Below are 56,273 nucleotides of genomic sequence, written 5' to 3' on the forward strand. Positions count from 1 at the left end.
TCCAGCAGAACGCTACCTACCCCATTGCATAGTGCCAACAGTAAAGTTTGGTGGAGGAGGAACAGTGGTCTGGGGCTGTTTTTCATGGTTCGGGCTAGACTCCTTAGTTCCAGTGAAGGGAAATCTTAACACTACAGCATACAATGACATTCTAGACGATTCTGTGCTTCCAACTTTGTGGCAACAGTTTGGGGGAAGGCCCTTTCCTGTTTCAGCATGACAATGCCCCCATGCACAAAGGGGGTGGTTTGTCGAGATTGGTGTGGAAGAACTTGACTGGCCTGCACAGAGCCCTGACATCAACCCCATCAAACACCTTTTGGGATGAATTGAAACGCCAACTGCGAGCCAGGCCTAATCGCCTAACATCAGTTTCCGACCTCACTAATACTCTTGTGGCTAAATGGAAGCAAGTCCCCACAGCAATGTTCCAACATCTAGTGGAAAGCCATCCCAGAAGAGTAGGGGCTATTATAGCAGCAAAGGGGGGACAAACTCCATATTAATGGCCATGATTTTGGAATGAGATGTTCGACAAGCAGGTGTCAACATACTTTTGGTCATGTGGTGTATGATTGTCTGTCAGGTAGAGTAGGTTAGAATTGAATACGAGACAAAGTGTTTTTATGAACTTGGTGCATGAGGTTGTAGGTCACACCACGTTCTTAAGGCATTAAGGCAGCATGTCTTGTGGCAGAATGACAATGCACAAGTGGAGGCTGCTGAGGGGAGGGCAGTTCATAATAATGGCTGGAACCGAGCAAATGGAATGTCATTAAACACATGGAAACCAATTGTTTGATGTATTTAATACCATTCCACTCATTCCGGTTCAGCCACTACCACGAGCATGTCCTCCCAATTAAGGTGCCACCAACCCCCTGGAATGCACATCTCGTTTGGAACCAGTGCTGGAGAAAGTGTTTGCAAGTTGCATCAAAATGCAGCATGAGTGCTATAACAGTTGTTGTATGTATGGTTACATGCAAAGTTTGCCTTGCATAAACCTGAACAAAAAAGGAACGTGGCTTGCCTTACAACCTCCCTGACTGTGGAAATCATACTTATACCGCCACCTTGTGGCTACAGCAAAGCCTGCAGTCTTTAGTGAAACTGAATTTGTTTGATTAATCTCTTCAAGACAACTCGTATTAAGAGAAATTTGGAATACATGCACCCCAGAATTGTCTACGTCATGTTGCATGGTTGTTTTCCTTTTAATTCACATGGTGTCCCAAATATGGAATAAAAATCGATATGGGTCCAACACTGTTGACAAATGCAGTATGTCGTTTTATTTACTGTTCCAATATGAGTAAATAAAAAAGTACTGCTGTGATAAAAAATGCTAGAGAATTTATCATCACATTTACACTGACTTGACGTCCTATTTTCAGAACACAGGAAAAGTTGGTAGTTTACGGGCAACACTATTCAAACGTCACTGGGGGAAAAAATACATTACATGGTTTGCCGTTTTAAAATAACTTTTATCCAATTAAAACACTAATTTTGTCTCTTTTCAATGACGAAACTATGTGGATGCATTTTCGTCCAATCACAACCAAGTTAAGGGCAAAGATTATCTATTATATTTACAAGAAAACCGAGTGGCCGCTCTTAATGGAAATACATGTCCTCAATGATTGAAGGCAGGCGAGATCAGGTGGGACCATTCTAGCAAATGAGAGGGCAGATACGCGTGATAATAACATGTACAACCACGTAGTTTTTCTCAAAGTTGCCGGAATGCCATATGCATCCACTTATATTAGTACATTTGTAACGGCCTAACCATGACGAAACTTCTATTCGATCAAATAAGCCTCACGCAATTCGACACTGGCATGGACCTTTATACAAAAAAAGGGCTGATCTCACGCAGACAGATTTTGGGCGGAGTAAATGCTCTCGCTTCTTCTCTTCCTCTCTGCTAGAGTTCGGAGCTATGACTCACCAAATAAGGAGCGACAACACCATAAAAGGAAATGTATGGCTGTATATGGCGGAAAGTAGATCTCGAAAGAACGTTTCCCCAGATAGAATTCATGCGCGCTAAATGTGTGACTCTTGTACATCTCAAATGTATTTTTAAAGGGAGACTATTTCCAGATGTTAATAACATAAATTATCTATTTTTGAAGAGAGAATGGGAATGGTCAAGCGTTTTCGTTGTGAACTATATGGGATCGCGGAGTAATACCAATGGGTGTAAATCGAAATGTCCTTATGTGGAGAAGAGTAGGGGGTTGGGTTTGATTGATTAGTTGTAGGCGGAAACAACTTCTAACTACAATTTTGCACAGTTATGGTAAATTATATGCCATGGACAATTTCTTTCGTTTACACTAATCTGTGCTAATTCATTTGATCGTGTTTCCTAAAGCTCACAGAGAACACGCAACAGCACTATATAGCTAGCTAGCTAGGCTTTACTTGTTGATAAAGTCGCTAGCTAAATGCCATTTAACTAGCTAGGTATCTCTCGGTTAGTTGGATTTCAAGGCAATTTGCACCAACAAATTGAGGAATGGACAGTTTTTGAATAATTTCTGTTCGATCACAACATCGCTCATTTACGCATAGACCCAGTGGGTCCATCGACCGCGGCGGCGCGAGAGGTTTGAAGGCCTGGGGGACAGGTTCGGAATGTTGGGGGGAAACGGGGCAGGAATAGGTACAAGAGTAGGGGGCGCACGACCTGGAAATGGGACTGGGTTGACCGCTCTGCAAGTTAATAACCCAGGAACGAACATGAGTGGTGCGGAAGGTGGAAGGTTTGACGACCGAATCAGAGAATACTCAGCCGAGGTGGTGTACAGCGGCTCTGAACCAGAGTCCGACTCCGGGGATGATGATGATACCATGGGTTCAGCCGGTGACCGAAGAGGGGTGAAACGGGAGAGAGCTGAGATGGAAGTCGCTGCATCGGCGACGTCTGTGGGGCAACCCCCGGGAGGTTATGGTGGTGTCACGGGAGGTGCAACTGGGGCAAAGCCAGGCAAGAAAACCCGCGGACGAGTCAAGATCAAAATGGAATTTATAGACAACAAACTTCGGCGGTACACAACTTTTAGCAAGAGGAAGACTGGCATTATGAAGAAGGTTAGTTGTCAGTAGTCTATCTCTGTTTTCATTGCAGACATGCTGCCAACCTGTGCTCATGCTCCCACACCTGCGCAGACGTTCCATTTCACAAGTGTTGGCGCTGTGGTAAAAATTCCTAAAAACATAAATGTGCTTTTTGGTCTTAATTTAAGGGTAGGCATAATGTTAGCAGTGGGCTTAGGTTTAAAATCAATTTTAAGAGAAATTGTAGAAATAGGCGGGGGCTATGGTAAAACCTAAATGTTGATGACCTGAAAGCTAACAAACGTTAATTGATTTAATCTTTATTTTATCACTGAGTCATACTGAGACCAAGGTCTCTGAATTGCATAAATTACAGGAAAATGCACATCAGCATGCAAGCAGAAAGAAAAACACGGTCATAAAAAACAAACGCATTCATCAGTAATAAGGTCCTCAATCAGGTTTCTGAATTGCGCTAGAAGCACCAGAACATCACCTTTTGAAGATTGTTCAACAAATAAGGTACAAGAAAGGAAAATCAGCTTTTAGTTAACTCAGTAGAGACAGCCATCCCCGAGACTGGGTGTGGTAACTTGTATGACTCAAGTTTAGTAATGATGTTAGGTACAGTGGGACTTTATGTAAAAGGGCTTTATAAATGAGAACATAGCAATGTATCAACCTACGTGACATCAGAGGGCCAACCAACTTTCTGGTAGAGAATGCGGTGATGAGTACTAAAATTGTCGCCCGTAATAAAGCACGATGATAAACTACATCTAACGGCTTTAATGAAGTGGCAGCTGCATTCATATAGGTGATGTCGCCATAGTCTGTTCAGTCGACGTCGTCGGTCCTAATCTGCCTTCTACTATTTAGCGAAAGGCAGGACCTATTTCTATAGAAGCCCATTTTTCTCACCTAACTCATCAATATGCTTTTTAAAATACAGCTTTTCATCTATCCAGATGTCCAGATATTTGTAAGCACGGACACGATCAATATGGACACCATCCAAAGTACATATGCTTAAATCATCAGACATTTTTTTTATGCGCTCTAGAAAACCACATATACTTACTTATAGCTGCATTCACTACTAATTTGACAAAGTTTTTCTGTAATACAATAAAGGCAGACTGGTTCAGATAGAGCCTGTTCAACCGTGGGGGCAATAGCATACGCAACGGTATCATCGGCATACAAGTACAGGTAATTCTTTTTACAGACAAGTCTATTGTTAATGTAAACATTAAAGTACAGGACCCAGAATCGACCCCCTGCGGGACACCTTTTGTAATTTCCAGGAAACCTGATTTAACACCATCAATAGAGATTGAGTTCTATCTGCCAAGTATATTTATTTTATGTGGTAACTTACAGCGAACTCATTTGAGTTCAATGGCGCTATTATAGATGTTATTGATAACACAATGTTTTCATAAATGGTTCTTGATTAGGCTGTCCAGAGTAGCTACTTTTCATGAGCTGCTATATAGTTCCAGGACTTGATTAGCTTTGTAGAGCAATTCAGCTTCTACAGAGGATCAATAGAGACTGACGAGAAGAACATTTTAATGCATTCCAGCAATCACCTCCCCAAGTTATAGCCCAGTAAAAACCTGAGCATGCAAATACTTGCTGCCAAAGCCACTTTCTTTTCAAGGCTGCTCAATATTGTTTGATCTGGCCTGTTTGGTTAGGTATGACACTATTTGCGTTTAGGTTGGGTCATCATGTGTAGGCCGATAACCTCACCCTTGATAAGTCTGTCAAATGGGACTACAGGAGCAGCATGCGTGTGTTCCTCAGGCCTGTGGTCACGTGTCAAGTTAATGTCACATGCACAAGTACACTGAAATGCCTTTCTTGCAAGCTTTACAAAATAACAAGGTAGAACAAAAACATGCAAAAGTAAGAAGCTGTATACAGGGTCAGTTCCAATAACATATTTACAATATGCAGGGATACTGGAGTGATAGAGGTAGGTGTTATAACCTAAAACTTCTTACCTGGGAATATTGAAGACTCATGTTAAAAGGAACCACCAGCTTTCATATGTTCTCATGTTCTGAGCAAGGAACTTAAACGTTAGCTTTTTTACATGGCACATATTGCACTTTTACTTTCTTCTCCAACACTGTGTTTTTGCATTATTTAAACCAAATTGAACATGTTTCATTATTTATTTGAGACAACATCTATTTAATTTATGTATTATATTAAGTTAAAATAAGTGTTCATTCAGTATTGTCATTATTACAAATGTGTATATATAAATATCGGCCGATTTAATCGGTATTGTTTTTTTTTTGGTCCTCCAATAATCAGTATCGGCATTGAAAAATCATAGTCGGTCGACCTCTAGTGTAGAGTCAGTATAAATGTGTGTGCTGGAGTGTCAGTGCTATTTAGCAGTCTTATGCCATGGGGATAGAAGCTGTTCAGGAGCCTGTTGGTGTCAGACTTGATGCAGAGACAAGTCTTTGGCTTTGGTGGCTGGAGTCTAGCGATTTTCCTGGGCCTTCCTTTCACACCACCTGATATAGAGGTCCTGGATGGCAGGGAGCTTTGTCCCAGTGATGTGCTGGGCTGTCTGCAATACCCTCTGTAGTGCCATGCGATTGAGGGCGGTGCTGTTGCCATACAAAGCAATGATTATTTTTTAAATCTTTATTTAACTAGGAAAGTCAGTTAACTTCTTATGGCTGCAATCCCGGTAACGGGATGATATGACAACAGCTAGTCCGATTCTGACGTACAGTCTGCAAAGGCCTTCAGGAGTTAAACAATCCCGCTCAGGGCAGGGGTACTTCACTGATTTTTGTACCCAGGTGTGCTGTATGCAGCAGGGAGGGGCAGAAAAAAAGTTTGGCAACCTCTGTTACAAAACAGGCAAGGAAAGGGGCTACATAAGTCAGTCAGTTGCACAACTGAATGCATTCAACTGAAATGTGTGTTCCACTTTTAACCCATCTCCTCTGATTCAGGGAGTTGCAGGGGGCTGCCTAAATCTACATCCACGGCGCCCGGGGAGCAGTTGTCTTTGGGATGTGGAAGATAGAGTAAGGCGCTACTTTGATGTGCCACATATCTTTGAGCTATCACTGCTCCTCCATGGTGCACTGCCAACGCCCCCCCCCCCCCCCCTCCTTACAGAGCGATACTGTGTGGGTGCCTAGGCAACCACAAGGTTCCTTCCCCTCTGCAATGCCACTTGTGCATATACTGTGTGGGAAAGGGGATACCTAGTCAGTTGGACAACTGAATGCATTCAACCAAAATGTGTCTTCCACATTTATCCCAAACCCCTCTGAATCAGAGAGGTGCAGGCAGCTGCCGTAATTGACGTCGTCAGCGCCCAGAGAGAAGTTGTTGTGTTGCTCAAGGGTGAACGGCAGATCTTTCCACCAAGCTGGTTCGGGGATTCGAACCAGCGACTTTTTAGTTATTGGCCCAACGCTCTTAACCACTAGGTTACCTGCCGGCCCAGGGTTGGTGTGTGGGTGGGTGTCCGCACAAATGACAACCTACAGAAAGTGTTGCTGCAAAGTGGAGGACACAGGAGAGCTAGGCCTGACTCGCTCAATCTCTTCAACTCTATATTCTCCTTCCTATCGTTTTCCACTTCCTGTCTTTGTAGCCTTCTTTTCTAATTAACACTGGTTGTTATCTGATGTCGTTCCAGTTTTATGAGCACCATAACGTGCTTGAATTCATTGAATAGCATACACAGCTAACTGGCCAATGGCTGCTGCCAAAAAGATCCCCTCCCCTCCTACTACTATAGTGCCTGGGATCCCTGAGCTTGTTAGAGCCATGCTTCCTGCTGCTACACAGGCACAATGTTATGCATGGCTGTGGGGTTCCCCTTAGAAACAACAGCTTGTGCTCACCGAGATCCTGTTAAAAGCTTTTAAGAAATGGCTATGCATGGTGGAAGGAAGCTTGGTCTAGGCTGCATTAAGTAGGGCACTGGGTTGTGGTACTAATAGCCTGTGTAGAACAAACATGACCTTCTGACATGCTAAGTAAGGAATCCCGTTAGTTCTATTCATGACATTTCTATTTGCAATGTTCCACAACGTTTGCCATCTAGACTAGAGGTCGACCGATTATGATTTTTCAACACGGATACCGATACCGATTATTGGAGGACCAAAAAAAGCTGATACCGATTAATCGGACGATTTTTATTTTATTTATTTATTTGTAATAATGACAATTACAACAATACTGAATGAACACTTATTTTAACTTAATATAATACATAAATAAAATCAATTTAGCCTCAAATAAATAATGAAACATGTTCAATTTGGTTTAAATAATGCAAAAACAAAGTGTTGGAGAAGAAAGTAAAAGTGCAATATGTGCCATGTAAGAAAGCTAACGTTTAAGTTCCTTGCTCAGAACATGAGAACATATGAAAGCTGGTGGTTCCTTTTATCATGAGTCTTCAATATTCCCAGGTAAGAAGTTTTAGGTTGTAGTTATTATAGGACTATTTCTCTATACCGTTTGTATTTCATATACCTTTGACTATTGGATGTTCTTATAGGCACTATAGTATTGCCAGTGTAACAGTATAGCTTCCGTCCCTCTCCTCGCTCCTACCTGGGCTCGAACAAGGAACACAACGACAACAGCCACCCTCGAAGCAGAGCAAGGGGAACAACTACTCCAAGTCTTAGAGCGAGTGACGTTTGAAACGCTATTAGCGTGCACCCCGCTAACTAGCTAGCCATTTCACATCAGTTACACCAGCCTAATCTCGGGAGTTGATAGGCTTGAAGTCATAAACAGCAGAGCTGCTGGCAAAACGCAAAAGTGCTGTTTGAATGAATGCTTACGAGCCTGCTGGTGCCTACCATCGATCAGTCAGACTGCTCTATCAAATCATAGACTTAATTATAACATAATAACACACAGAAATACGAGCCTTAGGTCATTAATATGGTCAAATCCGGAAACTATCATCTCAAACAAAACATTTATTCTTTGTGAAATACGGAACAGTTTCGTATTTTATCTAACGGGTGGCATCCATAAGTCTAAATATTGCTGTTACATTGCACAACCTTCAATGTTATGTCATAATTACATAAAATTCTGGCAAATTAGTTCGCAACGAGCCAGGCGGCCCAAACTGTTACTGACTCTGCGTGCAACGAACGCAGGAGAAGTGACACAATTTCACCTGGTTAATATTGCCTGCTAACCTGGATTTCTTTTAGCCAAATATGCAGGTTTAAAAATATATACTTCTGTGTATTGATTTTAAGAAAGGCATTGATGTTTATGGTTAGGTACCTTTTTCGCGAATGCGCACCGCATCGATTATATGCAACGCAGGACACGCTAGATAAACTAGTAATATCATCAACCATGTGTAGTTAACTAGTGATTATGATTGAGTGATTGTTTTTTATAAGATAAGTTTAATGCTAGCTAGCAACTTACCTTGGCTTCTTACTGCATTCGCATAACAGGCAGGCTCCTTGTGGAGTGCAATGAGAGGCAGGTGGTAGATTGAATCCCCGAGCTGACATGGTAAAAATATGTCGTTCTGCCCCTGAACAAGGCAGTTAACCCACCGTTCCTAGGCCGTCATTGAAAATAAAAATGTGTTCTTAACTGACTTGCCTAGTTAAATAAAGGTGTCCAAAAATACAGATTTCCGATTTGTTATGAAAACTTGAAATCGGCCCTAATTAATCGGCCATTCCGATTAATCGATCGACCTCTAATTTGAACGTGGCCTTGCACTGCTCTAAGCAACTAATGCACTTGTTCAGAAACATTTACCGCTTACTCTCCTATAGCCTGACTCTCTCCACTCTTGGCCTTTGTAGGACCACAGCCCAGAGACCATGTTCATTGTGCTCTCCAATATCAATAAATACTTGTTAGTTAGAAGATGTGCTTGCTGCCACACCACGTTGCATCAGTGCTAAGGAATTCTGTGTGTTTGTGCCAAAACAGAGTTGTCAGAGCACATTTGTAGAATGTTTGCATTGAATATCAATGTACTGTCATTTTGATTTAGGGATTAAGCTGGTTTGAAAAAGGAATAACTTGTCATACATTAGGGAAATGATTTGGGCTGTGTAGAGCTCAATGAAGCCAGATATGAGTGATTGTCTACAGGTAAAGGGAACAGTTTGTGTTGCTCATGAGTTTGTTTGAATGGTTTTGCATTTATATCAAATCAAACTTTATTTGTCACATGGCTGAATACAACAAGTGTAGATTTCACCGTGAAATGCTTACTTACAAGCCCTTAACCAACAGTGCAGTTCAAGAAGAGTTAAGAAAATATTTACCAAGTGGACTAAAATAAAAAGTAACACAATAACAATAACGAGGCCATATACAGGGGCCACCGGTACCGAGTCAGTGTGGGGGGGTACAGGTTAGTTGAGGTAATTTGTACATGTAGGTGGGGGTGAAGTGACTATGCATAGATAATAAACAGCTAGAAGCAGCAGCGTACAAAAGGGAGGTGGGGGTGTCAATGTAAATTGTCCGGTGGTGATTTTATTAATTGTTTAGCAGTCTTATGGCTTGGGGGTATAAGCTGTTGAGGAGCCTTTTGGTCCTAGCAGAGAAAACGGTCTATGGAGTCTCTGACAATTTTATGGGCTTTCCGCTGACACCGCACCGCCTATTATATAGGTCCTGGATGGCAGGAAGCTTGGCCCCAGTGATGTACTGGGCCGTACGCACTATCCTCTGTAGCGTCTTACGGTAAGATGCCGAGCAGTTGCCATACCAGGCGGTGACGCAACCAGTCAGGATGCTCTCGATGGTGCAGCTGTAGAACCTTTTGAGGATCTGGGGACCCATGCCACATCTTTTCATTCTCCTGGGGGGGAAAATGTTTTGTTGTACCCTCTTCACGACTGTTTTGGTATGTTTGGACCATGATAGTTCGTTGGTGATGTGGACAACAAGGAACTTGAAACTCTCGACCCGCTCCACTACAGCCCCGTTGTTGTTAACGGGGGCCTGTTCGGCCCGCCTTTTCCTGTAGTCCACGATCAGCTCCTTTGTCTTGCTCACATTGAGGGAGAGGTTGTTGTCCTGGCACCACACTGCCAGTTCTCTGACCTCCCTGTAGGCTGTCTCATTGTTGTCGGTGATCAGGCCTACCACTGTTGTGTTGTCAGCAAACTTGATGGTGTTGGGGTCGTGTTTGGCCATGCAGTCATGGGTGAACAGGAGGGGACTAAGTACACACCCGAGGGGCCCCAGTGTTAAGGATCAGCGTGGCAGACGTGTTGTTGCCTACTCTTACCCCCGGGGGTGGCCCGTCAGTAAGTCCAGGATCCAGTTGCAGAGGGAGGTGTTTAGTCCCATGGTCCTTAGCTTAGTGATGAGCTTCGAGGGTACTATGGTGTTGAACGCTGAGCTGTAGTCAATGAACAGCATTCTCACATAGGTGTTCCTTTTGTCCAGGTGGGAAAGGGCAGTGTGGAGTGTGATTGAGATTGTGTCATCTGTGGATCTGTTTGGGCGGTATGAGAATTGGAGTGGGTCTAGGGTATCCTGGAGGATGCTGTTGATGTGAGCCATGACCAGCCTTTCAAAGCACTTCATGGCTACCGACGTAAGTGCCACTGGGTGGTAATCATTTAGGTAGGCTACCTTCGCTTCCTAGGTACAGGGACTATGGTGGTCTACTTGAAACATGTATTTAGACTCGGTCAGGGAGAGGTTGAAAATGTCAGTGAAGACACTTGACAGTTGGTCCGTGCATGCTTTGAGTACATGTCCTGGTAAACTGACTGGCCCAGCGGCTTTGAATGTTGACCTGTTTAAAGGTTTTGTTACCGAGAGCCTCGTCACATAGTCATCCAGAACAGCTGGTGCTCTCGTGCATGCTTCAGTGTTGCTTGCCTCGAAGTGAGCATAAAAGGCATTTAGCTCGTCTGGTAGACTCGCGTCACTGAGCAGCTCGCGTCTGGGTTTCCCTTTGTAGTCCGTAATTGTTTTCAAGCCCTGCCACATCCGACGAGCGTCAGACCCTGTGTAGTAGGATTCAATCTTAATCCTGTATTGACGCTTTGCTTGTTTGATGGTTCGTCTGAGGGCATAGCGGGATTTATAAGCGTCCAGATTAGTGTCCCGCTCCTTGAAAGCGGCAGCTCTAGCCTTTAGCTCGATGCTAATGTTGCCTGTAATCCATGGCTTCTGGTTGGGATGTGTACGTACGGTCACTGTGGGGACGACGTCGTCGATGCACTCATTGATGAAGCCGATGACTGAGGTGGTATACTCCTCAATGCCATTGGATGAATCCTGGAACATATTCCAGTCTGTGCTAACAAAACAGCCCTGTAGCGTAGCATCCGCTTCATCTGACCACTTCCATATTGAGCGAGTCACTGGTACTTCCTGCTTTAGTTTTTGCTTGTAAGCAGGAATCAGGAGGATAGAATTATGGTCAGATTTGCCAAATGGAGGGTGGGGGAGAGCTTTGTATGGATCTCTGTGTGTGGAGTAAAGGTGGTCTAGGATTTTTTTTTTTTCTCTGGTTGCACATGTGACATGCTGGTAAAAATGTGCTAAAACTGATTTAAGTTTGCCTGCATTAAAGTCCCCGTCCACTAGGAGCGCCGCTTCTGGGTGAGCATTTTCTTCTTTGCCTATGGCCTTATAGAGTTAGTTGAGAGCGGTCTTAGTGCCAGCTTCGTTCTGTAGTGGTAAACAGACGGCAACGAATAGTATAGATGAGAACTCTCTATATACAGCTTTTCATTAGGTCTCAAATTACTTTGCATTGAGACCCTGTGAACTCTAGGCCTACATCCTAAATGCAACTTAGTAATTCATCCATTTTGTCTTACACCACTATTCACTGCAACTGTAGGGTAATGCAATATGTGCAGTATAGCCTATCACAAATGTTACAATATATTGATAAATATGCATGCAAGGGCCTGTTAATATCTATTGAAGCCCAACTGATGATCTCCGTATATCCATAGAAACATCAGTGTGCAAGTGCTGTTCGCCGTTAACGAAAGAAGTCTACTCAGACAAACGTCTGTCCGATGGGATTTTTCTTGATTAAGCAGTTCCTTTATTTATTTATGAGAATTTGGCTACTATTTCTAACATGTATCTTGGCATTAAAATTGATCAATGGATGATTAATTTGTGCACTGACAATCACATTCTCTCTTTTATTGTGTTACTGTGAAGTGTATTGCGGTTTCAAAGGCATTTTAGCCCCTTACACTCCCGGAATTTGGCCTATGTGGATAGGGCCCAATTGAAATGTTTCTCACAGAAGAACTATAAAAAGCAGAACCAGAACACAAGATTATGGGGAAATTATTACATTTTGGTTATTTCAGATCAAAGGTGAGGACACTAGACTGAATCCAAACCCAATCACAAAACTGTTGATTTTGTGCATTTTAAATGTATTGTACTTTTCACAGCATTTGTCAATAATGACATATAATAATACTTGGATACTGCACATTCAGTAACATAATAATATTAATTTACCTTTTGGAGTAGGTGCAAGATAAGAAAACGATTACAATGGTTTTGAGTGAGAGGTCGAACTGGTGTCTCCAAGAGGTCACACAGCTCTCCAAACTGTGTACAGTTCCTAAGTACTTTCAATGCACTTTTGACTCAAGGAAAGAACTTTCAACTATAAGGTGCTTTTTTTGAGCTCTCCTAGCTTTGCCATTGAGGAACTGAGTCAAGCACACTTGTAGTTTTTTATTTTTGAACACAGCTCTGTGTCCCCACCGTCAAACAATTGCTGTTTACATTTATATATCGCAATCTGGGTCAGGTGGGCATAATTTGAAAGCTTATTCTATTGCCAACATGGCTAGCCACGTTATAAAATACAATCTCAGTGTTAGGCTTTCAAAAGGCACTTCAGAGAAACAGATTGTAGTTTTGGTGCATATAGAATCAGTGCATTCAAGTGCGTGTTCCGCGTCTAATTTTCTTCACAATACAACAAACATATAAGCTCATTGTGTTCAGGACAACCCAGGGTATAACGCATATCATCCTTGTAACTGTGGATCAAACATAGCGCTCATAAAGCTGGATACTGTAAATTACATGTCTTAAAATATGGAAATGTGAAGCCCACATCAAAGCAGTATTTATTATAACCCTCAACGTCTCATCTTTCAGAACACATCGACACCTCTCGATTTACAGCATTTCCCTCACTCGGACAACAAATGTGCAAAAGTAGCCCAGTTTAGCCGGAAGGATGGGGGGCATCTTGTTGTTGCGCACATGGTCAAGTTTAGAACAGCTGTCAGTCAACCCATACAGCGCTGTGAAGTGGTGAACCTGAGCTCTGTACCATGTATAGCATGTTACTCTACAGCCACTGCGTTCCGATGTAGGCACTTATCAATGACAAACTCTGCCATTTTTCAACCCGTATACGGGATGACAGGGTGGGTGGGTGGAAAGGGCTACATTAAGTTTGATTTAATGCCTGACGCTCTCTCATCGCTCTTCCCACTCCCCCAGGCCTACGAGCTCTCCACTCTAACGGGCACCCAGGTCCTCCTCCTGGTGGCCAGCGAGACGGGCCACGTCTACACGTTTGCCACGCGCAAGCTCCAGCCCATGATTACCAGTGAGACGGGCAAGGCGCTCATCCAGACGTGCCTCAACTCGCCCGACTCGCCGCCCCGCAACGACCCGTCCACCGACCAGCGCATGAGCGCCACAGGCTTCGAGGAGACGGACCTCACCTACCAGGTGTCGGAGGGTGACGGCTGCGCGGAGCCCATCAAGGTGAGGTGGTTAGACAGTCTCCTGGGATTAACGCAACGGATAGCTGCTTCAGAGCACCTGGGTTACCACGCATCGAGTTGCCTAATGCTGTCTTTATGTGGTGATTTTAGCATAGCAGTTGCATGGAGGTGATTTTCAAACTAATAGATCAACAAACATGTTGATGTCACTCTTTGGCCTACTGTGCATAATAATGATAATGTGGAAGAGGTATATTGTTGCTCTGTTCATTCTTTCTCCTGTTGGGAAATGGGTACAGGCTTCAGAACCGAAGAGGTTTGCTAGGTTACTATGCAGTGCCGGAAAGAGAACCAGTGTAGAATGTCTTAACTTGTAGTAGCATTCAGCATCCCTTGAAAAGGGGGTTGGCTGTCTTAATCTCAGACTGTGTTAGAATTAAAGGCACTCGCCAGTGGTAGTTTCACCTTCTTCTGGTAAAAAGTGTGTGGGAGAACAAACTTTCCAGCCAGAGAAACCTTTTGTAGCCACCAAATAAATGTATTTACGCAACAACAAAAATTGTTGGATCAAAGTCACAGTACAACCTCACGGGATATAATATTGCTTAAACGGTAGACATCACTACAGGGTCCTTTAACCAAAGCTGACCGATGGGTTAACTGTTAAGTCTCCTTTAGACTTCACTGTTATTCATGAGCATATGAAAAATAAACACATCTGAAATGCTTCACAGCAGATTGATAAAAATAAGATTTGGCCTCTTTGTCCATATATGGGATGGTTTCCTCTAGTTCCTCTCTTGGCAGAGGGCTGCTTGCATTCCATGTAAGCTGCAGCTGTTTTCAGTGTTGGAGACCGTGATTCTCAAGGAAACGTGGTGAGCTCTATGTTGAGGAGGTTCAGCGACGTACACCTACCCAATGCTAAATCTTTTGCTTGAGTAAATAAAAAGGCCCTCGTTGGGCTAGTCTTGAGCTTTATTGTCCACTTGAGGTCAAAGTTTCATCTCTCACCTGGTTTAATTCAGAGGGGAAGAAATGGTAGCTTCCTCGGATGGTCATGTAGTTGGCTTCATTTACCAGGCACAGGCCTACACTTTCACTTTGGAATTATAGCGTGAGCTACACAAGTTCACATCAATATTTTTTTTTAATTCATGGACGGCCCATTGACCCCCATTTTAGAGCAGAGAAGCTTATGACAAGTGGCAACAAATCATGTCATCGTGATGCGCAGTTAGTTTGATGAAATGGAAACTAATTCTGTGTTAGATTATCAGTGTTTGTGGCTAGGATTCGGGGGATTTTTCAGCTCATTAAGCTTCTTTACTCAACCAAGACTTGCTTTGAAATACAACTGGTTATTGATGAACCACGGTACTACTTCGGCTCACAGCTGATGTGGCGGGAGGTATCCTCACTGTTCACTCTGTGGAGAGGAAATAGCTTTTTAAACGAGGTTAAAAGGGTTGTCTGTCTGACTAGTCACCTCTCAGTCGTGGTGTTGTGCAAAGCACTGATAGAAAGACAGTCCAGACGACGAGGTAGATCCGCACGCTGGTGCAAGGAAGCCGTTGTCAGGAACACTGAAATACAGATGGACAGGGACGCTATTCAGGAGCAAAAGTGGGCTTGGCTGGGGTTCTGGACTCAATCAATCAGACCACAGCCAGACAGACGCCCACAGTCAGTGTCATAACTAGAAACAGGCCATCCAACGCAAACTTAGTAGGGCATAACACTCGTAACCTAGTTTTTCATTGTTTGCTTTACTCTCAGTAAAGAGACAGGCTGTGAGCTCGTTGCGTGGTGGTATTCCCTGACAGGAGGTGAGCCGCGAGGCCCCCGGGTTGTTTGTTTGCTAGTTTTGTCCCCTCATCTCTTTTGGAAGAGACTCGTTCAGCAAATGTTTATGGAGGAGGAAATGGACTTGTGCTCAGAGGGATAACTTGTTCAAATAGGCATTTTTTTTTTTTTAACCTTTATTTAACTAGGCAAGTCGGTTAAGAACACATTCTTATTTACAATGACGGCCTACCAAAAGGCCTCCTGAGGGGACGGGGGCCTGGGATTAAAAGTTAAAAACAAATACAGGCTAATGTAGATGTCCTCTAGAAAGAAAAGGAAACCAAGTGCCCTAGACTAGAATGCACGATAATTAATGCGGTCAGTTGAGTCGGTTTCTTTTTGCAAATATGTTAGTACGTACTAACTCACACTCCATTCCCCAACAGGATTGTGTTCAGTAGGGCACACCGTAGCAAAACGTTTTGCAAACAAGGAAGCAACAATTTTTGTTCTAATTGGACACATTCAGGTAGTACACGTGTCAAACTCATTCCACGGAGGCCCGAGTGTCAGCGTGTTTTCGCTCCTCCCTTGTACTTGATTGATGTATTAAGGTCACTAATTTAGTAAGGAACTCCCCTCACCTGGTTGTCTAGGTTTTAATTGAAAGGGGAAAAACAAAAAATTTAGACACTCGGCCCTCCGTGGTTTTGACACCCCTGAGGTAGTACCTCCCTGTGGGCCCCCAAAACGGCCATGGTTAAAATGTCCCATCGTTGAGAGTTTGATACAGGTTCATTTTACATGCTGTACCTTCAATTCGATACTGTTTTCTAAAGATTTTTTTTTTCTCCTTTTGTAATATATATATATATTTTTTTTTTTGTGTGTGTGTGTGAATCATTTAATTAGGTTTCTGACTGTATATTCAATAGAAATGAGTATCACCACTAACAAATGTTATTTTGACATTTCCATAAGCGCTTCAAACGTTCATTTTTAGCGCTGCTGGAACAAAGGTGCGGCTGAATGCAGCATTGCTGTCGGCACACTTGACATGTCCTGCAGTTGAGTAGTAGCCAGCCAGCCTACTGCCCAAGTATTGCTGTACAAGTTTCCCCTTTGCATGATCTTTTGTTGCGGTTTTTGTTTATTACTAAGCCAAACAGTCACATCTTAGTAGAACTGCGGTACACATCTGCATTTTCTCTCCGCTGCGCTACAAACAGGACACACGTTAACAATGCAGTTGACAGTGAATAAGTACATGGCGACTATTAAAGTGGCACTCCAGTCTCCTTTTCGTCTCATTTAACACCTGATTCACTTGAAGCTGCAATATATCACATTTGGGCAACCTGGCCAAATTCACATAGAAATGTGTGTTTATAAATCTGTCATTCTCATTGAAAGCAAGTCTATGAAGCAGTATATCTGTTTTATATGTGCTATTTCTATGCTTGCTGTACTTACGTTTTTTTTTGCGTCTTTTACTCACCTCATAAGGATCGTACCTTTTTTTCTTTCCTTTTTTTCTCCCCAATTTCGTGGTATCCAATTGTTAGTAGTTACTGTCTTGTTTCATCGCTGCAACTACCGTACGGACTCGGGAGAGGCGAAGGTCGAGAGCCATGTGTCCTCCGAAACACAACACAACCAAGCCACGCTGCTTCTTAACACAGCGTGCATCCAACCCGGAAGCCAGCCGCACCAATGTGTCGGAGGAAACACCGTACACCTAGCGACCTGGTCAGCGTGCACTGCGCCCGGCCCGCCACAGGAGTCGCTAGTGCGATGAGACAAGGATATCCCTACCGGCCAAACCCTCCCTTACCCGGACGACGCTAGGCCAATTGTGCACCGCCCCTCAGAGTTCAGAAACATTTCGACATCAACTGTTCAGAGCAGACTGTGTGAATCAGGCCATCGTGGTCAAATTGCAGTGAAGAAATCACTACTAAATGGCACCAATAAGAAGAGACTTTCTTGGGCCAAGAAATCTGATGAATCCAAAATTTGAGATTTGTCTTTGTGAGATGAGATGCAGTGTAGGTGAACGGATAATCTCTGCATGTGGGGTTCACACCGTGAAACATGGAGGAGGTGTGGACGTGCTTTGCTGGTGACACTGTCTGTATTTAGAATTCTAGGCACACTTAACCAGTATGGCTACCACAGCATTCTGCAGCGATACGCCATCCCATCTGGGTTGCACTTATTTCGGTAAAAAATAAATAATAATAATTAGCAAACATTTCTAAAAACCTGTTTTTGCTTTGTTGTTATGGGGTATTGTGTGTAGATTGATGAGGAAAACATCAACATTTTCTTTGTCCAAAGATTACAACTTATATTGCATTCAGAATTTGGGAGACAATTGGTAAGAAACATTTATTCCAGTTCAACACAAAACACACCGCATTTCATTCAATTTCTATATTTACATACTTTAAGATTTAATCAACATACAAAAACAATATGTGAACATGACGTTAATCCATGTTAGAATAAGGCTGTAACATATCAATGTGAAAAAAGGAAGGGGTCCGAATACTTTTCGAATGCACGGTATATTATCTTAAATATATTTTTAATATATTTTCATTTTATTATTTACTAACCCTACCATCCCTCCCCTAATTGGAGTAAACTAATGGACAACACTACTTAGGCTTCTACTTTCAGCTTATACATACTATATACATTTTACGGACAGTGTATTTTTTTTAACTTGACAATTGCTACCAAAGCAAGCGACCTATTTAGCTTTGATCTTGGTGAGCTACATGAGCATATTTAACTATTTTCTTTGATAGTTTGCCAATTCAAGCGAGGGGTCTTACGCCTCAATTATTTCCCAGCATTGTTTGTTCGAAATTGTATCTAATCTCATCATCGCTGTCTCTCCCCTCCCATCCCCAGACTCAAATCTGCTTTGCTTGATTTTCATAAAGATAGTTAGCATGCCAGCTTGCTCACAAACTACTTGTTTCCAGGAGTTGAAGCTTAGCCCTTCAATGGAATCCTTGACGTGTGTCAGTCACTTGTCAAATCTAAAAACACTCCAACTGTGCTGTGATGGACAGAGCGCATCATTTATCTGCAATCTTTTTCGGCATGAGAGAACTCAAATACATTTGGTTGGTACATCCCCTTATCTGTACAAATTTGGCTATCAAATTATCTACATATCATAACCTACGTAAGTAAATACTCTCTCCAAATGCACTGTTTACAGATCAATATCGTAAATATATCTCTCCTGCTTTCTCCATTTCTCAGGACATGATGAAGCCGACGTTCACCATGGCCAATCTGTCTGCCGGTGTCAACACCCAACCCACGTCGACCTCCTCATCCTCCACTTCCTCCTCCTCCGTGGCCATGCACTTGCAGAACAGCATCCCTGCCACCTGCTGGCAGGTCTCGGCAGGCATCAATACTCACAGTGCCACCAGCAGTGCCAACGGCACGGTGCTGAAGACCTCGGCCACGTCAACGAGCGTCATGCTACCCGGAGGGTTCACCCTCATGTCCGGTGAGTGAAGGGGGGTCTCCTGTTAGATTTTTTTTTTCTCACACTTTCTTTGCCTTATCATTTACCCCCTCCATGTTGCACCCAACTTTATTTACTTCTATTCACCCACCTGAATTGTTCCCTTGCTTCAGAATTGTCTTTTTTTAATTATTGTTTTTGAGAATATTGCACCCCAATAAAAAAAAATCCTCTGGGGCTTTTGGCTGTGTGTGTGTGTTTGCATGTGGTTTGTCTGTTTTGTGTGTATGGCTGTGTTTTTTTGTCTGGCTGTGTTTTATTTTTTTCCCTGTAACGCTTTATTTTTCTGTGAAGCTGTCTGTATTTTGTCTGAGGCTTTGTTCTGTCTGTGAGCCTGTGTTATGTCTGACTGTGTTTGAGTATGTTTTGTCAGTCATGGTGTGTTATCTGTGGCTGTTTTGTTTGTGTGGCTGTGTCCGTTTTCCCTCTCTTCGTCTTTCTCAATGTGTTGAGTTTTCTTGGTCTATGCGCCGGTTCCACTGCGAGAGACCTGTGCACTGCTAATCTTCTCTGCGCGTCCTCTAGGCGCAACGCTTCCCCCTGGCACGCACACCATTCCTTTCAGTCAGCTGCAGGCCCTCCAGGGCCCTTTGGCCCAGACCAGCATCACCACCTCTACCGCAGGGCACACACAGCAGGGCCAGCAGACCACCCTGCTCCGCCTACCTGCAACTGTCTCGCTCACAGGTCAGGGGCTTCTTCACCCCGCCGCGTCGTGTTTTGTTTCCATGCCACGATACTTCCAAGCATCAACTCTCCCTGAATTACAAATCAACCCCTAGCTCCTACACTTTTGGCAAGAAATATGGCACCAATTCTGCCTTTTTAATGAAAGAAATGGTCTGCACAACATAAATAATCTTCAATTATTCATTTATTCTCTGTACGACCGCAGCCGCCTTAAGTGTACAGCTTAACCAATTTTGTTATTTTTTTGACCATTCTGCCTCACCTATCAGAGGACATGATGGAGCTACCACTATTGCTACACACATCCGATCTTCTCCGATCTACAACAAGGAGTTGATTTGGGATTTAGGGTCTCGCTCTCTGTCTGCATGCATCTCTCACTCTAAGATTGTGTCGAGTGTCTTCAAATTGAGCCCGGTTTGTTTGCATCTAGGATCCCAGTAATTTCTCTGTAGCTATCTCTTGTTGCTGTTCAGAACTGTATCTCCCAATATCTCCATGCCTGTCTGTTAGCGTCCTTTTCTAGGTTTGTCTTTGCCTCACTGTCTCTCTATGCATCTCTGTCTCTCTCTGTCTCTCTCTGTATGTTTGTTTGAGCCTGCATCAGTGTCTCTTCCTGGGCTTTAGTCTGTATCTCTTTACATATCGATAAAGGCAAAAAAAAACGAACATTTACAATGCAGTGAGAAAGCAGGTTTGAATGAACTCTTATGAGGTTTAAATATGCTTGCAAGCAGTCACAGGAGAGGCCTCATTTGTTGACGGGACAACGGGTGGATAATAAGGATGGATAATAAAGACTCATGGAAGGGTAAACAGTAGCTATATTTTAGGGACGAGGAGCGGGAGGAGTAGCAGTCAGTGTGTAGATAGGGACAGGAATATAGGAGAGAGGATATTTTGGTCTGTTCACTGGTCAGTGTTTGTTACTGAACTAGGGTGCGTGTGTGGGGTGGGGCGCGCATTAAGGCTGTTACTGATTGTGTGTCGCACCACTGTTTTCACAAGAAATAGAAAAGATGGCTTTGTCCACATATGCAAGCCGACGCCCAGAGTTATTTTTTGAGCAGGGTTAAAAATACCCCCCCCCCCCAGGGTTTTATCAGTTGTCTTAGCGAACGGAAAAAAGCGGGAGTTGAAAGTTCCACACTTGTGTCCAATGTTGTTGTTTTTTCTGCACTTGAGCGTTGTGAAAACTTCCCGCGTGCGGTTACTGTAAACACTGAGGCTGTAGCTACTTTAAGTTACAGTTTTAACAGTGGCTAAGTAGGCTACTGTGGCTATTTGCGCATAAAGTAGGGCTACCAGAGTGGCCTACCATCAAAAACAATGGAGAAAATGCATCCCATAAACTTTTAGCACAGAGATAGAACAGCTATCATTCAGCTTACAGTAGCAGCCAATGGGTGGTGTTCAATGTAGGCCTACATTCCATGATACTGCAGGGTTTGACATTAACCTGTTTATCCACTTGTCCTTCAGACAAGGAGGTGACTGAAAATCTTGTTGTGGTGTTTGATGCAATAATGCACTTTACAAAATAAAATGCATTATTATTACAGAGAATCAGACAAAGTATGCTGCCTATTGGCTACTTAGGCTTGAATAAGTTGTCTCAAAATATAACTCTACCCCTTTTAGAAATGTTAGAAACGTTTTGTGCTCTTGTAGGAAGCAATCACTACCCTATTGCTGACTATAAATTATCTATAACTGGGCTAATAACTCACTAACTAGCAAAGGATATGAACAAAAAGGTGCTACATGCAGCTCTTGCTTTGATCTCAAAACAAGGTCATCTACTCAGTCGCTCATGCTGTAAACACAGTCCAGTTCAAAGTAAATTGCACAGATTGATCTACTGTATGGCAATGGTCTATTTGATTATAGGCCTACTGCAGCTCTGATTGGTTATGCCGCACCGGTCTGTGTAGAGTATGGGCTGAGTCGTGTGTCAATGCGATAGATTCCTATTCTGATGCGTTCTGCCTACAACAAAATCTCTTATAGTTTGTTTTGCATACAAAGTCTTGCATAGTTTGTGTTTCGGTATGTTGCGTTAAAAGTGACTAATATTGCGTTGATTCGATCACAATTGGCACAGTAAAGGGAAACATTGATAGTGTTAACGAACAGGGAAAACTCTAGAAAGTTGAGTCCCGTGCTTCTCTCAGCGGACGTGCGCAGCGTAGATGGAACATTGCTTGTGTCAGTTTTATATCTCACGTGGTGTTCATCTTCATGAACTGTAGTGAAAGTAGGCTAACAGCTGTGCACATTCTTTAAAATTGTCAGTAGTAATATCCCAAGTACTTCATTTGTAAAATCACAACGGCTGAAAATGGAACACATTTTTGTGTTAAATAGCATATATGACAGCTGTATAGATGGGGATTCTGTGTTACTTTTCGGTAGGTCAGTTAACCCTTGCTCAGCCACTTAACTGGTCCACACCACTTCACTGGTACACACTCATAACTAACCCGTTCATATTTACCACCCAACTATAGTGATGTACCTAGCAGAGGTAACATGCAAAGTTGGCCTCTATAATGAGTGTGCAAAAATAGAAGAATAGTTGAATGGAAAATTAATATTCTCACTCTAGGTGTGTGTGTGCGTGTTTCTCAGGTGGAGGGATGGGCCAGCAGCTGCAGGCCATTCAGGTTCACCCCAGCAGTCAGCAGAGCTCTGTGAGCCACAGTGACCTCTCCCACATCACAAGCAGCTCCACAGGTAAACAACAACAACCATACACTCTCACAGCAGCCTGTCTGTGCTTATGAGCCCCTTTTACTATTATGCCAATGTGATTTGAGGGTGGGAAACAGCACTGCGATAATATTATTAGTATTATGAGGAGAGGGGGAAAAAGTTTCATGTTAAATTGCTATATGATGACTAGTAGGCTCTTTACCCCACTCTCAAATGCGACAAGCAGCAGTCTGTTTACAAGTTGATGTAATAATGAAATGGGCTCCTTGATGGACCCAATCCAAAGGAGGAGGGTCTGGAATGACGGGTGCAGCAGAGCCGTAGCCCCATCTAAATCAAATCAAAGAGGGGAAAATAGAGAGACTGACATGAGTGCTACTTCTCAGTGGCAAGTGAATCTGAAATCGACCTCTCGGCTCTAGCTCTTCCTCACTAGGCATTCCTGTAGTTCTGAAAGGACTGGACAGGTATGAACATTATGGTAATTGCTTCTCCTTGCCTTCTCATAGGCAGAGATACTGTATATAATGATGAGATGGTCTTGTCTCCGCCCTAACAATGGGGGGAGTCCCAATGGCGGGAAGGCAGGCGGTCTGCTTATCTTTGACAGATTTTGATGGAGTAAACTTCGCTATTGGGCCCAATTTTTTTTTACTTTTCTGATTTTGGCAATGGGATTGGATTAAATGTTCGATTTTGGTATTTCAAAACAGAAAAACTAAAATGATTCTCATTTGGATTGGGATTTGGTAATCAAATCTGACCTTTAATCAAGATTAACCAATGACGTGTGTGTATATATAAACCCTGGATTGCTGATGCTATGTATTGACCAACGGGAGGCTTTGAAGCCACCGGCCGCCACATTGGTACTCCTCAGAAGGAGCAGTCCTCCATAGGAATGAATGGAATTCTACAGTATTTCATTAATGTTTCAAGGTCAAAATTATGCATATTTCAGTATTTCTTTGTGGACAGTAACATTAGTACTCTTTAAAAATTACGTTGAGGAATAGGTTTTTAAATGTTAATGTTCAGTTCACGTAATATAATTTTAAAAGTATGCATTAAGGTGTCTGTAGTCGAATATACTTGTCAAATGAATGTCGACATTTAATTAATGCGTTTCTAAAGCAACCAAAATGGCTGCGTTGTGGCTTCAATACAGCGCTCCCTGTCAGTCATCCGGGGTTCATACACATCGTTAAAATTATTTAAAGTCCCTATTTCCCTAAAATCCCTATTTTGATGTAAATGGCATGTTATAGAAGGGTCCAAACACCTTTTTGTGTTTCACATGTTTTTGAGAAAGATTAGTGAGGTAAGGCAATAAATAGGCCGTAGTGGCGAAATGTTATGATATGTAAATAATTACCATTTTGCAAATTAACACTGGAGTGATAGATGTGCAGAAAATGAATGTGAAAGTAGAGATACTGGGGTGCAAAGGAGAAGATAATTTTTTTTATGTAAATGAAATAGATAACAATATGGGGATGAGGTAGTTGGATGGGCTATTTACAGATGGGCTATTTACAGATGGGCTATGTACAGGTGCAATGATCTGTAAGCTGCTCTGATAGCTGATGCTTAAAGTTAGTGAGGGAGATAAATCACTGAAGCTGGAGACATATTTGCAATTTGTTCCAGTCAGTGGCAGCAGAGAACTGGAAAGAAAGGCGGCCAAAGGAGGAATTGGCTTTGGGGGTGACCAGTGAAATATACCTGCTGGAGTACGTGCTACGGGTGGGTGCTGCTATGGTGACCAGTGAGCTGAGATAATGTGGGGCTTTACCTAATAAGGACTTATAGATGACCTGGAGCCAGTGGGTTTGGCGACGAATATAAAGCGAGGGCCAGCCAACGAGAGCATACAGGTTGCAGTGGTGGGTAATATATGGTGCTTTGGTGACAAAACAGATGGCACTGTGATAGCAAATTGGATGCAGTCTGAGTAGAGTGTTGTAGGCTAATTTGTAAATGACATCGCCAAAGTCAAGGATCGGTAGGATGGTCAGTTTTACGAGAGTATGTTTGGCAACATGAGTGAAGGAGGCTTTGTTGCGAAATAGGAAGCCGATTATAGATTTTATTTTGGATTGGAGATGCTTAATATGAGTGTGGAAGGAGAGTTTACAGTCTAACCAGACTAGAGGTCGACCGATTAATCGGAATGGCCGATTTTAATTAGGGCTGATTTTTCAAGTTTTCATAACAATCGGAAATCGTTAATTTTGGAAGGCGATTTTTGCCGATTTAAAATTTTTTATTTTTTATTTTTTTCACCTTTTATTGAATCTTTATTTAACTAGGCAAGTCAGTTAAGAACACATTCTTATTTTCAATGACGGCCTAGGAACGGTGGGTTAACTGCCTTGTTCAGGGGCAGAACGACAGATTTTTACCTTGTCAGCTCAGGGATTCAATCTTGCAACCTTACGGTTAACTAGTCCAACGCTCTAACCACCTGCCTCACGAGGAGCCCGCCTGTTACGTGAATGTAGTAAGAAGCCAAGGTAAGTTGCTAGCTAGCATTAAACTTAATCAATCATAATCACTAGTTATAACTACACATGGTTGATGATATTACTAGTTTATCTAGCATGTCCTGTGTTGCATATAATCGATGCAGTGCGCATTCGCGAAAAAGGACTGTCGTTGCTCCGTGTACCTAACCATAAACATCAATGTCTTTCTTAAAATCAATACACAGAAGTATATATTTTTAAACCTGCCTATTTAGCTAAAAGAAATCCAGGTTAGCAGGCAATATTAACCAGGTGAAATTGTGTCACTTCTCTTGCGTTCATTGCACGCAGAGTCAGGGTATATGCAACAGTTTGGGCCGCCTGGCTCATTGCGAACTAATTTGCCAGAATTTTACGTAATTATGACATAACATTGAGCAATGTAACAGGAATATTTAGACTGATGGATGCCACCCGTGAGATAAAACACGGAACGGTTCCATATTTCACTGAAAAATTTTATGTTTTTCGATTTGACCATATTAATGACCTAAGGCTCGTATTTCTGTGTGTTATGTTATAACTAAGTCTATGATTTGATAGTGCAGTCTGACTGAGCGATGGTGGGCACCAGCAGGCTCATAAGCATTCATTCAAACAGCACTTTCGTGCATTTTGCCAGCAGCTCTGCTGTTTATGACTTCAAGCCTATCAACTCCCGAGATTAGGCTGGTGTAACCGATGTGAAATGGCTAGCTAGTTAGCGGGGTGCTCGCTAATAGCGTTTCAAACGTCACTCGCTCTGAGACTTGGAGTGGTTGTTTCCCTTGCTCTGCATGGGTAATGCTGCTTCGAGGGTGGCTGTTGTCGTTGTCCTTCTGGTTCGAGCCCAGGTAGGAGCGAGGAGAGGGACGGAAGCTATACTGTTACACTGGCAATACTAAAGTGCCTATAAGAACATCCAATAGTCAAAGGTATATGAAATACAAACGGTATAGAGAGAAATAGTCCTATAATTCCTATAATAACTACAACCTAAAACTTCTTACCTGGGAATATTGAAGACTCATGTTAAAAGGAACCACCAGCTTTCATATGTTCTCATGTTCTGAGCAAGTAACTTAAACGTTAGCTTTCTTACATGGCACGTATTGCACTTTTACTTTCTTCTCCAACACTTTGTTTTTGCATTATTTAAACCAAATTGAACATGTTAAGGCTAAATTGATTTTATGTATTATATTAAGTTAAAATAAGTGTTCATTCAGTTTTGTTGTAATTGTCATTATTACAAATACATTAAAAAAATTGGCTGATTTAATCTGTATCGGCTTTTTTGTCCTCCAATAATCGGTATCGGCGTTGAAAAATCATAATCGGTCGACCTCTAAACCAGACACCTAGTATTTGTAATTGTCCACATATATTCTAAGTCAGAACTGTCCAGAGTAGTGATGCTTGTCGGGCGGGAGGGTGCGGGCAGAAATCGTTTGAAGAGCATCCACTTAGTTTTACTTGCATTTAAGATCAGTTGGAGGCCACGGAAGGAGTGTTGTATGGCATTGAAGCTCGTCTGGAGGCTAGTTAACACAGTGTCCAAAGATGGGCCAGAAGTATACAGAATGGTGTCGTCTGCGTAGAGGTGGATCAGAGAATCACCAGCCGCAAGAGCGACATCATTGATGTATACAGAGAAAAGAGTCGGCAAGAGAATTGAACCCTGTGGCATCCCCATAGAGACTGCCAGAGGTCTGGACAACAGGCCCTCCGATTTGACACATTGAACTCTATCTGAGAAGTAGTTGGTGAACCAGGCGAGGCAGTCATTTGAGAAACCAAGGCTGTGGAGTCTGCCTATAAGAATGTGGTGATTGACAGAGTTGAAAGCCTTGGCCAGGTCGATGAATACGGCTGCACAGTATTGTCTTTTGTCGATGGCGATTTATGATATCGTTTAGGACCTTGAGCGTGGCTGAGGTGCACCCATGACCAGCTCTCCCCCTTTTGAAGAGGGAGATGACCGCGGCAGCTTTAGAGGTTGTACAAATGAAATTCTCATTCAAACTTTATCCGCAATGTTATATTCCCTTTTGTGTGTTTCTCAAAAACGTGAAATCACAAAGGTGTCTGGACCACCTTCTAAAATAGAGATTTGGTTGTGAAACAGTTTATCCAAACTCAAAGGTACTGATTAGGATAGTTTTGATAACATAAATGTGGATAATGTTGATCCCACTGGAAGGGTGGATATAGAAATGTGAAAGGCACTACAACCGAGAAATGTCAATGTCACTAAGGTGGGGAGATCAAACAACAGTATTCCATCTGAAAACCAAAGGTAACTAATTGTATTAAATGCTTGATTGCGGTATGTATGTGGTCATTTGTTACATTGAGAAGTGTCAAAGAAATGTCATGTACTTGCAGTACAAGTGATATGCAGGCTCTGTTTTTAGTCCTAGTTGCCTTTTTATTAACAGTTTTCTTTTTCACTATGACATGTTCTACATGTTGAAGTCACCATTCATAATTGTATAACTGAACCTTACAGAATATTGATATGCACACCTCATTGCCCGTGTTGTCCTGTCTCCCTGCTCCAGTGAGCCTCCCCACCACCATCGTCACGTCCTCGGTGCCCTCATCGATGGGTGGTCACATGATGTACCCCGGCGCCCACACTGTCATGTACGCCACACCTACGACCTCGTTGGGCGACGGCAGTCTGACCGTGCTCAACACCTTCCCACAGACAGCCCATACGCAGTCCCATGACCCCGGTGAGCCAATCAGAGTCCAGACACCACAACTGGCCTAACGGGGCGCTGATATACAGTGAGCTCAAAGTATTGGTACAGTGACAACTTTTTAGTTGTTTTGGCTCTGTACTCCAGAATTTGGATTTGAAATGATACAATGACTGAGGTTAAAATGCAGATTGTAAATAATAATTTGCAGGTATTTTCATCCATGCTGGGTGAACCGTTTAGAAATTACAGCACTTTTTGTACATTGACCCCCTCCATTTTGGGGCACCAAAAGTATTGGGACAAATTCCCTTATGTGTATTAAAGTAGTAAAAATGTAAGTAGGAAGGTGTTCCTAGTGTTTGGTATAGTCTATCTATGTCAGCTGTAGAGAGACTTGAGCGCATGAGAAAACAACAAGTTTTGATCAGTCAGCTATAGGATAACAAATACCGGCGTTTAGGTGCAGGTAGAGCCGGTTAGCGCTAGCTAGTTGGAGTCAAATATCTATACTGTCGTCCAAAAATATTGCAATATGTAACAATTTTTTTTCTCCCCATTAGTTTTTAGCGTGTCCGATCCTATAGAAATAGAGTTCGGATTTTGGTCCAGATCATCTGACATTTGAGAGAGGACATTCTGACCGGACATTTTATGCTGCTTCGGTGAAACTCTTAGCTCTGTCATTGTTCTCTTGCATTCTGTAAATATAACATTTATTGAAATGGGCTATAACAAATAGGAATATAGGCAATTTTCTCAGAATGTCACCCATGCACTACCCTGCTGTGTGCTGCCTGACTCTGCTCTTTACTGCATGGTGGCATGCAGTCAAGTTGAAATAGCTTAGTCTCGTCTGTCATGTCATGATGTTGTCGCTGTCGACGATGGCTGTCAATCATCCTCAATAGACGATACTATCGTAATCTCGGCCAACCCTACTGGCTCTTATATGCACGATTCATTTTTTGGACTCTTCCCCCCCCCAGGTGCTGTATCGCAGGTGTTCCTCACAGGACATCCTGGGACAGTTCAGATCCCTATGTCAGCAGTGCAGCTCCACCCGGTAATGACACCCATGTCCCTCTGTCATTACTGTCACCTCAACATTACTGTCACCTCAACATTACTGTCACCTAATCCCCTCTCCTTTTGACCTGTAGATGGTGATTGGTCAGCAGTCAAGCAGCAACCTCACAGAGCTTCAAGTGGTCAACCTGGACGCCCATCACTCAAAGGACGATTGACCCGCCCACATATAGACTGCTTTACCCAGACACACATTTGAATGCACACACGCCAGGGGATCACTGACGCCTTGCCAACAGACTGCCACCCCCTATTTATTACTGCCTTTTCACCGCAATCATTTTGTTTTTTAAAATAAACCTTGTAAGAATATGCACACACTTACAATGGTTTTACAGAGAATTGAGGTGTGGTGCCGCCATTTTACTTTGTATATTTGTCTTTTTCTTTCTCTCCAAGACTTTCTTGGCTTGACATATCCACATATTGCTGGGGCTACAGCTTCATATTTCAATCAGAGACGTATAGTGTGTGCACATACCGGTTGTATGTATTTGAACTGAAGAGGTTTTGATATTTTGTTTTTCTTACGAGTGTATTCTCTTTTAAGCCCCCTGTGCATCCTAATGTTGATTACTTATATTTTTCTTATCTTGGCATATGAATGATAACTTTACAATACCAGTTGCTGTCATTAGGGTAATCATATTTTTATTTAATTTCTGGGGGGAAATGTGCAATTGATGCCAGTATCTACTCGCTGATAATGCTACAGTTAAGTAAATATATACAGTTGAAGTCGGAAGTTTACATACACCTTAGCCAAATACATTTAAACTCAGTTTTTCACAATCCCTGACATTTAATCCTAGTAAAAATGTCCTGTCTTAGGTCAGTTAGGATCACCACTTTATTTTAAGAATGTGAAATGTCAGAATAATAATAGACAGGGATTTATTTCAGCTTTTATTTCTTTCATCACATTCCCAGTAGGTCAGAAGTTTACATACACTCAATTAGTATTTGGTAGCATTGCCTTTAAATTGTTTAACTTGGGTCAAATGTTTCGGGTAGCCTTCCACAAGCTTCCCACAATAGGTTGGGTGAATTTTGGCCCATTCCTCCTGACAGAGCTGGTGTAACTTAGTCAGGTTTGTACACCTCCTTGCTTGCACATGCTTTTTCAGTTCTGCCCACAAATTTCTATAGGATTGAGGTCAGGGCTTTGATGGCCACTCCAATACCTTGAGTTTGTTGTCCTTAAGCCATTTTGCCTCAACTTTGGAAGTATGCTTGGGGTCATTGTCTATTTGGAAGACCCATTTGCGACCAAGCTTTAACTTCCTGACTGATGTCTTGATGTTGCTTCAATATATCCACATAATTTTCCTGCCTCATGATGCTATCAAAGTGCATTAATCTCTAGGAGACAAGTGTCTTCTTCCTGAGCGGTATGACGGCTGCGTGGTCCCATGGTATTTATACCTGCATACTATTGTTTGTACAGATGAATGTGGTACCTTCAGCCGTTTGAAAATTGCTCCCAAGGATGAACCAGACTTGTGGAGGGCTACAATTTGTATGTAAACTTCCGACTTCAACTGTATATATTACGCTCAGATACACACAGAAACAAAGCATTACCTTTCAAAATCAAGCTTATGTCAGATTCCCATATTTGTACATCTATGACTCTGCACTGACTCTGCCATGTAGCTTGACTGTGCTACACTTCTATGCTGTGCTAGAGTGGGCCTATACACTGAATTGCCCTTGTACACTGGCAGGGTACCACCACTGGTTTAGGTAATGCCCTATCATTCTGTAGGTTAAGGAATTACTTTAGAACATCACAAGGTTAATCTGGAAGACTGACGCAGGCACTTTTTCTCATTCTCTTCTCTGTGTAAATCTACAGCATTTGCTGTGTTGCTGCATAGATAGTACTGTATTTCCCATCAACTACTGAACTATTACCCCAATTGTAAGGGGGTGTTTTCAGGATGCTGGTTACGATTTCAATATTGAAGGACATTGTCTTAGTACCTACTTACAGTATCATACCCTATGCCAGTCTAGATTGTCGTAGACATATTCCAGGATTTTGAAGATTTAACTATCTGTGTTGTGTTCCTTAGGCACCAAATGGAAGAAAAACTATCATATCAAAACCTGTTTAGCCCATATTTTAGAAATCTGCTCTGCATGTTGGGTGTTAGTAGAACTGCACAAGTGTGGTTTTTAAAGAGGAAATCATCAAGCCAGTATTTATCGGTGTGGTTCTCTTGGTCTCAACCATTGCCTTCATGAGGGAAAAGCAACAACATCAAACTGTTTAATAGGAAATAATGTTAATTTACTTTTGTGCGAAACCTAGAAGGGCAAGCACCACTTTCTATCACTTGGCTTGCCTGAACAAAGACACAGCTTTATGCCCACATTCTCTACCACTTGAACATCTTCTGAGATGATTTTTGACTGTTAACCATTGTCACCTATGTCAAATATCTATTCTTCAATTTAAATGTATGAATAAAAATGTTTGTAGTTGGTCACCAATATTTCCCTGCTTCCTGTATGAAACAAACTGAAAAAGAATGACCATAATATGGGCTCCCGAGTCACGCAGCGGTCTAAGGCACTGTATCTAGAGACGTCACTACAGACCCCGGTTCGATTCCAGGCTGTATCACAACCAGCCGTGATCTGGAGTCCCATAGGGCAGTGCACAATTGGCCCAGCGTCGTCCTGGTTAGGCTTTGGCCGGTGTAGGCCGTCATTGTAATTAAGAATGTGTTCTTAACGGACTTGCCTAGTTAAATAAATAATTTGTACACTCTAAGTACATTCATTTCCAATGGAACGCTGCGTTTGCCTTGCAGCATTGCCTTGCAGAGGCCGTTTCAGTGCTTTCTGTGTGGTGCATAGGTTGGGTTTATTCAGCTTGACAGATGGTAGCAGAAGGTGAATGTTGAACTTTTGTTGCACATCCAGTTGATATTGTTTACCATTTTGCGCAATAATGCTGTTGGTGTGATCAAAGCGTTATTGTACTTCTGATGTACCAGAATGCAAAAAATACTGTAGGTGTGATCAAGGCATAAACCAGAAACAATAAGAAGACAGTGGCAAAATAAATTGAACGTTTCATCATAAAGCCGGAGAGAAACATCTATTTGGAGGATTCCACAACGCATATTGCATGTAACAGTAATATGACCGACAGCATGGTCAATCAAGTTAATGTTTCCCACATGTTCGGACTACTAAACAACTAATCCAGTACCATTTCAACATCAAATCGCTTATGCTTAGTCTAATACAGTGACAACTAAAATATACCAAAAACAATTTAGTCCAATCAACGTGAGCTAAATATCATGTGGCTGTCCTTGTTCTGTGTGTGTGTGCGTGCCTAAGTAGAAAAACATGTTGACTCACCCTACTTGTAGAGAAACGCCAATGCCATCCTCGTCCTAAACTACCTGGCTAAAATGCTTGCTCGCTAGTCTAATTTTATTTAATGTGCAATGACGAGCAAGCTAGTTAACATCAAGCTACAGTACCAGTCAAAAGTTTGGACACACCTACTCATTCAATTTTTTTTTAAACTATTTACTATATTGTAGACTAATAGTGAAGACATACACTATGAAATAACACATATGGAATCATGTAGTAACCAAAAAAGTGTTAAACAAATCAAAATATATGTTATATTCTTCAAAGTAGCCACCCTTTGCCTTGATGACAGCTTTGCACACTCTTGGCATTCTCTCAACCAGCTTCATGAGGAATGCTTTTCCAACAGTCTTGAAGGAGTTACCACATATGCTGAGCACTTGTTGGCTGCTTTTCCTTTACTCTGCGGTCCAACTGATCCCAAACCATCTCAATTGGGTTGAGGTCGGGTAATTGTCGAGGCCAGGTCATCTGATGCAGCACTTCATCACTCTCATTGGTCAAATAGCCCTTACACAGCCTGGAGATATGTTTTGGGTACTTGTCCTGTTGAAAAATAAATGATCGTCCCAATAAGCGCAAACCAGATGGGATGGCCATGCTGGTTAAGTGTGCCTTGAATTCTAAATAAATCACACACAGTGTCACCAGCAAAGCACCAGCACACCTCTTCCATGCTTCACGGTGGGAACCACACATGCGGAGATCATCCGTTCACCTAATCTGCGCTTCAGAAAGACATGGTGGTTGGAACCAAAAATCTCACATTTGGACTCGTCAGACCAAAGCACAGATTTCCACCGGTCTAATGTTCATTGCTCATGTTTCTTGGCCCAAGCAAGTCTCTTCTTATTATTGGTGTCCTTTAGGGGAAAGAGGGATACCTAGTCAGTTGTACAACTGAATGCATTCAACTGAAATGTATCTTATGCATTTAACTCAACCCCTCTGAATCAGAGAGGTGCGAGGGCTGCCTTAATCGACATCCACGTCATCGGCGCCTGGGGAACAGTGGGTTAACTGCCTTGCTCAGGGGCAGAACATCAGATTTGTACCTTGTCAGCTCGGGGGTTCGATCCAGCAACCTTTCGGTTACTGGCTCAACACTCCTACCCACCAGGCTACTTGCCGCCCCTAGTAGTGGTTACTTTGCAGCAATTCGACCATGAAGGTCTGATTCACGCAGTCTCCTCTGAACAGTTGATGTTGAGATGTGTTTGTTACTTGAACTCTGTGAAGCATTTATTTGGGCTGCAATCTGAGGTGCAGTTAACTCTAGTGAACTTATCCTCTGCAGCAGAGGTAACTCTGGGTCTTCCTTTCCTGTGGCGGTCCGCATGAGAGCTAGTTTCATCATAGTGCTTGATGGTTTTTGCGACTCCACTCTCAAAGTAATTGAAATTTTCTGTATCATCTAAAAGTTTCATGTCTAAAAGTAATGATGGACTGTCGTTTCTCTTTGCTTATTTGAGCTGTTCTTGCCATAATATGGACTTGGTATTTTACCATATAGGACTATCTTCTGTATACCACCCCTACCTTTTCCCAACACAACTGATTGGCTTAAACCCATTAAGAGGGAAAGAAATACCACAAATTAACTCTTAACAAGGCACACCTGTTAATTGAAATGTATTCCAGGTGACAACCTTATGAAGCTGGTTGAGAGAATGCCAAGGGTGGCTACTTTGAAGAATCTCAAATATAAAATATATTTTGATTTGCTTAACACTTTTTTTGTTACTACATGATTCCATATGTGTTATTTCATAGTTTTGATATCTTCATTATTATTGTACAATGTAGAAAATAGTAAAACAAAAAGAAAAACCCTGGTATTAGTAGGTGTGTCCAAACTTTTGACTGGTACTATACGTATTGAATCTCCATCCTCTCAGGCCAGTGGAACAATGTATGAATATATGGTTGGATCAGAATCGCAATTATAATCATTGGCCAGTATAGAGAATCACATCAAATCAAATGTTATTGGTCACATACACATGTTTTGTGTTCCTAGCTCCAACACTGCAGTGATATCTAACAATACACAACAATACACACAAATCTAAAAGTAAAAGAATGGAATTAAAAAATATATATTGCTAGCTATCTTGCCACCGGAGGACAACAACAGAACAGATGCAACAATTCAAAATGTTTCTGTTTATGATGTTTGGCTTTTGATGTGATGTGATTGGTGTGAAGCTAAATCATGAAACACAGAGAGACGAAGGATACATTGATTTCTTTTTTGGGACACATTTTTTTGTGGAAGCCTGGCTTCCCTTGGCATCCTTGAATACATGCCATTGACTGTCATTAATACATTTAGACTATTAAGATCTTAGCGAAAATAATAATGAACAGACTAAATGGGGTTCTTGATACCATAATAGAAAAAGAGCAAAGGGCGTTTCATGTGGGACAACATCTGTACGGTGAAAGATATTACTACATCCACATCTGAATTTGATTTCTACATTTTGTGTCTTGTTGAGAAAAATGCTTTTAATGATGTTTCATGTGAACATTGACGGTTTGTAATGAAATGTTATGGGTTCCCAAGTCCATTAATTGATATGATTAAGTTACTGTATGCCGATCTACTGTCCAAGTTAATGTAAATGGTTTCCTGACCGAACATTTTGAAATTGAAAGGGGGGGTGAAGCAGGGTTGCCCACTTAGCACAGCTTTGGATGTAATAGCTATTAGCCCTCTCCTAAAGTGAATTAAAGATCTAAGTATTCAAGGTACTATCACCAGCTCTAGACAGCCCATTGTCGCACTTGCTTATGCCGATAATGTGTCTGTCATAATCAGAAATCAAGATGAGTTGAATAAATGAAACAATCATTTTAATTTATACAAAGAAGTCGCTGGAGCTAAATTGAACCAAGATAAAATGGAGGGTGTTTGGATTGGAACTCCAATAAACATACATGCAAGGGATGAAATTAGAATTTTGGGTGTATAAATATGTAAATTAAGCGCATATCGAATGGTCTGCTCTACCCATAACAGTCATTCAAAGCATAGGGTTGCTATATGATTGAAATTGGAAATGTAACCGTGAAAAAACGATGAAATTGCTCCCCAATACCGTCTGATGTATATATTTAAGGTATTACATGAATGGTGATGACAGATCTTACGAAATTTTTAACCGTGTTTTAATGCGATTTTTTCCAACCTGCTCCATGTATTCAATCTATTCCATTTCAAATGTGGCTCCTAGTGCGGCTTTACTTCCGGGCTATTATGAAGCATCTGACATGTCCTTCTCAGTATTGCCACGTTCCTGTGCTAGTCAGAACTAAGAAGTCAGAACTAGGAAACTCTGACTTTTCTGATTTGCTAACTGGGTGCAGTTATACACGTGCTGTGTTCAATCAGTTAGCAAGTCAGAAATGTTCCGAGTTTTCTTGCCCCGACTAGTACGTGAACGCCGCATATATTCCTAGTTCGCAACCAGGAAATGGCGGAGCGATTTCTGCATAGAACAATGAGACAGATATTTCTGGTGGTCCCGTGTGGTCCGGTGTGGCTCAGTTGGTAGAGCATGGCGCTTGCAACGCCAGGGTTGTGGGTTCAATTCCCACGGGGGGACCAGGATGAATATGTATGAACTTTCCAATTTGTAAGTCGCTCTGGATAAGAGCGTCTGCTAAATGACTTAAAATGTAAAAAAAAATGTAAAAATTTCACTGGATGTATAAATGTGAAGCATCCGGTTGGCATTTCCACTCAATATGGGAGGGGATGTAGTTTGGCCGACATTCTGCGCATTTTCTCATCGATTAAACATTTGATCTCAATACAGTTTTCTGTTCGCAAACTAGAATATGTTATGAACAGAATGGACAAAGTTTTGTAGACTACCCATTTCACACGTTTTTAAAAATCGCGCTGTTTAGAAGGAGTGCAGAGGAGAATTGAGTTATTGCACACCGGCACTTCACAGAGTACGCCTTCCGTAACGGAAATATGGAAATACATACTAGAACACGCCTATAGGATATAACTAGCGCTTGCTTGGCTCTGCCCATCTCCTTATTTGTTCTGCCCACTCTGACTCATTTGTTTCCATTGGAAACGACAAGTTGTGGTCTATCTTGATTTTAAAAAGTCTTCTAAAAAATCTTTGGTACATCTTTACTGGTCATGCAAATTATTGTCTCTTGCTTACGGCGTCACTAAAGCGACGCATGCGGCGGTCTTTTTTCTACTTCCCGCAGCAGAACTCGAGTTGGTGAAGTTGTCGATTTCCTTCTTATTTTGTGAAAACGCTCACAAAAGTCATGGAAGTAGCCACCGTACCGCGCACGAGGCGTCTATTGAAGGAGGAAGACATGACCAAGATCGAGTTTGAGACCAGCGAGGAGGTCGATGTTACGCCTACCTTCGACACAATGGGCCTACGAGAGGATCTCCTCCGTGGGATCTACGCATACGGTAGGTCCGAGGTTTTGTTTGGTACAGTGGGCCCATATAGGCAACTACCAAGTAAGTTATTTGGACACATTTTCTCTGCTTCATGACTCAGTTGCACACCCAGAACAAACACATACTACGAGTATTGTAATGGAAAAAAAAGCTAGAATGTTGTATTTGTTTTTCTTTAGTTAGTCAACTAACATGCTAAAGTTAGCTTCTTAATTAGCTCCATTAAACCGAGCTAACTCGCTACCTAAATTAACTGATATTAGCTAACTGGCATGCTCCACCCCATTTAGTGCATGTTGCCTTTCCCTCACTTGTTGATTTAATATTTGTGTGTGTGTGAGCATTTTGCTCTATTTGTAGCGCCATCTGATCTAGCCAGTGTTAATACAATTTGACACTGTCTGCACAACAGGCAAAAATATTCAGTACTACCAGCTATATTTTCCAGTTGCTCAAAGGATTACATGAATAGTATGTAATGTTTATTGAAATATGTCACTGGAAAGTGTCATGGGCCTACATAATTAACCACCTTTTATTTATTATTCTTAGGTTTCGAGAAGCCTTCCGCAATCCAACAAAGAGCAATTAAACAGATCATCAAGGGTAGAGATGTCATTGCACAGTAAGTAGTGACTGTTTATGCTAGAGAACCACATCGTCCAGAGCTACAGACCAAAGATATGTTTATGCTGTTTGGAACTTTGGCTATTCACCAGGGGTGTATTCATTAGTCGGATTCTGTTGCAAAACATTGTCTTTTGGGCCCTTGTTCAAATGTTTTATAGTGGCTGTTGAATACCATCTTTCTCTGTTCTGCAACACTTCTTTTTTTTCTTTCAGGTCTCAGTCAGGAACAGGAAAGACTGCCACGTTTTGCGTATCAGTGCTGCAGTGTCTTGACATTCAGGTATTTGAGTAAGGTTGTTGGTATGTGCAGACTAGGGCGTCTCAGAGTAGGAGTGCTGATCTAGTATCAGTTTTTCCTTTTGGATCATAATGAATAATTTTATATGATGAGATCCTAGATCAGCACTCTTACTCTGCGGTGCAACATGAATTCAAGCCCTGTTGTAGGTACTGCTGTGCCGTTATCATCACATAGCCGTTATGGATCATCCAACAACATTTTGTGTTGTGAAGTTTTCTCGCACTCTGAATATGTGGAGTTTGGCCAGCGTGAGCAAAATGTGATAATTTTTTGTTTTTGTAAAAGGTGCGTGAAACCCAAGCACTGATCCTGGCTCCCACCAGAGAGTTGGCTGGACAGATACAGAAGGTATGTGACTGAATATCAAGTGTCTTCTGATGGACTGGGGGAAAACTGCTTTGGAAGATAAGGGTCGTGTTCAGTAGGGCACACAGTAGCAAAATGTCTTAAAACAAAGTGTTTCCATTGGACAGGTTCGGGGTCCTGTTCATTTGGAAACACTGTAGCAAATACTTCAAAACGCTGTGCAATGGAAAATGGGAACAAGTGTTTATTTGATATGTTCAGATAGTACCTCCCGGTTTCCCTCAGTTTCCAAAACGTTTTCTCCTGTTCTATGCCGACTGAATGCTGCCCAGATCAGAACACTGGCAAAGGATTGGATTGGTGAAAGCCTTGGCTGGAGGGAGTTTCCACCATTGTTAAATCCATGACTGGGAGTGTGCAAGTGCACACTGGTAGAAAATTTGGACGCAGCCATTATCTCCTAATATTCAGATGTTAACCCCCCCCCCCCCCAGGTGCTCCTGGCCCTCGGTGACTACATGAACGTCCAGTGTCATTCCTGCATCGGAGGGACAAACGTGGGTGAGGACATCCGTAAACTGGACTATGGCCAGCACGTAGTAGCAGGGACCCCTGGGAGAGTGTTTGGTGAGTTCCCTGAACCCTAACCTTCTAGTGTCTATCTCCCATCCACAGGTATAAATGTCTGTCTGCCCAGCTAAGCAGACTAGACATTTTAATAACTCTCAGAATTCTGTGACAGGATCAAAACTGAATTTCGCTGTTTCAACATTGTTTCACTTTGTGGGTTCAGTCTGGCTCTGCCTTCGTTGAAACTTTTTGTACCTTATGTAATGAGCATACTCTGCATACTCAGGACAACAGTATATATTTGTATTTATTAAACTAGGCAAGTCAGTTAAGAACAAATTCTTACTTACAATGACGGCCTACCGGGGAACAGTGGGTTAACTGCCTTGTTCAGGGGCAGAAGGACAGATTTTTCCCCTGTCAGCTTTGGAATTCAACCTTTCGGTTACTGGCCTAACTCTCTAACCACTAGGATACCTGCCGCCCAAAAAGTAAAAGTCAAGAAAATCATCCTTTTTGCACTGTTCGTAACCTGGCTCAGTCCTCAGTGTGAGCTTTGGGTTCCATTCCAGTGCCACAGTAAAGCCCAGAGAGTGGCAGAGGTCCAGTACGTCTTGTACCGTTGCTCTGTTCACTCTCTGGTAACATGACGCCCCGTGTAACACACAGGGGAAAGAAGGATGGTAAATCAATGACTTAAGGTCCCACTATAGTCTCCCGATCTAAAAAAATAAAATAAAAAAAAATCATGATTTACCTGAGACCAGAACACTTCATTTCAAAGGAAGGTAACTAGAAAATATGCATGAGTAGACAATCATGAATTAGGCTCACTGTAGTCACCCCAAGGGTCGTGTATGAGTTGAGTAGCCTCCATTTCCCCACAGCAGGCAGACTAATGCAAGCACTGCTCTCTCTCTCTCTGTTCTTTAGATATGATCCGCAGGAGGAGTTTGAGGACGCGTGCCATCAAGATGCTGGTGCTGGACGAAGCAGACGAAATGCTCAACAAGGGTAAGCCAGACACGCTATTGTGCATTACTGAGATGACGTCTGCCAGTTGTTTGTGTTTCTGGTCTCTCCTAAACAACAACAACGAGGTCTCATGGTAAAGCAGGATAAGTTACAGTGCCGCTTTGTCGTTCCCCCTGCACACATCAACAAGTTTCCTACTATCCCTACCTGTCTGCATCCCACGGCAGGCAGGGACACTTGGGCTCAGACACTTTTCAACAGGAAAGTCGTTTTGACGGTCTGCGTGACTTTTCCCTGGAAGTCTAGTGTAATATGAAGGGGATACTGAATAGCTTTCCCTTAACCGTCCGGCAGGTTTCAAAGAGCAGATCTACGACGTGTACCGGTACCTGCCCCCCGCCACCCAGGTGTGTCTGATCAGCGCCACGCTGCCCCACGAGATCCTGGAGATGACCAACAAGTTCATGACCGACCCCATCCGCATCCTGGTCAAACGGTGAGTCAAGCATTACTCGGCTGTATATATTAGGAAGTACCACCCTGGATTCTAGCCTAGTGGAACCAGCATGATCGCTGTTTTGAGAATGACCAGGCTGGTTCAACATTTACATTAAAGTCATTTAGCAGACGCTCTTATCCAGAGCGACTTACAAATTGGAAAGTTCATACATATTCATCCTGGTCCCCCCGTGGGGAATGAACCCACAACCCTGGCGTTGCAAGCGCCATGCTCTATCCACTGAGCCACACGGGACCACAACCAGGCTACCTTGTTCCTGGAGTTAGTCTGAATACAGGTACTTAGTCTGAATACAAATATAGTCATCAGAGAATCAGCCATGCTTAAATCGGAAAGGCCCTCCACCTTTCCTGTGGGACCTTTCCGAAGAGAAGGGCGAAATATTCCATCTGATACGTATTTCTGACTATTATATAGGCGAGTCAAGGAAATCTTTATTTTTGGCACTGTTCGTAACCTGGCTCAGTCCTCAGTGTGAGCTGTGTGTTCCATTCCAGTGCCACAGTAAAGCCCAGAGAGTAGCAGGGGTCTGGTACGTCTTGTACTGTTTCTCTGTTCACTCTCTGGGAACATGAACCAAAACCTCCTGTCATGGCAAACTACATGCTGCTCTCCTTTTTTTGTTATTTTTTTGAAGGTATGGTTATTATTTTTGGGGGCTTTGCACCCTGCCTAGAAAATATTTCTATGGGAAAAACGGAGTTAACTGGAATAGGAAGACCTCCACTCACTGGAAAAGGCCTTTGTGTTCCTTTAGCAGCAGAAGAGGTTCAATACCTAGTTAACCCCTCTTCCTTTTCCTTCTCCCAGTGATGAGTTGACTCTGGAGGGCATCAAGCAGTTTTTCGTGGCAGTAGAGAGGGAGGAGTGGAAGTTTGACACCCTGTGTGACCTGTATGACACCCTCACCATCACACAGGCTGTCATCTTCTGCAACACCAAGCGGAAGGTCTGTACACAACTAAAACCAAGTTGCATGTATTGCCAAGTTGCCCCTAAACACTGATTTTTAGTTAGTTTTGCATTTCCCCCAATAATAGTTCAGATTAGGGGAGGGGAAGCTGACCCTAGATCTGTGCCTAGGAGAAACTACTTGGGTTGTTGGCAGCTGTTGATAGTTAATGTATGTTTTTCCTCCTAGTGAGTACGGTCTCCCTTTCCCTATATGTACTGGTAAGAAATAGGGATGGTCAGGAGTACGCCATTGAAGGTTTGTATTCAATCAGTAATGTGTACTTGACATTTTAAATGCAACTATTTAGCAGGTAATTTAGAAGCACTGTCAATGTCCCAACACGAAGGTGTTTGTTTGTGGAATATGTCAAGCGCAGTGAAGATATGTTACGTTTAGTTTTTCAGTTGTGTATCATAACAAAATACATTCTTTCAAATGCCCACCATTGTAATTATTCTGATATTAGTTTAATAGATTTCTATGAAATGAAACTAAGAGGTCCCAGCGCTTCCGTCTCCCCGGGGCCAACATGCTTTGTTTGACATTGTTCGTTTGACAAATGAAGAATGCCAGTCTTTCTTCAACATCTCATTGATCTTGCCCATCACACCGATGAATGTCAATAAAATCTTTGTTTGCACTGTTCGTAACCTGGCTCAGTCCTCCAGTGTGAGCTCTGGGTTCCATTCCAGTGCCACAGTAAAGCCCAGAGTGTGGCAGGGGTCCAGTACGTCTTGTACTGTTGCTCTGTTCACTCTCTGGGGACACGACGAGTCCTAAATGGCACCCGATTCCCTACATTGTACATTTCAGGGAGCATGTTTTGGCAGGATCCCTGAAATGCATTGTCATGCGTTTGGCCTGAGCCTCTATCTGTCCTCGCTCTGCTTGCGATAGGTTGACTGGCTGACTGAGAAGATGAGGGAGGCCAACTTCACTGTTTCCTCCATGCATGGAGACATGCCCCAGAAGGAGAGAGAGTCCATCATGAAAGAGTTCCGGTCCGGCGCCAGGTAATAATGATGAAATAGTGTTTTTAGCATCCCAATGAATCTTTGAAGGCTATTCAAGAAGATTTGAGTGTATTTCTCTATTTTTTTTATTTTTAACATTTTGGTTGTATGACCACTGGGTCAATATTTATCAATAGTGAATGTGCTCTCGTGTCAGTTACTGTGTCATACTTCTATGATAAAGTAGAAGCTGGTCTTATACTCTTTATTTATTTTTTTACTGTTTATAAAGGGTGCAATCACCAACAATTTGCACATGTAGCTGTGTAATCTAGAGTCGTGTCCATCTTGTGATGGCCAGAGACATTAGCTTAGTTGTTTGGACAGTTTGTTGAGTCTCTTAGCGGGAGGAACATTTTAGATCCTATTACATGGCAATGTACTGTATCGTGTGGATTCTTTCTGGTCCATCTCATATAGCATTTGCATTTCCCCCATTTGCATTTCTTTCCTATACAATACCGGACAGTTTCCCACACTAGATAAAGCATACTAGTGGACTAAACACTTAAACGGACATTCTTCATTGCACTGTTCGTAACCTGGCTCGGTACTCAGTGTGAGCTTTGGGTTCCATTCCAGTGCCACAGTAAAGCCCAGAGAGTGGCAGAGGTCCGGTACGTCTTGTACTGTTTCTCTGTTCGCTCCCTGGGAACAAGTCTACGCATTGTTCTTTTAAACCTCCCAGGGGTTGACGTGGGTCGTTTTTAATTGGTGCACATCGTAATAAAACGTTTTGCAAAGTTCAGATAGTACTTCCTTGTTTGTGCCCGTTCGGGTTCCAAGTGAATACGACCTTGGTTTGGCCTAACATGGATCTCTCCTCTCTCCCCCCATAGCCGAGTGCTTATCTCAACTGATGTGTGGGCCCGAGGTCTGGATGTGCCCCAGGTGTCCCTCATTATCAACTACGACCTGCCCAACAACAGAGAGCTGTACATCCACAGGTACGTCTGGCTGCCCAGCTCAGAGAACAACTATAGAAACTAAGCGATATTAAGTATGCAATGTGGCTATTCGGTCAACAGTGAAGTCGAGGAAAATCATCCTTTTTGCACTGTTCGTAACCTGGCTCAGTCCTCAGTGTAAGCTGTGGGTTCCATTCCAGTGCCACAGTAAAGCCCAGAGTTGCAGAGGTCGAGTACGTTTTGTACTGTTTCTCTGTTCACACTCTCAGGACACTAAAAGCCGATTTAAATTTTTTGCATTTTTTTATGGTCAATCCGACATCTGCAGTGGTTACAGTAAGCGGCTTCTGCAGAAGTCAGAGCATTCATACTTCTTGCGTTTCGGCGAGCTGTCATACATATGCATGCAATAAATTTGTCTCCACGGCACCACTTGTAGTGATTCAAAGCCATCCCGCTAACTGCGAGCAACTGGCTAAACGAAAAGACAAGACCTTACCTCTTCAGATGTTGGAGTCCATTTCCCGGTGCTTGACAAGATGGCATTAAGTAAAAAAGGTGTTTTCCCACCTGACTCTCCCCATTGCCTCCCAGGGAAATGTGCCTACATTTAGGCAGTTTGTGTATTTCATACTATGTTGAGTTAAAAATCAGAGTATAATGCTTGTTTGAATATCAACCCAAGTACATGTTCTTGTCATCAATCAACTGCATTAGTTTAAAAAAACACTGACTACTACCACAGATTTCTGTATGCTAGCTATGCTACCAGCTTATACAAACGGAAGTTAGCATTTAGCAGTCACGTTTTCTAAACTTGGAAAGGGACAACTTCTAAATGTTATGCAGCGAAAACAGCCAAATATATCCAAATTGGATTTTAATAACCACATTGTGGTCCTGTTTAAAATACATCAATCATAACAGATTTGACATATCTGCATAGATCAGATTTGTTGAATATAGGCCAATCCAGCGTCCTTCTCTCCACCATGGTCTGCATTCCATTGACCTCTTTACCGCATCTATCCTCTACCTCCCCAATCTCTTTCCAGGAGCTTCTGGCCCGTATAGCCGGATCAAGCAAAAATCGGTTTGTCAGGGCAAACATTTACTGCCGTTTTTGTCCCTCAACCTCTCCTCTCTTCATAGGATTGGCCGATCGGGTCGTTACGGCCGCAAGGGTGTGGCCATCAACTTTGTGAAGAACGACGACATCCGTATTCTCCGTGACATTGAGCAGTACTATTCCACACAGATCGATGAAATGCCAATGAACGGTAAATTAGCATTTGTTAATCCTCTGCCTGAATATTTAATTGACAATGTTGATATGTTTAGTATTGATGTTTTGGTTGTTCAAGCAACTAAATGTACATTTTGTTTCAACCATATACTGGGTTTACAGATTTTAGGGCCATAAAGAACTGGGGTTCTTTTACAAAATGGGCATTGACATTAGATGGTTGTCATTAACATAAAATATTTTCTCCTCAGTGGCTGACCTGATCTAAGGCGGTGGTGACGGAAGTGGAGAGACCGCTTGGATTACACTTTGGACCCCTTTTTATTTACTGTTGGAATTCTTGTCTCATTTGTTTTGTTTTTAATAGTAGCTTTGGAACAGCCTTTACATTTGTGATGACTATTGCATTCTTAGGGAAATGCCTACTGCAACCTCCCAGTTGTTTTGTAAATAAAGAACATTTTGTTTCCCATTTGAATGCCGGTTGATTTCTTTTCCCTGTTTTTTCTTTAAGGGGCATTCCGGGATTTGAAAGTAACGAAATGGGCAACCCAACCATGTTGTTTCGATAAACTATTGAGGGATTGGGCTGGAGAAATGTAACCACTTTCAAATTCATAGAAAGAGCTATGCTATCAAAGTATAGTTTTAACCATGTTATGAGGATATAGTATTTGTTTTTAATTACATAGTTTTCTGATGGGGTATGACGGATGAACTAAGATCATGAGATATATTTCTAAGTTAAATTACTTTACAATCACATCTTCTGTTAGACTTCCATAGGCCTCCAGGTGCAACCGTCAGTCATGCCAGGATTCAATCCAATGTGCGTTATAGAGCAGTGTGTTGGACAGCCGACAAAGGCGTAATTTAATTGCAATTTCCAAGGCGTTTGCAGTGATCCCTGCGAATGTCAGATCAAGCGTTGATTACCTGTTAAAATACACTCTATTGACTGTCCAATGCGCGGCTCTATAAAGTGCCTTGGATTGAAAAATGGCCATGGTTTCATATTTTTGAGTTTATTTACCAGATCCGTTGTTTGATAATGCCATTGATGATGATTAATGGGGGTGCATGTGATGCGGAGGTGGCTGTGACTGGGGTAATGGAGTTGGTAAAGCTGAGTCTAGTACTGTTGTACTAGATACTGGAAAATATGCATGAAAAGTTTAATCTATAGGGCAGTGGTTCTGATTTTGTCTCAGGACTCTCATTTCAGTGTGTCACCTCAGTAGCGACCAAATACTTGTGGAAGTGGAAAATTCACAAAGTTAGGTTTTGGGCCAAAATGCAATGTGGGAAACTAAACTCAGCAAAAAAAGAAACGTCCTCTCACTGTCAACTGCACGTGTAAATATTTGTATGAACATAAGATTCAACAACTGAGACACAAACTGAACAAGTTCCTCACACATGTGACTAACAAATGGAAAAATGTGTCCCTGAATAAAGAGGGGGTCAAAATCAAAAGTATCTGCTGTGGCCAGCAGCTGCATTAAGTACTGCAGTGCATCTCATGGACTGCACCAGATTTGCCAGTTCTTGCTCTGAGATGTTACCCCACTCTTCCACCAAGGCACCTGCAAGTTCCCGGACATTTCTGGGGGAATGGCCCTAGCCCTCACCCTCCGATCCAACAGGTCCCAGACGTGCTCAATGGGTTTGAGATCCGGGCTCTTCGCTGGCCATGGCAGAATACTGACATACCTGTCTTGCAAGAAATCAAGCACAGAACAAGCAGTATGGCTGGTGGCATTGTCATGCTGGAGGGTCATGTCAGGATGAGCCTGCAGGAAGGGTACCACATGAGGGAGGAGGATGTCTTCCCTGTAACGCACAGTGTTGAGATTGCCTGCAATGACAACAAGCTCAGTCCGTTGATGCTGTGACACACCGCCCCAGACCATGACGGACCCTCCACTTCCAAATCGATCCCGCTCCAGAGTACAGGCCTCGGTGTAATGCTCATTCCTTCGACGATAAACGCGAATCCGACCATCACCCCTGGTGAGACAAAACCGCGACTCGTCCGTCAGTGAAGAGCACTTTTTGCCAGTCCTGTCTGGTCCAGCGATGGTGGGTTTGTGCCCAAAGGTGACGTTGTTGCCGGCGATGTCTGGTGAGGACCTGCCTTACAACAGGCCTACAAGCCCTGTCCAGCTTCTCTCAGCCTATTGCGGACAGTCTGAGCACTGATGGAGGGATTGTGCTTTCCTGGTGTAACTCGGGCAGTTGTTTCCATCCTGTACCTGTCCCGCAGGTGTGATGTTCGGATGTACCGATCCTGTGCAGGGGTTGTTACACGTGGTCTGCCACTGCGAGGTCGATCAGCTGTCCATCCTGTCTCCCTGTAGCGCTATCTTAGGCGTCTCACAGTACGGACATTGAAATTTATTTCCCTGGCCACATCTGAAGTTCTCATGCCTCCTTGCAGCATGCCTAAGGCACATTCACGCAGATGAGCAGGGACCCTGGGAATCGTTCTTTTGGTGTTTTTCAGAGTCAGTAGAAAGGCCTCTATAGTGTCCTAAGTTTTCATAACTGTGACCGTAGTTGCCTACCGTCTGTACGCTGTTAGTATCTTAACGACCATTCCACAGGTGCATGTTCAAGCATGGGAACAAGAACATGACCAAGCATGAACAAGCATGGGAAACAGTGTTTAAACCCTTTACAATGAAGATCTGTGAAGTTATTTGGATTTTTATGAATTATCTTTGAAAGACAGGGTCCTGAAAAAGGGACGTTTCTTTTTTTGCTGAGTTTAGTTAGAATGCTCTATTGATAATAAATGTAACATGAAAACAAAATGCTTTGCTGAAGGGCACTGCTACAGATATTTTATCTTTGTCAGCTCAGGTATTCAAACCAGCGACTTTTTGGTTAGTGGACCTAACACTTTAACCTTGAGGCCACCTGCCACCATATTGACTGGAGAAACCATTTCCATTTTCAATAATTCTGTACTGCTCAACCTCCCACCACTCAATTTTGGTTGAGAATCACTGCCTGCGCTACACACAGCTATATTGGTACGGGACTAGTAAAGGCCCAGTGCACTACCTTCGTGAAACTTTTTTTATTTTTTTATTTCCGGCGGCTATGCTCATGTCCAGGGCCCCTGACCTCCGGGGGCCCCCACTGATTCTGTTAATCACTCTCCCTCAGATATATTAGTCAAGGCAAAATATGTGGAATTGCAGGAAATTTGCTTTTTAAACTGCAAACGTCTTCTGCTAACAGATCCCTTGTGTAGCGGCTAATTGTATAGCTAATAGGCTATGTTTGTAGATCGACTGAGGTGAATGAAGCTACAGCAGTCAATGTGATAATTTATTTTATTTTAATTATTTTAAATTCTGTTCTCCAAATAGCATTTTTAAGATTTTAAATTGTATAAAAATGCAGTAAATGAGCTTCTCCTAATTGTTTTTGTTATGTAGCTCACTCCTGCCTATGGATGTCACGTTCGTTTCACTGCTTAATCAATCAGCTTAAGCTGATCAAGATGGGTAACATTGTATCTGAAACCATTTTCAAAGTTAGATTTTCTAGTGATAAGGGATGGAAGACCAACACCTTAGTTGAGGCAGTGGTGGGAAAAGTATCACATTTTCATGCTTGAGTAAACATAAAGATACCTTAATAGAAAATTACTCAAGTAAAAGTCACCCAGCTGATCAAGACGGGTAACATATTGTATCTGAAACCATTTTCAAAGTTGGATTTTCTATTGATAAGGGATGGAAGACCAACACCTTAGTTGAGGCAGTGGTGGGAAAAGTATCACATTTTCATGCTTGAGTAAACATAAAGATACCTAAGATACATAAAGAAAATGACTCAAGTAAAAGTCACCCAGTAAATACTACTTGAGTAAAAGTCTAACTATTTGGTTTTAAATATACTTATCAAAAGTATAAATAATTTCAAATTGCTTATATTAAGCCAGGGTCACATTACAACATGCAGACATCATTTACAAACTAAGCATTTGTGTTTAGTGAGTCCGCCAGATCAGAGGCAGTAGGGAGGACCAGCGATGTTCTCCTTAAGTGTGTGAATTGTATTTAATTACTTAATGCTAATTAATGCTATATGATACCTTGGGTAGCCTACCTAGGTAAACGGGAGTTGGCATTTCGTGGCATTGATGAGTGCCAGCTCATCAAACAGGCCCGGGGACAACTATGTGGAACTATTACATGCCTTTGCTGAAATTTCTTTAGTTAGCAACCCATTTAGAGGCCACCACCATGTTTGCTTTTTGCTTATGGCCTATGATGGAATTTTCAATGAAAATGATGCGCTCTTCCGTCTTCTGCAGAACAAAGTGATGGATAAGGATTTCTGGCATAACTATCAGCGACACAATGAAAGCTTTAATCGTTTATATGATTTGAGCAGAAATGTAAACAGTCAGAGTAGAGAGGGTGTGAATCTACTATAACATACTGGACAATATCAATGTTCAGATGATAGCCAGGTTTGACCACTTTGGTGAACTTAATTTCCTTGGCTTAGTGCAATGCATTTTTTTTACAGCTGCAGCTATCGGTAAGCTGCTCAGATAGCTGATGCTTAAAGTTAGTGAAGTCTCCAACTTCAGCGATTTTTGCAATTTGTTCCAGTCATTGACAGCAGAGAACTGGAAGGAAATGCGGCCAAATGAGGTGTTGGCTTTGGGGATGACCAGTGAGATATACCTGCTGGAGCGCGTGCTACGGGTGGGTGTTGTTATGGTGACCAGTGCGCTGAGATAAGGCGGAGCTTTACCTAGCAAAGACTTATAGATGACCTGGAGCCAGTGTGTCTGGTGACGAATATGTAGCGAGGGCCAGCCGACGAGATCATACAGGTAGTGGTGGGTGGTATATGGGGCTTTGGTGACAAAACGGACGGCACTGTGATAGACTGCATCCAGTTTGCTGAGTAGAGTGTTGTAGGCTATTTTGTAAATGACATCGCCAAAGTCGAGGATCGGTAGGATAGTCAGTTTTACGAGGGTATGTTTGACAGCGTGAGTGAAGGATGCTTTGTTGCGAAATAAGAAGCCGATTCTAGATTTAATTTTGGATTGGAGATGCTTAATATGAGTCTGGAAGGAGAGTTTACAATCTAGCCAGACACCTAGTTATTTGTAGTTGTCCACATATATTCTAAGTCAGAACCGTCCAGAGTAGTGATGCTAGTCGGGCAGGCGGGTGCGGGCAGCGATCGGTTGAAGAGCATGCATTTAGTTATACTAGCGTTTAAGAGCAGTTGGAGGCCACAGAAGGAGTGTTGTATGGCATTGAAGCTCGTTTGGAGGTTTGTTAACACAGTATCCAAAGAAGGGCCAGATGTATACAGAATGGTGTCGTCTGCGTAGAGGTGGATCAAGGAATCACCCACAGCAAGAGCGACATCATTGATATATACAGAGAAAAGAGTCGGCCCGAGAATTGAACCCTGTTGCACCCCCATAGAAACTGCAAGAGGTCCGGACAACAGGCCCTCCGATTTGACACCCTGAACTCTATCTGAGAAGCAGTTGGTGAACTAGGCGAGGCAGTCGTTTGAGAAACCAAGGCTGTTGAGTCTGCCGATAAGAATACGGTGATTGACAGAGTCGAAAGCCTTGGGCAGGTCGATGAAGACGGCTGCACATTACTGTCTTTTATCGATGGCGGTTATGATATTGTTTAGTACCTTAAGCGTGGCTGAGGTGCAACCGTGACCAGCTCCAAAATAGAGGGTTGTTGAACATAATTGTTTTGCTTTGTGGATAGTTGTGTTTTTTTTATTGGGCACAGTGGAGGGTAATGCATTTTTTCCCAGGTTTACATTTGCTCTTTTGCAGGTTTTACTATATAATTTCTTCCATCCTAGCCAAATGTCCTCATCTGCTTGCATTCGCCTCCCCTATATCAAGGTGTTTTGGTACTTCCCTTATACCACAGGTCAATATAGTCTACCAGTCTAACGGTCTATCCACCATTCATAGTGACAATAGTGCAGTGAAAATGTCATTTGAATAACGACGCAAAAGCCCTGTGATTTGAATGTTTCATTCGATTTGGACCAGTTGTGGATCTACACTCAACAGTTTATAAGGTCTAGAAAGGCACAGTAGCAGGCCTGTCGGGCTGCATTTTTCCTTCTGATACTGAATCCTCTGTCTGTTACAGATCGTCATTCTCCCATGTTGTCCAATATACAATGTGGCCACATGTGCTCCCGGCAGGCCCAGTTATTCAAGAAAAGCTTAACACAGGTCTGCCTCCTCTCCAATCCGAGCGGCTATTCCTCGCGCGCCTAGAATCTTCAATATAGCCAAAATATTTATAATTTTACTTTTTCAATGTATTTATTACCTTTTATATGTGGCATCAACACAACCAGTCACATTTCTTTTCTATCTGATTAGGCTACTTCAAAAGTCTCCTGTAGGCAGGTGCATGTTCATCCAAAATATAATTCCAGTGTCCTCAAAATGGCTTGATGTTTAACCAGGTTTCTATTCAACCTTTTTACGCCAGTAAAGTAGCCTATATGAATTTGACGTTTCTGGATAGGATTGATGAGTTTCATATGGAGAACAATTTTGGTGGGGTGAATAATTTGAGTGCAACAATCCCTACATCAATTTATATTATGAGCAATTTGAGGGATATGGAAATTACATCTACATTTTGACAAAGTCCTCAATCTTACTTGATAGCCTACGCAGACGATAGTGGGTGCTAGATCTGTAGTATCATCTAGGTTTGATGTGCCCAGCTGGTAAGAAACTCGTGTCCCCCATGGACCAGCTCGTACATAAAGCATCATTAAAGGCATCATTTCCCTCCTTAACTAAATTTAATGGCGGGCCGACCCCCCCCAAAAAACGGGAAAAATATTTGTACTGTCTTAATAAAACAACATTTTCGTTTTTTTCTGACAATTTAGGATGTTGCACACCCTTGGCTTACTTGAGGTGGCTAATATTTGGGTTGTGACATCATTTCTACAAACCAAATAATATCCTCAAAACTCTATAATGTCATTCCTAAGCATATTAACAATAGCCTAAATAAAAATATGTATTGCTATGGAGTTGTTTTAGATTTTTTTTCCTACACTGAACAAAAATATAAATGCAACATACAACAATTTCAAAGATTTTACTGAGCTACAGTTCATATAAGGAAATCAGTCAATTGAAATAAACGTATTAGGCCCTAATCTATGGATTTAACATGACTGGGAATACAGATATGTATCTGTTGGTCACAAGGTAAATGCCCCCCCCCGGGTTCGTGCCGTGGGGGAGATCTTCGTGGGCTATACTCGGCCTTGTCTCAGGGTAGTAGGTTGGTGGTTGAAGATATCCCTCTAGTAGTGTGGGGGCTGTGCTTTGGCAAAGTGGGTGGGGTTATATCCTGCCTGTTTGGCCCTGTCTGGTGGTATCATCGGACAGGGCCACAGTGTCTCCCGACCCCTCCTGTCTCAGCCTCCAGTATTTATCCTGCAATAGTTTGTGTCGGGGGGCTAGGGTCAGTCTGTTATATCTGGAGTATTTCTCCTGTCTTATCCGGTGTCCTGTGTGAATTTAAGTATGCTCCCTCTAAATTCTCTCTCTCTTCTCTCGGAGGACCTGAGCCCTAGGACCATGCCTCAGGACTACCTGGCCTGATGACTCCTTGCTGTCCCCAGTCCAACTGGTCATGCTGCTACTCCAGTTTCAACTGTTCTGCCTGCGGCTATTGAACCCCAACCTGTTCACTGGATGTGCTACCTTGTCCCGGACCTGCTGTTTTGACTCTCTCTCTGCTGTCTCTAACTCTGAAGGATCGGCAATGAAAAGCCAACTGACATTTACTCCTGAGGTGCTGACCTGTTGCACCCTTTACAACCACTGTGATTATTATTGTCTGACCCTGCAGGTCATCTATGAACATTTGAACATCTTAACCATGTTCTGTTATAATCTCCACCCAGCACAGCCAGAAGAGGACTGGCCACCCCTCAGAGCTTGGTTCCTCTCTACGTTTCTTCCTAGGTATCGACCTTTCTAGGGAGTTTTTCCTAGCCACCGTGCTTCTACATCTGCATTGCTTGCTGTTTGGGGTTTTAGGCTGGGTTTCTGTACAGCACTTTGTGACATCGGCTGATGTAAAAAGGGCTTTATAAATACATTTGATTGATTGATTGACATACCTTAAAAAAAAGGTAGGGGCGTGGATCAGAAAACCAGTCAGTGTGACCACCATTGGCCTCATGCAGCGTGACACATCTCCTTTGCATAGAGTTGATCAGGCTGATGATTGTGGCCTGTGAAATGTTGTCCCACTCTGTGCGAAGTTAGTGGATATTGGCGGGAACTGGAACATGTTGTAGTACACGTCAATCCAGAGCATCCCAAACATCCTCAATGGGTGAGTATGCAGGCCATGGAAGAACTGGGAAACGTTCAGTTTCCAGAAATTGTATACTGATCTTGTGACATGGGGCTCTGCATTATCATGCTGAAACATGAGGTGATAGTGGCGGATGTATGGCATGACAATGGGCCTCAGGATCTCGTCACGGTATCTCTGTGCATTCAAATTGCCATCGACAAAATGCAATTGTGTTCGTTGTCCGTAGTTTATGCCTGTCCATACCGTAACCCCACCGCCAACATGGGGCACTCTGTTCACAACGTTGACATCAGCAAACTGCTCACCCACACGACACCAGCTGCCCGGTACAGTTGAAAACGGGATTCAGCCGTGAAGAGCATACTTCTCTAGCATGTCAGTGACCATCGAAGATGAGCATTTGCCCACTGAAGTCAGTCACAACGCCAAACTGCAGTCAGGTCAAGACCCTGGATAGCACGCAGATGAGCTTCCCTGAGACGGTTTCTGACAGTTTGTGCAGAAATTGTTTGGTTGTGCAAACCCACAGTTTCATCAGCTGTCCGTGTGGCTGGCCTCAGATGATCGCGCAGGTGAAGAAGCTAGATGTGGAGGTCCTGGGCTGGCGTGGTTACACGTGGTCCGCAGTTGTGAGGCCGGTTGAACGTACTGCCAAATTCTCTAAAACGACGTGGAGGTGGCTTATGGTAGAGAAATTAACATAAAATGATCTGGCAACAGCTCTGGTGGACATTCCTGCAATCAACATGCTAATTGCACGCTCCCTAAAAACTTGAGATATCTGTGGCATTGTGTTGTTTGACAACCCCGTTTTAGAGTTGCCTTTTATTGTCCCCAGCACAAGGTGCACCTGTGTAATGATTATGTTTAATGAGCTCCTTGATATCCCACACTTGTCAAGTGGGTGGATTATCTTGGCAAAGGAGAAATGCTCACTAACAGGGATGTAAACAAATTTGTGCACACCATTTTGGAGAAATAAGCTTTTTGTACGTATAGAACATTTCTGGGATCTTTTAATTCAGCTCATGAAACATGGGTCCAACACTTCACATGTTGCGTTTATATTTTTGTGCATTCGGGAAATTTTCAGACCCTTGACTTTTTCCACATTTTGGAACGTTGCAGCCTTATTCTAAAATGTATGAAATGGTTGCAAATGTATTCAAAATAAAGAACTGAAATGTCACATTTACATAAGTATTCAGACCCATTACTCAGTACTTTGTTGAAGCACCTTTGGCAGCAGATTTCCCAATTCTTATGTTGAAGCATGTCGGGGTAGGTTCCTTGTTAATCATTGGCTTATTGGTGAAATCAGCAGTCAGACAATATCTTCTTTAAGTAAATCAATCAAACCTTTATTAATGCAATTGCAGACAGAAGTTAACAATGGAAACACAGCAAGTATGTCTCAGAGTAAGTTCTGCGACCAAGCAAAAGGCGCATCTGATTATATACCTGTTATCACTCCAATGAGTTGAGGTTATCTTAATGCAGATACCTAGAACAGTAGCTCCTCTAAATTCTAAGTATCATCAGCATTTTCCACTGTCGCACGAGATCAAAGTGGCCAACCTAGACAGTGTTTACTTCTCAGCTCTTTACCTAGTTCTGGTCTGTCTCTCACCTAGCCTGCAGGCACGTTCTTGCAACAGCTAGGGCGTAACCGCAATAACTAATATAGATAGCTTGTGCAAAGTATAGTGGCAGAGTTCAGACACATCGCAACAGTATAATAGTGAGACCTGCTATTATAAGGCCTGTACCAAGCATATGAGTCTTAAGGTCCCCTTAATCAAAAATGGGGAGGGTCTTTGGGACCCTTCCCCTACAAGCACCTTTGGCAGCTGCCCCCACCATGCTTCACCGTAGGGATGGTGCCAGGTTTCCTCCAGACGTGACGCTTGGCAGTCAGGCCCAAAGAGTTCAATTTTGGTTTCATCAGACCAGATAATCTTTTTTTCTCATGGTCTGTCCTTAAGGTGCCTTTTGGCAAACACCAAGCGGGCTGTCATGTGCCTTTTACTGAGGAGTGGCTTCCGTCTGGCCACTACCATAAAAGCCTGATTGGGGGAGTGCTGCAGAGATGGTTGTCCTTCTGGAAGGTTCTACCATCTCCACAAAGAAACTCTGAAGCATCGTTAGAATGACCATTGGGTTCTTAGTCACCTCCCTGACCAAGGCTCTTCTCCCACGATTACCCAGTTTGGCTGGGCGGCCAGCTCTAGAAAGAGTCTTGGTGGTTCCAAACTTCTTCCATTTAAGAATGATGGAGGCCACTCTGTTCTTGGTGACCTTCAATGCTGCAGACATTTTTTGGTACCCTTCCCCAGATCTGTGCCCCGACACAATTCTGTCTCGGAGCTGTACGGACAATTCCTTCGACCTCATGGCTTGGTTTTTGCTCCGACATGCACTATCAACTGTGGGACCTTATATAAACAGGTGTGCCTTTCCAAATCATGTCCAATTTACCAGAGGTGTACTCTAACTCAAGTTAATAGAAACATCAAGGATAATCAATGGAAACATGATGCACCGGAGATCAATTTTGAGTCTCATAGCAAAGGGTCTGAATACTTATGTAAATAAACATTTGCTAAGAACCTGTTTTCGCTTTGTCATTATAGGGTATTGTATATAGATTGATGAGGGAAAACATAGTCAATGTTAGAGTAAGGCTGTAACGTAACAAAATGTGGGAAAAGGGAAGGGATCTGAATACTTTCCTAATGCACTGTAGGTAGGTGATAGAAATGGTTTATTATTCCTCGCCAGGAGAGGGCGTACTCCCCTTGTGGGATAAAAAGTACTTGACCTAGGCCAAGGAGGATTGTGGAATCATTCAGGTTCTAGACAGTCTTGAAGGTAGCTATTGAAGTGATACGTTTAAGGTGAGCAGAGTTGCATTAAACATTCACCATTGACGTTAGAGGTAGCAGGTAGCCTAGCTGTTAAGCGAGTTGGGCCAGTAAACGACACAGTCTCTGTTTGAAGGTTGTGGATCTTCCAGAAGGATTACAATCCCAAACAAGCATCAACAGCAACTTGGAATGGTTGAAGAAACACTGGACTGTTCTGGAGGGGCCAGTGAAGAGTCCAGGCCTGAATCACATCCATTATCTATGGTGAAAGCTGAAAACAGCAGTTGGTGGAGGGCACCCCTCAAACATTGAAGAATTAGAGCAGTTTTCTCCTGAAGAGTGGGCCAAATTGCCAGTAGAAAGGTGCAGCAAGGTCATTGATGGTTACAAGAAACATTTGTTGACAGTTATCTTGGTTGCACAGCCTTTGGCCAAGTATGAGTGCCCGAGGGACAATAATTTAGTCCATGCTATATCTTTATTTTCTCAATCCAAATTCTAAACTTAAGTTTACAAAAAAAAAATTTCTGCCATGTTGAAAGTTCAATAGCAAGGAGTGGAGAATGTTTTTTATTTTAAATTTCAACTTATTTTAGAAGAAATAGGGGATTATTTAAGAAAGTACAGGGGTGCCAATATATTTGGAAGCAAATGTATATCCAAGACTGTGTCAGCTGATTACACATAAACATTCTCCAAATGACTATGATGGATCAAACATGAATTTTGGAGAAATCAATTCAAATATATTTATTTATAAAGCCCTTTTTACATCAGCAGATGTCACAAAGTGCTTATACAGAAACCCAGCCTAAAACCCCAAACAGCAATTAAGAATACATGGCAATTAAGGCCTGA

General features: G+C 42.6%; 2 protein-coding genes and 4 non-coding genes across 8 annotated transcripts; all 6 read left to right on the forward strand.

The window, feature by feature from the left end:
• The first annotated feature begins 2,029 nt into the window (after positions 1 to 2,029).
• On the forward strand, positions 2,030 to 29,418 carry LOC139566528 (serum response factor-like). Of its 3 annotated transcripts, XM_071387842.1 has the most exons (8): positions 2,030 to 3,105; positions 13,600 to 13,869; positions 18,900 to 19,155; positions 19,699 to 19,860; positions 22,495 to 22,599; positions 27,650 to 27,826; positions 28,783 to 28,859; positions 28,957 to 29,418. In XM_071387842.1, exons 1-8 carry the CDS (start codon positions 2,650 to 2,652, stop codon positions 29,038 to 29,040), a joined length of 1,587 nt encoding a protein of 528 aa, XP_071243943.1. In that variant the 5' UTR covers positions 2,030 to 2,649; the 3' UTR covers positions 29,041 to 29,418. The 3 variants fall into 3 exon arrangements, with proteins under 3 accessions (XP_071243943.1, XP_071243952.1, XP_071243951.1); XM_071387851.1 differs by lacking the exon at positions 19,699 to 19,860 and having other exon boundaries at positions 2,272 to 3,105; XM_071387850.1 differs by lacking the exon at positions 28,957 to 29,418 and having other exon boundaries at positions 2,272 to 3,105; positions 27,650 to 27,881; positions 28,783 to 28,843.
• A 6,925-nt stretch (positions 29,419 to 36,343) lies between these two features.
• LOC139566554 (eukaryotic initiation factor 4A-III) lies at positions 36,344 to 44,633 on the forward strand. Its single transcript, XM_071387852.1, has 12 exons — positions 36,344 to 36,740; positions 37,284 to 37,356; positions 37,575 to 37,641; positions 37,948 to 38,010; positions 38,463 to 38,595; positions 39,472 to 39,552; positions 39,868 to 40,009; positions 40,844 to 40,982; positions 41,886 to 42,001; positions 42,841 to 42,948; positions 44,062 to 44,189; positions 44,407 to 44,633. The coding sequence occupies exons 1-12, from the start codon at positions 36,587 to 36,589 to the stop codon at positions 44,421 to 44,423; spliced, it is 1,221 nt and encodes a 406-aa protein (XP_071243953.1). The 5' UTR covers positions 36,344 to 36,586; the 3' UTR covers positions 44,424 to 44,633.
• Positions 39,055 to 39,188, forward strand: LOC139569013 (small nucleolar RNA SNORA54). Its single transcript, XR_011673849.1, has one exon. It is a non-coding gene; the product is annotated as a small nucleolar RNA SNORA54 (small nucleolar RNA).
• LOC139569014 (small nucleolar RNA SNORA54) lies at positions 40,475 to 40,608 on the forward strand. Its single transcript, XR_011673850.1, has one exon. It is a non-coding gene; the product is annotated as a small nucleolar RNA SNORA54 (small nucleolar RNA).
• LOC139569011 (small nucleolar RNA SNORA54) lies at positions 41,624 to 41,758 on the forward strand. Its single transcript, XR_011673847.1, has one exon. It is a non-coding gene; the product is annotated as a small nucleolar RNA SNORA54 (small nucleolar RNA).
• LOC139569012 (small nucleolar RNA SNORA54) lies at positions 42,528 to 42,661 on the forward strand. Its single transcript, XR_011673848.1, has one exon. It is a non-coding gene; the product is annotated as a small nucleolar RNA SNORA54 (small nucleolar RNA).
• Positions 44,634 to 56,273: the final 11,640 nt, after the last annotated feature.

Source organism: Salvelinus alpinus, chromosome 2 (assembly GCF_045679555.1).
Source record: "Salvelinus alpinus chromosome 2, SLU_Salpinus.1, whole genome shotgun sequence".
NCBI classification, from domain to species: domain Eukaryota; kingdom Metazoa; phylum Chordata; class Actinopteri; order Salmoniformes; family Salmonidae; genus Salvelinus; species Salvelinus alpinus.

Bases quoted from the DNA above. Each gene is read 5' to 3' on its own strand.
- LOC139566528 (XM_071387842.1), top strand. From the start codon at position 2,650: ATGTTGGGGGGAAACGGGGCAGGAATAGGTACAAGAGTAGGGGGCGCA. The intron at 19,156-19,698 runs GTGAGTGAAGGG...CGCGTCCTCTAG, and splicing joins AGGGTTCACCCTCATGTCCG to GCGCAACGCTTCCCCCTGGC. The intron at 27,827-28,782 runs GTGAGCCAATCA...TCCCCCCCCCAG, and splicing joins TACGCAGTCCCATGACCCCG to GTGCTGTATCGCAGGTGTTC.
- LOC139566554 (XM_071387852.1), top strand. From the start codon at position 36,587: ATGGAAGTAGCCACCGTACCGCGCACGAGGCGTCTATTGAAGGAGGAA. The intron at 37,357-37,574 runs GTAAGTAGTGAC...TTTTTCTTTCAG, and splicing joins GGTAGAGATGTCATTGCACA to GTCTCAGTCAGGAACAGGAA. The intron at 42,949-44,061 runs GTACGTCTGGCT...CTCTCTTCATAG, and splicing joins AGAGAGCTGTACATCCACAG to GATTGGCCGATCGGGTCGTT.